General features: G+C 34.2%; 3 protein-coding genes and 1 pseudogene across 3 annotated transcripts; 3 read left to right on the top strand and 1 right to left on the bottom strand.

The window, feature by feature from the left end:
* The first annotated feature begins 29272 nt into the window (after positions 1-29272).
* LOC125370333 lies at positions 29273-32330 on the top strand (annotated as a pseudogene).
* Positions 32331-33244: 914 nt separating this feature from the next.
* Positions 33245-33667, top strand: LOC125370332. Its single transcript, XM_048375366.1, has one exon. It carries the CDS (start codon positions 33245-33247, stop codon positions 33665-33667), a length of 423 nt encoding a protein of 140 aa, XP_048231323.1.
* A 21942-nt stretch (positions 33668-55609) lies between these two features.
* On the top strand, positions 55610-56434 carry LOC8264166. Its single transcript, XM_002525036.4, has one exon. It carries the CDS (start codon positions 55640-55642, stop codon positions 56312-56314), a length of 675 nt encoding a protein of 224 aa, XP_002525082.2. The 5' UTR covers positions 55610-55639; the 3' UTR covers positions 56315-56434.
* A 571-nt stretch (positions 56435-57005) lies between these two features.
* On the bottom strand, positions 57006-67185 carry LOC8264165 (SAC3 family protein A). The gene is made up of 14 exons (XM_015722899.3): positions 66710-67185; positions 66539-66610; positions 64415-65458; positions 63391-63822; positions 63046-63159; positions 62519-62616; positions 62195-62357; positions 61559-62053; positions 61311-61451; positions 61133-61192; positions 60225-60355; positions 58770-58903; positions 58429-58652; positions 57006-57534 (listed from the first exon to the last, which is right to left on the bottom strand). The coding sequence occupies exons 2-14, from the start codon at positions 66596-66598 to the stop codon at positions 57433-57435; spliced, it is 3198 nt and encodes a 1065-aa protein (XP_015578385.1). The 5' UTR covers positions 66599-66610; positions 66710-67185; the 3' UTR covers positions 57006-57432.
* Positions 67186-72089: the final 4904 nt, after the last annotated feature.

The raw sequence follows: 72089 nt of genomic DNA, 5'->3' as shown, positions 1-72089 counted from the left end.
TAACAAAATGATTTTGTTTTGCTCCAAAGCTTAATTCTTAAACAAAATAGTGATTCTAATTATGAAGAAGAAAATGATTTTCAAAATCTTGAGGTTTCTCAGAACGTTTCAGAAAACTTTATTAATGTTTTAAAAGAAATAACCTCAAGAAAATATTTGATTCAGATAAAACTCATTTTCCCTGATGATTTCTAAATAGAAACTATAGCTTTGTTTGATACAGGAGCAAACCTCAACTGTATCAATTATGAGCTGGTTCCTAAAAGATATCATCAAGAAATAAAAGAAAGACACACCTCTGCTAATAATTCAAAGATCAAAATTGCGGGAAAAATTGAAATTGCAATTCTAAACAACAATATTGCTTTAAAAAATATTTTTATTCTTACAAAGAATTTACAACAAACTGTTATTTTGGGAACCCTTTTTATCAATTTAATTACTCCCTTCAAAGTAAGTACTACTGGTATCATTTTTAAAGCTAAAGATTCAAAGATTATTTTTTCTTTTTTAGAAAAACCCAAGAAAAGAAATCTCAATCTTATAAAAGCTCACTCAATTTATAATTTTGAGATAAATGCTTTAATTAAAGAAAAACAAACTCAGCTTTTTCATCTAAAACAAGATATGAGTTTAAAAAGAATCCAAAGCCAATTGCAAAATGATTTTGTCCAAAGAAGAATTTTTTATTTGCAAAAGAAAATAAAAAATGAAGTTTGTTCTGATCTTCCTAATGCTTTCTGGAAAAGAAAACAGCATATGGTGGATTTACCATATGAAAAAGATTTTAGTGAAAAACAAATTTCTACCAAAGCTAGGCCTATTCAAATGAATGAAACTCTTGAAAGACATTGTAGAATAGAAATAAAAGATTTAGAACAAAAGGGTTTAATTACCAAATCCAGATCCCTCTGGTCGTGTGCAGCCTTCTATGTCAACAAAAATAGTGAAATAAATAGGAAAACACCTAGATTGGTAATTAACTACAGACCTTTGAATAAAGCTCTAAAGTGGATTAGATATCCTATTCCAAACAAAAAAGATTTTCTTCAAAAGCTTCATTCTGCTTCTATTTTTTCAAAGTTTGATATGAAGTCAGGATTTTAGCAAATCCAGATTCATCCTAAAGATCGGTACAAAACTGCATTTACAGTTCCGTTTGGCCAGTACGAATGGAATGTGATGCCTTTTGAATTAAAAAATGCTCTTTCTAAATTTCAAAAAATTATGAATGACATTTTTAATCCTTATTCAAAGTTTTGCATTGTTTACATTGATGATTTATTAATCTTTTCAAATTCTCTAGAACAACTTTTCAAACATTTGGAGCCATTTTTCTATGTTGTTAAGAAAAATGGTCTAGTTGTTTTAAAATCCAAGGTATCTTTATTCCAAATGAAAATTAGATTTCTTGGACACTACATCTCCCGGGGAACTATCACCCCAATTGAAAGATCTCTAGCTTTTACTTCAAAATTTTCAGATAAAATTTTGGAAAAAACTCAATTGCAAAGGTTCTTGGCAGTTTAAATTATGTCATGGATTTTTATCCAAATTTAAATTGTTTAGCTAAACCCCTCCATGATAGATTAAGGAAAAATCCCTCTGCATGGACTGATGAGCATACAAAGATTGTCCAAAATATTAAAAAACAAGTTTCTGAAATTCCATATTTACATCTAGCTGATCCATCTGCATTCAAAATTATTAAAACTGATATATCAAATTTAGGTTATGGTGAAATTCTCAAACAAATTCACAATAAAAAAGAATGCATTGTACAGTTTACTTCTGCACACTGGAATGATACTCAAAAGAATTATTCAACTATCAAAAAAGAAATTCTTTCAATAGTATTATGCATTTCAAAGTGACATTTTAAATCAAAAATTTCTTTTAAGGATTGATTGTAAATCCGCAAAAGAAGTATTGCAAAAAGATGTTCAAAATATAGCTTCAAAACAGATTTTTGCCAGATGGTAAGCCATTCTTTCCATTTTTTATTTTAAAATCGAATACATAAGAGGAAATTCGAATTCAATACCAGACTTTCTAACCAGAGAGTTCCTTCAAAAACATGAGTGACAATGCCGAGAAAAACGAGAGCAAAAGATAAAGAAGAAAGGCCAACAGCAAATACAAAAGTTATTCAAAGCCCAAAAAAGGAGATTTTTTCCTCCTCTTCAAAGCCTATCAGAACCTGGACTGAGATCATCCAGGAAGAAATAGACAAAAGCAAAAAAGATCCGGCCCAAAAGTAATTCCAAATTCAAGAGTGGCTTGCACAGCAAACTCCTGAGTTTTTAAAGATGGTCGAAGAATATTCAAAGAAATACCTGCGGCTGAAGTCCAGCCAGAAATTTCTCCAAAGTCATCCTCCTCTTCAAATAAAGGTAAATGTATACTCTCTATCCCTGTTTCAAAACCTGAGATAGTAATTTTTCCTCAAAACCTATCTCAAAACTCTCAAAGTATTTCAAAGCCTAACTCATAAGAAATAGTTTTGTCTCAAACAAAACTTTTCAAAACCAATGAATACATAGAAAAGCAAAACTTTCAAAGCATTTTAACTATTGAGGAAGGATTCTGTACAGAAAGCCCCTCAAAATTAGTTTCAAAATTTTTTCCTCCAGGATGGTACTTTAAACCTTGGAATAAAACAAAATCTCAATCTTATTACCAGTCTATCCTAGAGGTAACTGGTTTTGCAAAATTCAAACACTTCAAAAAGTATAAAGACCACAAAGACCCAACTTATTCCACATGCACCATCCAAAGAATCCTTCACCCTTCCGATTGGGGAATGGATTTACACTTGTCAAGATCTTTTCCAACCTCCCTCCAAAACACCTACCCTTCAAGCCTAAATACAACTTTTAACTATTGGGATTACCAGCAAGCTTGGTTTAATACCTTTCTTTTACAAAATGAAGGACAAAGTCATTCTTAGCTTTTCTACTTCAACATAAGCACAATCTAAACTTCCAAAATCCCATATTGGTTTAAACAATGGTGGAATTATTATGGCAACGTTCCAGAAACCATAATACTAAAAGTTCTCCCTATGTTTAATCTATTCAAAGCTCACTACAAACCCAACAAAATAGAAAGATGTTTTCCTCCCTTACTTTTATTTTGTTCAAACTTCTTCCTCCCATGGGTATGTGTGTGGTATTTTCATTTCAACTAAGCAGCAAATAGAGAAATTATCCTTGCCCGAAGGTTCAAAGTTAAATGGTGGGATAAATTCAACCACAAAAAAAATTATCTCCAAAGATGATACAAAATTTTCTTACAAAAAATAGCTTCTTGCCCACTTCCAAAGAACAAACTACCTTCTTGGCACATAAGTCTTTCATTATTCCAAAGCTAGTGGCGGCCCAAACAGAAGAAGATTTCCTATAATTGATCAAACAGTTGTCAGAGACCACCTCGTCAAAAGGAAAATCTAAAGCTTCATCTTCCTCTTCCAGCACCAGCTCAACAACGATTGATTTAGATGGTGATTCGAATGAAGATGACTGTTTTGAAATATTTAAGCCCATCAAATGATATCCTTGTAAAGTCCTTGGGTTGAAAACTAGAAATGGCAGCCCAGGTTAATTTTCTGCAATGGATCAAATACCCAATAAAAAAAAAGTCTATTCAAAAGTGAAAAAGGATAAAAGACTCTGCATCGTTACTTTTTTAAAGAAAATGATGAAGATTTCTCAATAATGAAGCATGACAGACAATTCCTGCTTCCTTTCAGAAAAGTCGTGGAGCCCCTCACTCCGTTATCGAAAACATCCAAAGCAAGAATTATTGAGGCTTAAGGCTGAAGACCTCTATAAATAGAGGAGCTACCAAAGAAGAAGGCAGACTGAAAAATCACAAGAAACTCTTGTATTCTTCAAGTTCTAACAGAAGAAATATAGTGAGAAGAGAGTGATAGTGAGAGAAAAAGAGAGAGAAACCACTTTCCCCTTGTATTCTACTATTCTTGTAAGTTATATTTCTTTGTTTAAAGCTTTCATATTAAAGATTTCATTTCAAAGTTTATATATTTGTTTATCAATAAGAATTTATTATTTTCATTCTACATTGTTGTGCATAATTTTTAACAAGTGTATGCTCTGTGCTTGCCTCGTCTGAGGATCCTGCACATCAAAAACTTGTTAGTCTCTCCTTATAAAAAAATTAACCAAACCAACCAAAACAATTTGATTCAATTCAATTCAAATAAAAAATTATGGTTGAAGTTGTATCATGATTGATTATGGTTTAAAATTATAAATCAATAATACAATAAAATTATATTGTTATATATATATATATATAATATAATTTATATTAGTACATATATTTGGAAGAACAAATAAAATAAATATTAGCTTTTTCAGAATCCTAATATACCCTAAGTGCATAATACCCTATAAAATCACAGTTTTTGATTTTATTATTTAAAATTAATAATTTATTAACTTAATTAGATACCTACTAAGTCAGTTATATAAATTATTTTAATATTATATTATAGACGGGATAAATAATACTACTTCTCTTTTTATCCATAGACTAAATAATGGTAAGAATAAATATCATTATCCTTATGACAAGGCACATCATATGCAAGCTCTAGTTTGATTCATTTGAGCCTCGATTTCAAAAGATAGCAGATGAGGTCTTCATCTACAACAAGATGACATTAACAACAACAAAAATTGCACAAGTGAACTAAGTATTGACATTTTCTTTGGATAGCATAATCAATAGTAAGTGATTGTTCTCATTGATGAGATGGTGTTTTTATCGGCAAAATCAATAAATTAAATTTTTAATCAATATCTAAAAGGAATTGCACAAGTTTACTATATTAAATTCTCGAGGGTTTTCATGGATGTTGAAGAAAAGTTGAATGGTGGTTTCTATTTTTTTTTTTTTCTCAATTTTCAGTGTTTCCGTGATGTAATGCCCATTTCTCTGCTATAAGAACATGAATTTGGCTTTAAATTATGTTTTGGTTTGGATAGATCAGTACTTTATTATTCAGTACGAAATGAAACATGTATTTATTAAACTCCTTCAATAAGGCAAATTAACATGAGTGATGGTGGCCAATTGTGATGCAAATTCAGTAAGGTTTAATAATTATTTTGTTTAATAAATTTACAAGTGAAGCACGTGCCGTACACACCCTATATTTTTTTTTATCACAAGATTATATATCACAAGTTCTTACAAACATCAAAACTATCTCAAACATCTATCCGGACATATCAGTTGTATCACAAGACATCAAAAGTATCTAAAACATTAATCCAGTAAGCATGAGGGTCTTGAAACCGTTTCCTTCCAAAGTAGTCGTCTCTACGATGCTTCTAATTCTTGCATTGCGATTGTGATTCTGGAACAAATTGCCGTAGAAATTTCTCCTCCCATCTGGCCCTTTTGCTCATCGTAACTCCATTTAGTTCATGCAAATTGTTTGGCAAGTCATCGAAAAACCCATTAGAGTATAAATAATTCACTTCTAAGGCACCCGACCAATCTGGCACTGGAAAACTAATTTTCCGATCAATAAATCTAAAAGTTACATTTTTCAAAAGCACGCGCCATATCACTTTGAAATAACTTAGAACTTATATATTGTTCTGTTTTGAGGACTCTTAACTTCTTTCTTATTTTTTTTAACCAATTGATAAAATATTTCAGTATTTTATATGCTCCCACTCATGAATTAATTATAATATATATATATATATAAAGAAAAGAAAAAAGATAAAAGAAAAAGCAAAAGATTCTTTTCCAAAACATGGCCGACAGCTTTCTGAAAAGACGTAAAGTATCTTACTTCATTATCACAAGACTACAAGAACAAGTGGAGCCCTCTTTATTCCACTAAGAAGAGCATCCAAAGCTTCAATGAGAGCATCCAAAGCTTGAAGACCTCTATAAAAAGAGGAGTTCATCTTAGAAGAAGGCAGACTGAAAAATACGAAGAAGAACCTCTTCTATTCTTCAAGTCGCACAAAGAAGAAGAAATATAGTGAGAAAAGAGAGAAAATAGAGTGAGAGAGAGATAGTGAGAAGAAACACTTTCCCTCTTGTATTCTTTTCTTCCTCTTGTAAGTTATATTTCTCTAGTTTAAAGCTTTCAAAGTTACATTCAAAGTTTGTATATTTGTTTAGTTTATATTCAAAGTTTCTGATTATCAATAAAGTTTATCTTCTTTATCTACCTTTTAAGATTTCTTTTAAGATTTAACAAGCGTATGCTCTGTGCTTGCCTCGTCTGAGGATCCTGCACACCAGAAACTTGTTGATCTGTTTCCGTTTTCTTTCTTATCTTGGTATCAGAGCCTATTGGGTTCCGGGAAAGAAGCATCATCTGCATAAAGAAGATTTTAAACTCATTTTAATCTGCATCATATCACTGATAAACAAGCACTGTTCATTTATGCACAGTAGTAAGTCTCGTCAGGTATAAGGGCAGTAAAACTGGTGGCTTGGTTCATGTTTGTTTAGAAAGTTATTTTGGTTTATTTTAAAATGAATTTAGAACCATTTTTCTGTAGATCATCTTCTTTTTCAAACTCTTCAACCTCTGAATCTTCAAGGTACAAAGGTTTAGTAAATAGTGAAGAAATCACTATTGAAGATTTTACAAAGCATATTGATGATTGGGAAATACCCAAAGTCCAAAAGAAACAAATTTATAAATTTTTTAAAGTTTTCTCTCTTCAAAACTGATTTTACTATCAAAACTGAAGAAAAAGATATTCAGATTTCAAAGCCTTTTGAAGAAATTTATCTTTTAAATCCAAAGACCCTCCAGAAGCATAAAGAAAAAGATTATAAGTATATCCATATAGGCCTTGTCCAGGTAGGAATAAAGCCCCTTACCAGAGAAGGTTTAGATACTTCCATCTTAGCAGTCCTTAGAGATGCTAGGTTTACAAATTTTTATGATTTTTTATTAGGTACTGTTGAGTCGAGCCTTAATAAAGGACCAATTTCTTTCAATTGTTTTTCAAATATTACAATTTTATTAAATGATAAAAATATTTTAAAGAGCATTGTTCTTCAAATAAAGACACATAATTACAAAATGCTTGAAGGATCTATTCCGATAGCATTGATTTTCAAAATACATTACAAAGCCATGATTTCTGCCTTTGGTTCAAAACACAAGCTCCATTCACCAAAAGGAGAAACCTTATTTCTACAAACAGATCTCTCCAAATCCAATGCAACTATTCCAAAAACCATTCAATGGAAAGACATTACTCTTCTAGAAGAATGGATCCTCGAAGCTGCAACCCAACCTGAATCCCCAAAGCAAACATAACCAAATACAAATCTCAAAAATATAACCCAATTCCAAGATGTAAAAGTAAAGCTCACATTCAACAGAAAAACAACCTCTTCTAGATTTTCTGATGATGATTCTTCAACGTCAACCATAGATATTGGAAGAGTATCAAAAATACCTTCTATTATTTATGCTCCTTACAAAGAACCAACTCCATCTCAAACACAATCCCGATTTTCAACATCTGATTTACCAAATACAAACAATATACTTCAGAATGTTGATTACCAAAGCAATATCCCCAGACCAGTCTACAATGAACCAAAGAAAGATGATGAGGATATAGAAATCGTCTCTACCCCCTCTTCACCATCACCATCTGCCATAACACAAAATCTAGAAGCAGAAATCAACATGATTTCAAAAGATTTTCAAATTGACAAAAAGCTTTTACATGAAGATTTCTATTCAAAGAAAAACCATTCTAAAAAACTTTGGTTTTTTAAGAATTTTTTACAAGAAAAAGACAATATTCAAGAAAGATACTATCAATTTTGCATTCAAAACAAAGTCCAAATCAAATTTTTTGATTGGTTTCAAATTTATTGCAAAGAAAATAGTATTCTTTATCCTTTCAAAGAAAAGATCATTAGTCCTGTCACGGTAAGAAACAAGGCTCCAGAGTGGAAGGTCGGAGAAAACCTAACCATCCAGTCTGAACATCCTCCCCTTAGGAAGATAACCATTCCTTATGGAGAGAATGAGATAGAGGCTACACCTTACAAATTGGTAGGAGAAGATCTTGAGAAGAATGTCAAGAATATTGTTCAGCAGAACAATTTCTCGAATACCTATCTTAACACAATAGGAAGCGAATTTTGTTGGATAGAAAGCCAAATCCAAAAACCTCCTATAGTCTTCACCTCTCCAATCCCCAACACTGAACACCCAAAAGAGATAAGCCAATCTGAAAAGCTCAAAAATCCAGTCTCCAAACCCTACCAGATCTCAAAGCCTAGCCAAGATCAATTTCAAAAGCAAACTGAGTTTGCTAGAGCAGTCAGAGAATAGCTTAGCAAATTAGCAACTTCTGAATCCTTCAAAAACCTAGTACCAAATACTCCTCAAAGCAGTAGGAATATCAGTGCTTTAGATCAAGCTCAAAGCGATGAATCCAATGATTCAGAGCTTGAAAGTGTCATTGACAAACCATCCAACATCAACAAATTGGGATGGCAAGCTCCTAGATTAACCTGGCATACTCCTAGGAGTACTGCTCCAGATCTAGGAATAGAAAATAGGAACAATATCCTAACCCAGTCTAGATTCAATGCCTCCTCCGTCTATGAATGGAATATAGATGGAATGTCGGAATACAACATTCTTGGTCTCTTACAATAGATGACCATGGCAGCCAATGCCTACAAAACCTAAAGCGGTACCTCTGATAGAGCCATTGCTGAGCTCCTTATAGCTGGATTTTCTGGCCAGCTTAAAGGATGGTGGGATTACCATCTCACACAAGCACAACAGCTCCAAATCCTAGGTGCCATCCAAACCACAATAGAAGGGATCCCCATCTTAGATGAATTAGGAAATCCAATTGAGGATGCTATGTCAACCTTGATCCTAACGATTTCCCTCCACTTCATAGGAGACCCTTCTCTTCTAAAAGACAAGAATGCTGAGCTCCTTAGCAATCTAACCTGCAAAAAGCTTAGCAATTTCCAAGCCTACAAAGACACCTTTCTGACCAGAGTCATGCTTAGAGAAGATTCAAGCCAACCTTTCTGGAAAGAGAAATTCTTAGCTGGTTTACCTAAGATTCTAGGTGAAAGAGTTAGGAATACCATAAGAGAAGCCCATAATGGCCAGATCCCTTATGATTTCTACACTTATGGTGAATTAGTTAGCCTTACCCAGAAAGAAGGTCTAAAAATTTGCCATGACCTTAAACTCCAAAGACAACTCAAATGGGAAATGAAAAAGACTAGACAAGAACTAGGAAGTTTTTGTAACCAGTTTGAGTATAACCCATAGAGCCTTCCTCTACCTGCAAAGGAAAATGCAAAGAAGATTTTTCCAAATCTTTTAAGAAAAAATGATTTTTCAAAAATAGAAAGACTCCCAACAAGGAGAATTTCTACAAAAAGCCATCCTCTTCTAAATTTGCAAAATAAAATTCCAAAAGAGATTTTAGCAAAATTACTTGCTATAAATGTGGCAAGAAATGCCATATTTCAAAGTATTGCAAGTTTTCCAAAAAACTCCATGAGCTCCAAATAGAAGAAGAAGTTTTAACAAAAATTTCTGCTCTTCTTATTGATTCCACTGAATCAGAATTTTCGAATAGTGAAGAAGAATTTCAAATTGATGAAATCAAAACCTCATCCGATTATTCTGAGACAGATTCTGAAAGTATTTCAAAGAATATTAATATGCTTACTAGGCAACAAGAAGCCCTTCTTGAAGCTGTCAAACATATTAATGATCCTTAAATCTAAAAACAGGTTTTGAAAGAAATTTTAAAAACTGAAACCCTTGTCCCCTCTTCTAGTAAGAATACTTATGATCTTACTATGATATTGGATAAAGGGAAAAAGCTAAAAAACCCTCTTCCTACCGTTCAAGAACTTCAAAAAGAAATCAAAGCTATCAAAACAGAGCTCAAAGATTTGAAAGAAAAACAACAAAATGATTTTGTTTGCTCTAAAGTCTGATCCTCAAACAGAATAGTGATTCTGATTCTAAAGAGGAAAATGATTTTCAAAATCTTGAAGTTTCTGAAAGTGTTCCAGAAAACTTCATTAATGTTTTAAAGAAAATTACTTCAAGAAAATATTTGATTCAAATAAAGCTCATTTTCCCTGGTGATTTCCAAATAGAAACCATCGCTTTATTTGATACAGGAGCAGACCTCAACTGTATCAATTATGAGCTGGTTCCTAAAAGGTATCATCAAGAAACTAAAGAAAGGCTTACTTCAGCCAATAGTTCAAAAATTAGGATTGCGGAAAAAACTGAGGCTGCAATTCTAAATAATAATATTGCTTTAAAAAATGTTTTTATTCTTACAAAAGATCTTCAGCAAACAGTTATTTTGGGAACTCCCTTTATCAATTTAATTACTCCTTTCAAAGTAACTACTGCTGGTATTATTTTTAAAGCTAAAAATTCAAAGATTATTTTTCCTTTTATAGAAAAACCCAAAAAGAGAAATCTCAATCTCATTAGAGCCCACTCGATTTACAATTTCGAGATAAATACTTTGATCAAAGGAAAACAAACCCAGCTTTCTCATTTGAAACAAGATATGGGTTTGAAAAGAATCCAAGATCAAATGCAAAATGATTTTGTCCAAAGAAAAATCTCTGATTTGCAAACGAAGATTGAAAATGAAGTTTGTTATGATCTTCCCAATGCTTTTTGGAAAAGAAAACAACATATGGTAGATTTACCATATGAAAAGGATTTTTCTGATAAACAAATCCCTACCAAAGCCAGACCCATCCAAATGAATGAAACCCTAGAAAGCCATTGTAGATTAGAGATCAAAGACCTAGAACATAAAGGTTTGATTTCCAAGTCTAGATCCCCCTGGTCATGTGCAGCTTTCTATGTCAATAAAAATAGTGAGATAGAAAGAGGAACACCTAGGTTGGTGATCAATTACAAGCCTTTGAATAAAGCCCTAAAGTGGATTAGGTATCCAATTCCAAACAAAAAAGATCTTCTTCAAAAGCTTCATTCGGCTTTCATTTTTTCAAAGTTTGATATGAAATCAGGATTTTGGCAAATCCAGATTCATCCAAAAGACAGATATAAAACTACTTTTACAGTTCCATTTGGTCAGTACGAATGGAATGTGATGCCCTTCGGATTAAAAAATGCTCCTTCTAAATTTCAAAAAATCATGAATGACATTTCTAATCCTCATTCAAAGTTTTGCATTGTCTACATTGATGATGTGTTGATATTTTCAAATTTCATAGAGCAACATTTCAAACACGTGGAGACATTTTTCTATGTTGTTAAGAAAAGTGGTTTAGTGGTTTCAAAATCCAAGATATCTTTATTTCAAACAAAAATTAGATTTCTTGGACACTATATTTCCCGGGGAACTATCACCCCAATTGAAAGATCTCTAGCATTCACTTCAAAGTTTCCAGACAAAATTTTGGAAAAAGCACAATTACAAAGATTTCTTGGTAGTTTAAATTATGTTATGGATTTTTATCCAAATTTGAACTGTCTTGCAAAGTCCCTTCATGATAGATTAAAGAAAAATCCCCTCCATGGACCGATGTGCATACAAAAGTTGTCCAAAGCATAAAAAAATAAGTTTATGAAATACCATGTTTACACCTAGCTGATCCATCTGCATTCAAAATTGTTGAAACTGATGCATCAAATATAGGATATGGTGGGATTCTTAAACAAGTTCAAAACAACAAAGAATGTATTATCCAGTTTACTTCTGCACACTGGAATGATACACAAAAGAATTACTCAACTATCAAAAAAGAAATTCTTTCGATAGTTTTTTGTATTTCAAAATTTCAAAGCGATCTTTTAAATCAAAAATTTCTTTTAAGGATTGATTGCAAATCTGCAAAAGAAGTTTTACAAAAAGATGTTCAAAACATAGCTTCCAAACAAAAGTTTGCCAGATGGCAAGCCATTCTTTCTGTTTTTGACTTTAAAATCGAATACATAAGAGGAGATTCGAATTCAATTCCAGACTTTCTAACCAGAGAGTCTCTTAAAAAACAGGAGTGAAAATGCCAAGAAAATCAAAAGCAAAAGAAGAAAAGTCGAAAGCAAGTTCAAAGCCTGTCCAAAGTCCAAAGAAGGAAATTTTGCCTTCTTCTTCAAAGCCCATCAGAACCTGAACCGAAATCATCCAGGAAGAAATTGACCAAAGCAAGGCCGATCTGGCCCAACAACAGTTGCAAATTCAGGAATGGTTTGCACACTAAGATCCTGAATTCCTGAAAAGGGTCGAAGAATATTCAAAGCAATTGATACAACTTCAACCAAAGTCATCCTCCTCTTCCAACAAGGGTAAATGTATACTTTCTATCCCTTTTTAAAAACCTGAGATAGAAATTTTCCCTCAAAACCTATCTCAGAGCTCTAAAAGTATTTCAAAGCCCAACTCTCAAGAAATAATTTTGTCACAAACAAAACTTTTTAAATCCAACGAATATATAGAAAAGCAAAATTATCAAAACATTTTGACTATTGAGGAAGGATTCTGTAGAGAAAGCCCCTCAAAACTCATTTCAAAGATTTTCCCTCCAGGATGGTATTTCAAGCCCTGGAATATTTCAAAGCCTCAATCCTACAACCAGTCTATCCTTGAGGTAACTGGTTCTGCAAAGTTTAAACACTTCAAAAAATACAAAGACCATAAAGACCCTGCATATTCCACATGCACCATACAAAGAATCCTCCACCCTACAGATTGGGGAATGGATTTACACTCTTCAAGATCCTTCCCAACTTCCCTCCAAAGAACCTACCCATCAAGCCTAAACACTTCCTTCAACTATTGGAATTACCAACAAGCTTGGTTTAATACCTTTCTTTTTAAAATCGAAGGACAAAGTCATTCTTGGCTTTTCTACTTCGATACAAGCTCAATCCAAACTTCAAAGATCCCCTATTGGTTTAAACAATGGTGGAATTTTTATGGCAATGTTCCTGAGACCATAATTCCAGAAGTTCTACCTCTGTTTAACCTTTTCAAAGCCCACTACAAACCAAACAAAATAGAAAGACGTTTTTTCCCGTTACTTCTATTTTGTTCAAACTTTTTTCTCCCCTAGGTATGTGTTTGGTATTTCCATTTCAATCAAGCAACAGATGGAGAAATCATCCTTACCCGAAGGTTTAAAGTCAAATGGTGGGATAAATTTAACCACAAAAAAAAAATTATCACTAAAGTTGGTACAAAATTTCCTTTCAAAAAATAGCTTCTTGCCACCTCCGAAACAATAAACCACTTTCTTGGCACAGAAGTCCTTCATAATTCCAAAGCTAGCAGCGGCTCAGACAGAAGAGGATTTCTTACAGTTGATTAAACAATTGTCGGAAACCGCCTCTTCCAAAGGAAAATCAAAAGCCTCATCTTCCTCTTCCAGCACCAGCTCGGCAATAATAGACCTAGATGGTGACTCAAACAAAGATGACTGTTTTGGAATTTTCAAGCCCATTAAATGACACCTATGTAAAGCCCTTGGGTTGAAAACCAGAAATGGCAGCCCAAAATATTTTTGTAATGGGCCAAAAGGCCAATAAATTTTTTTAAAAAAAGAAAGAAGACAAAAGACTCTTTAAAAAAGCAAAAGATTCTTTTTCAAAGCATGGCCGACAACTTTCATAAAAGGAGTAAAGCATCTTACTCCATTATCACAAGACTACAAGAACAAGTGGAGCCCTCTTTATTCCACTAAGAAGAGTATCCAAAGCCTCAAGAAGAGTATCCAAAGCTTCAAGACCTCTATAAATAGAGGAGTTTCTCTTAGAAGAAGGCAGACTGAAAAATACGAAGAACCTCTTGTATTTTTTAAGTCACACAAAGAAGAAATATAGTGAGAAAATAGAGAGTATAGTGTCAAGAAACACTTTCCTCTTATATTCAATTTCTCCTCTTGTAAGTTATATTTCTTTAGTTTAAAGTTTTCATTTTAAAGCTTTTTCCAAAGTTTGTATATTTGTTCAAAGTTTATGTTCAAAGTTTGTATCTATCAATAAATTTTATCTTCTTATCAAACCATGTTTAAGATTTAACAAGTGTATACTCTGTGCTTGCCTCTTCTGAGGATCCTGTACACCAGAAACTTATTGATCTATTTCTATTTTTATTTATCTTGGTTATCTTCTTACTACCATTTTTAAGATTTAACAAGTGTATGCTCTGTGCTTGCCTCGTCTGAGCATATTAATATTCTTTGAAATATCTTCAGAATCTGATTCAGAATAATCGGATGAGGTTTTGATTTCATCAATTTGAAACTCTTCCTCACTATTCGAAAATTCTGATTCAGAGGAATCAACAAGAAGAGCTGAAATTTTGCTTAGAATTTCATCTTCTATTTAGAGTTCATGGAGTTTTTTAGAAAACTTACAATACTTTGAAGTATGGCCCTTTTTGCCACACTTATAGCAAGTAATTTTGCTAAAATCTTTTTTAGAATTTTATTTTGGAAATTTAGAAGAGGATGGCTTTTTGTAGAAATTCTCTTTATTTTTGGGAGTCCTATTTTTGAAAAAACGTCTTTTCTTAAAAGATTTGGAAAAATCTTCTTTGCATCTTCCTTTGCAGGTAGGGGGAGGCTCTATGGGATTATACTCAAACTGGTTACAAAAACTACCTAGTTCTTGCCTAGTCTTCTTCATTTTCCATTTGAGTTGCTTTTGAAGTTTAAGGTCATGGCATATCTTCAATCCTTCTTTCTGGGTAAGGCTCACTAATTCACCACAAGTGTAGAAATCATAAGGGATCTGGCCGTTATGGGTTTCTCTTATGGTATTCCTAACTCTTTCACCTAGTATCTTAGGTAAACCGGCTAAGAATTTCTCTTTCTAGAAAGGTTGGCTTGAATCTTCCCTAAGCATTACTTTGGTCAGAAAGGTGTCTTTGTAGGATTGGAAATTACTAAGCTTTTTTACAGGTTAGATTGCTAAGGAGTTCAGCATTCTTATCTTTCAGAAGAGAAGGGTCTCCTATGAAGTGGAGGGAAATCGTTAGGATTAAGGTTGACACAGCATCCTCAGTTGGATTTCCTAGTTCATCTAAGATGGGGGTCCCTTCTATTGTGGTTTGGATGGCACCTAAGATTTGGAGTTGTTGTGCTTGTGTGAGATGGTAATCCCACCATCCTTTAAGCTGGCCAGAAAATCCAGCTATAAGGAGTTCAGCAATGGCTCTATTAGAGGTACCACTTTGGGTTTTGTAAGCATTGGCTGCCATGGTCATCTGTTGCAAGAGACCAAGGATATTGTATTCTGACATTCCATCTATATTCCATTCATAGACGGAGGAAGCATTGAATCTAGATTGGGTTAGGATATTGTTCCTATTTTCTATTCCTAGATCTCGGGCAGTATTCCTAGGAGTATGCCAGGTCAATCTAGGGGCTTGCCATCCCAATCTGTTGATGTTGGAGGGTTTTCCACATAAAATTTTGGAAAAAACAAAATTTCAAAGATTCCTTGGTAGTTTAAATTATGTTATGGATTTTTATCCAAATTTGAACTGTCTTGCAAAGCCCCTTCATGATAGGTTAACTGCGGTCCCCCTGCATGGACCGATGAGCATACAAAGATTGTCCAAAGCATAAAAAAGCAAGTTTCTGAAATACCATGTTTACACCTAGCTGATCCATCTGCATTCAAAATTGTTGAAACTAATGCATCAAATCTAGGATATAGTGGGATTCTTAAGCAAGTTCAAAACAACAAAGAATGTATTGTCCAGTTTACTTCTGCACACTGGAATGATACACACAAAAACTATTCAACTATCAAAAAAGAAATTCTTTCGATAGTTTTGTGCATTTCAAAATTTCAAAGCGATCTTTTAAACCAAAAATTTCTTTTAAGGATTGATTGTAAATTTGCTAAAGAAGTTTTACAAAAAGATGTTCAAAACATAGCTTTAAAATAGATTTTTGCCAGATGGCAAGCCATTCTTTCTGTTTTTGACTTTGAAATTGAATACATAAGAGGAGATTCGAATTCAATTCCAAACTTTCTAACCAGAGAGTTTCTTCAAAAACAGGAGTGAAAATGCCAAGAAAATCAAAAGCAAAAGAAGAAAAGTCGATAACAAGTTCAAAGCCTGTCCAAAGTCCAAAGAAGGAAATTTTGCCTTCTTCTTCAAAGCCCATCAGAACCTGGACCGAAATCATCCAGGAAGAAATTGACCAAAGCAAGGCCGATCCGGCCCAACAATGCTTGCAATTCGAGAATGGTTTGCACAAAGAAGATCCCTGAATTCCTGAAAATGGTCGAAGAATATTCAAAGCAATTGATACAACTTCAACCTAAGTCATCCTCCTCTTCCAACAAGGGTAAATGTATACTTTCTATCCCTTTTTAAAAACCTGAGATAGAAATTTTCCCTCAAAACCTATCTCAGAGCTCTAAAAGTATTTCAAAGCCCAACTCTCAAGAAATAATTTTGTCACAAACAAAACTTTTTAAATCCAACGAATATATAGAAAAGCAAAATTTTCAAAACATTTTGACTATTGAGGAAGGATTCTGTAGAGAAAGCCCCTTAAAACTCATTTCAAAGATTTTCCCTCCAGGATGGTATTTCAAGCCCTGGAATATTTCAAAGCCTCAATCCTACAACCAGTCTATCCTTGAGGTAACTGGTTCTGCAAAGTTTAAACACTTCAAAAAACACAAAGACCATAAAGACCCTGCATATTCCACATGCACCATACAAAGAATCCTCTACCCTACAGATTGGGGAATGGATTTACACTCTTCAAGATCCTTCCCAACTTCCCTTCAAAGAACCTACCCATCAAGCCTAAACACTTCCTTCAACTATTGGGATTACCAACAAGCTTGGTTTAATACCTTTCTTTTTCAAAACGAAGGACAAAGCCATTCTTGGCTTTTCTACTTCGATACAAGCTCAATCCAAACTTCAAAGATCCCCTATTGATTTAAACAATGGTGGAATTTTTATGGCAATGTTCCTGAGACCATAATTCCAGAAGTTCTACCTCTGTTTAACCTTTTCAAAGCCCACTACAAACCAAACAAAATAGAAAGACGTTTTTCCCCGTTACTTCTATTTTGTTCAAACTTTTTTCTCCCCTGGGTATGTGTTTGGTATTTCCATTTCAATCAAGCAACAGATGGAGAAATCATCCTTACCCGAAGGTTCAAAGTCAAATGGTGGGATAAATTTAACCACCAAGAAAAATTATCACTAAAGTTGCTACAAAATTTCCTTTCAAGCTTATTGCCACCTCCGAAAGAACAAACCACTTTCTTGGCACAGAAGTCCTTCATAATTCCAAAGCTAGCAGCGGCTCAGACAGAAGAGGATTTCTTACAGTTGATCAAACAATTATCGGAAACCGCCTCTTCCAAAGGAAAAGCCTCATCTTCCTCTTCCAGCACCAGCTCGGCAGCAATAGACCTAGATGGTGACTCAAATGAAGATGACTGTTTTGGGATTTTCAAGCCCATTAAATGACACCTATGTATAGCCCTTGGGTTGAAAACCAGAAATGGCGGTCTAAAATATTTTTGTAATGGGCCAAAAGGCCAATAAATTTAAAAAAAAAAGACAAAAGAGTCATATAAAGAAAAAAGAAAGAAGACAAAAGACTCTTTAAAAAAGCAAAAGATTCTTTTTCAAAGCATAGCCGACAACTTTCATAAAAGGAGTAAAGCATCTTACTCCATTATCACAAGACTACAAGAACAAGTAGAACCCTCTTTATTCCACTAAGAAGAGTATCCAAAGCCTCAAGAAGAGTATCCAAAGCTTCAAGACCTCTATAAATATAGGAGTTTCCCTTAGAAGAAGGCAGACTGAAAAATACGAAGAACCTCTTGTATTCTTCAAGTCACACAAAGAAGAAATATAGTGAGAAAAGAGAGAGTATAGTGTGAGAGTGATAGTGAGAAGAAACACTTTTCTCTTATATTCAATTTCTCCTCTTGTAAGTTATATTTCTTTAGTTTAAAGCTTTCATTTTAAAGCTTTTTCCAAAGTTTGTATATTTGTTCAAAGTTTGTGTTCAAAGTTTGTATCTATCAATAAATTTTATCTTCTTATCAAACCAATTTTAAGATTTAATAAGTGTATGCTCTGTGCTTGCCTCGTCTGAGGATCCTTCACACCAGAAACTTGTTGATCTATTTATATTTTTGTTTATATATATATATATTTAATTAATTATAAGTTAATTAACTATAATGATAGATTTTATCTTTTAGTGGTATAGTGCCATAATGACACTTTAGCAAAATTTTAGATTTTGATATTAAAGAAAATATAATTTGATGTAAATAAATATTTGATACCACTTTCAAATGCTAGATGATAAAAAATATTTAAAAATCGGAGTGGAGAGCAAATTGGTCAAGGTACCATTTACCGGTTCAATCGATTTGACCAGTCAGATGCTGGTTTGACTGGTTTAATAAAAACTGATTATATTTTATTTATTATATTTTAATGGTAATTATAGTGAATTATTAACTTTTAATAGTCTCCAATTGTAGAAAAAAATATTAAATTTTAAAAGAACTATTATTTTTCTTCTAAATATAAGTTCTAATGATTTTAAACACAAGTTCATTCAACTTTTGGTGTTAGAATTTTTTTTTACAAATATATATAAAAAAACCAATTAACTAGGTTTTGTCTGGTTTAACCTGGTTCAATCTAGTCCAACCGCTTCAACCATAAATCCAATTTTTTTAGCCAATTAGACCGTAGTAACAACTGATTTCCAGTTGAACTAGTCGGTCCAGTCCAATTTTTATAAAATACTGGGTGATATCGTATTATAATAGGATCACCATTACAAAAATTATATGTAATATTGAAATAAGAAAAATTAAGTGAAAACAACACAATTGTAGGATAGAGGAACTTAGGCGAAATTAGGAAAAGAAAACGATATAATTGTTTTTATTCTATTGTTAAATATTTTAGAAAGGGATGTTTGGTGAGAATATGAAATGAAAAAAAGAAAAGTTGAATCATGTTTCTTTTTTAATTATATTTTTAAGTTTTATTTAATCTGGATTATCTGCTATTGAAGGTTAAGGTGACGTGACACTATGCAACACCTAATCAAAAGCCTTAAAATTAAATGTAACAATCCCTTATCTGTGAAGGATTACTTCCCATTTATCAATAACATTCACATAGGAGATGTAAGAGACAAATTTCCATTATGACCATTAGGGATCTATTCCTCATGTCTTTCTTCTACTTCCTTTTTCTTAACTTGCAGTATCTTTACTTCCATTTCCTCAACCTCCTACAATTTCTATACTTCACTTTAATATCTACAACCAACCACAATATAATGTGTTTGACGTCCACAATCCGCTAAATTATGATGTCTTTGACGTCCATAGTCAGCCACAATATGATGCGTTTTAATATCTACAACTAACCACCATACGCATTTGATGATGAATGTGGTAAAACCTTGAAGATGGTTGGTTAGGTTCCTCCTCCACATAGGTGGCTGAAGATTAATAGTGATGGCACCTAGAAGAAATCATCTGATATTCCTATAATGGTAGGGCTTTTTTGAGACAGTGAAGGAAATTAGCGTGACGACTTCATTGTCGACTTACCCGACTACCCTTCAACTTTTGTTATTGAGTTATGGATAATTTTAACTAGTATAAACATTGCATGGGAAGCGCGTTTTAAAAATATAATCACAGAGATCGATAAAAACATCAATATTAATATAATCAATTAGGGTATTGATACTAAATGCATAGGTGATGAATTAATTGAGGAGATGGCCTCCAATAGGTATTGTTGGAAAAATGAAAGGGCAAAAATGCCTAGAGGAGGAAAGATAGAAGTTGATGCATTGACGGCTTTGCAAGCTCAAATCACAAATCTCACTGAGCAAGTTAATAGCATGAATTGTAATGCAATTGACTCCACTAATTTCTTGGTTTGTGAATTATATGGTGGAAATGGACACATGAGTGTAGATTGCTAAGTCAAGAATCCATTTAATTCATCTTTCTCCGAGCAGGTCAACTATTTAAATAATTTTATTCATCTCCAAACTAACAATCCTTACTCAAATACTTATAACCTCAAATAGAGAAATCATTTGAATTTTAGTTGGAGTAGTAAATCCAATATACAAAGACCTCAAGCTCCTCCCAGATTTCAACAATAAGAGGGCTATAATCCTCAACCTTCGGTGGAAATAAGCTTGCAAATTACATGATAATACACTCTAAATGCTTGAAAGAGAATTGGAATATTATTGGAACAATTGCATTTTAAGAATTGATGACTATGTTTGATATCCACAATTAATTCTATAAGATGAAATCTAAATCTCTAATAATTTAAATAATTCTTGCCTTTTTATTATCTTTTTAGTTTATGTTTTTTTTTTATTTATTGTTAAATAACATTTCTTGTAATATATTTTGTTCATATAGCCTAATTGAGAACATTGAAAGGGTGTATATAGCATAGTGCAAGGTCACGAAGCGACTTATAGCATTACCATTATCTACTCATGAATGATTTATATAATTGATCGAGTTAACAAAATGATATTTTTTAGCCTTCTAAGGTATTTTTGTAAAAGTTTCGTAAAAAATGTTGTAGGTAGAAATGACTTTAGTATAAAGAGTAAAACAAATAATCCAACAACTTTTGCCAAAATCCTTGCCAAAATCCTTGGACCATGGAGCAAACCAGTTAAGGTGCCATTTACTAGTTCTGTCACAACCGATTTGTGGGTCCGTGACCAGCTGTCCCATCAAACTCCACAGGTCTTAATTTAGTGTATTCAGACATAGAAATATCATCCGGATTCCTAATACTGGACCCACTAGCACGGCTTCCTGAACCTTAGGCAGCCTACTGCTGCTGGAAGACTAATAACTGCTCTAAGGCCCTCTGCATCCCAGTCATACAGGTTATAAATGCCTCCACTAGGATTCTACCAGCACCATGTACCTCCTAAGTCTCGCCCTGATCTGGTTGGGCTGCTGCTCGAGGCCTACCTCACCTCTTGGTACCACGGGCTGGAGTCGGAGGGGTCGTCTGAGCAGAAAACTCATCTTGGCCTTCTTGGGCCGATGCTGCAGCTGCAGCTGCAGTCGCTCGAGTTCTTGGCATAGGGCAAGAGCTAAAAAATAAACAACAAGCTATTAAACCCAACAGACTCTCTAACATATAGCGCAGATACTAGAATCAACGAAACACGCAAGGACAACCTCGATTTCCTAATTTCCGCAGTAGTTAAGGAAGCTAACCTAGGTCGAAAGAAAACTAAACCTAGGCTCTGATACCAACTTTGTCACAACTCGATCTGTAGGTTCGTGACCGGCACTAGGAAATGGGTAGGCTTAAGGCCACTGAATCTCATAGTAAGCCTTACTCAACAATAATTCAATTAAAATGCAAATAAAATATCATTAATCATGAAAGACATGCCATAAATAATTCTAACTGGTCTTTATAACATCTTATGTCCATTATGGACTAGAATGATCACAACAAATTAAAAGTACTCTACTGCGTAAGGTCTAGAGTATAAAATAACTAAAAATATGAAAGTACAGATTATTTACAATAAGCCCGATGATGAAGAAGTCGGACTGTCATAATGCAGGATGGCGAAGAACTCTAATTGTCACCTGAAAAATAAAACTGAGACTGTCAGTCTCGGGAGTGAGTTAAAATCAAATAATCATGTGAGTATTGCAATCTTCTCAGTAAAATAATATTTATTACCTCAGTATAACATGTTATTGTACATCAAATACGAGTCATACCATAATCATACTATAAACTTAAAAATAAAATATATTTTAACACTTATGGGACAAGTGGCTCAGTAGAACCCTAACCCCAATTACTAGCAGCCTTTTGGCTCTCTTAATTTCAACAGGTCTAGCACCTAGAGAACGAAGCTCGACCAGGATCCTTACGTCTAGTCTGAACAGTTGATTCCAACAAAGACAGCGCCCAGAGAGCATTGCTCGACTAGAGACCTTTCTCCGGCAGTTAACTTTCACAGCCCAGAGAATTATACTCAACTAGGGCAAAAATCCAAAATAGCCTTGTTACCTGTCTCTGATCATTACCGGTGCGCACGCGGTCCTGATGTAACCCATCAAGTGGCATGTTCTACTATAGCCTGATGACAATATCAAAATCAACATATATATATTAATCATAGTCTAACATAATCATTCAACACATACCGAAATAAAGATTTTGAAATTCGGAGAAAGCAAACATGCAATTTGTGTATAGAAATAATAATAATTGTATTAATATAACATTAAATATGATATCAAAATAACGATATAATATCACTGATAATAATATTAAAATTATTCTTAGTAATTAATAATTAAATGAAATTATCTATAATACGATACTGACACTCATATTAAACATAAATTTCTAAAGCATCGTATTAAATTTAGACTTGACAATAGTGCAGAGATTATGTGACTTTAACTCACAGTTCTGACGCGCTACACAGTTCGCTCCTATACCTCGGGTGGAGCTGACAGGAAAGATTGATTATCTATTCACGAAAACACTCAATCAATAGACATTCTTAATTTTTTCCTAGGCCTAGACTCTTAGATTAGACTACCTAAAATTAATTTAGACTCGAAAAATCTGTCAAAAATTTGATAAAATTTTTCCTAAATTACGGACATTTACCCTTGTAAAACGGGTCCAGAACCTGTCAAAGACATATCAAATATACTGCAATTAAATAACAGGAGTCGGGCCACCAGAACTGTATTATTTTTCCAACTCTGCAACACACCACAACACAATTAATTAAATTCAATTAATTTTTAAATTATCCATCACATGCAATTAACAGCCACAATATTTTTCTAAAATTACAACATAATTTTTAGAGTCTAAATAATATTATACTGAGTCGAAATTGTAATATTTCATGCGTCCGAAAAACACTAGAGACTGGAAGTCGGTCCTGCCAACAGCGTTGGAATTCAAATCTGGAAATGCCTACGCAAAGCTCGAGTTGCGGGAAGTCTGAAAATGCAAAAGTTTCAGCCGGAAAGTGGTCGGATAGGGGCCGAAAAGGTGCTGCTTCGGTGAAGCTTCCTGAAGCTGCCAGCGGGGGATTCACGACGGGGGAAGGTTGTTTCCAGAGTTTTCAGGTGTGGGGAGTCCAAATCCGGTGTTGAATCGCCGAAAGGACGCCGGCAGGAGGCCGAACCGACAATGGCAGCCTCCTTCTCTCTTAACAGCGTCGGCGGGAAGGAGGGAGGTGGGCGGTGGCAACGTCGGCCAGGCAGCGCCTGCAGAGAGGGGAGGGAGAGGCAGCCGACGAGGAGAGGAAGAAAAAAGGAGGAAGGAAGAGAGGAAGGAGAGGGAGGAAAGGGAGTAGGGAAAGAAAGAAGAGGGAAAAGGGAGAGAAGGAAAGAAAAAGGGAGGGAAAAATTTCCTTTTATTATTATTAGTTTTTTTTTTTTTGAAAACACTGGATATTACAAGTTCAACTGGTTTGACCAATCGGACAACTGGTTATCCCTATTTACTAAGAGTTGATTATATTTTATTTATTATATTTTAAAATAATAATTACAATAAACTAATAATAAATTATCAATTTCTAATAGTATCTAAATAAAGTTTAAATACTAAAATCTAAATAATTAAATAATAAATTTAAATATATGTATATTAATAGAATCATATCTTATAATAAAAAAGAACAAGATATATAAATTATAAAAAAATAAATTACAAACATTAAAGTTTAAAATACTATTATTTTTCTTCTAAATACAATTTCTAATTATTTTCAATACAAGTTCATTCGATTTTTGGTGTTATAATCCATATATTTTTTTTATTTTTATAAACTTTCTTTTTACAAATATAAATAAAAGAAATTGGTTGAACCCAGTCCAAAACTGTTCAACCACAAATCCAGTTTTTTAGATAATATAAACTAGACTAACCGTCGGTTCCTGAATGAACTGGCCGGTCCGCTGATACGTTCCAATTTTTAAAAAAGAGCATCCTACAATAAAATAAAATAAAATAAACATTAAACACTAAATTAAACTATTATCTAGAGTCTTATAGGTACCAGGTACTCTTACTCAAATGAGGGGAAAAAAGACAAATTTAACTTATAGGTACAAGGTAAGTTCCTGCATCAACACCATCCTTCCCAACTTTTCATTTGTTTGTGCAACTGTTTTTTAGAATACAGAAAAACTCATAGCAACAAGTAACTCACAACCCACATATCAAACAACTATGTTGTCTTTATTTATTAAAATAATGCTTGGAGAGCATAAAATTATAAGCATTCAATTTTAAGAAGTCATCTATGACATTTAGCTTCGTTACACTAGAATCCGTTTTTCATTAGGACTTTTGCACTGAAGGAGGTACCAGTTTAATATATCAAACCTCAAAGGTAAATAGTATCTATCCTTTTATGATACTGTAATTATAAAGTGGGGATCAATAACTCATTTTTTAGAGAACCTTTAACCATTTACCCATTTTCTTAAAATAATTATAAGAATACCCACATTTTTTTCCTTTTCTCAAAAATACCCACTGTTGTTTTAAAAAATATTTATCCTTCACCTTTCTTCATCTTCTCCTTTAGGTCTCCGGTCAAATAATAATATAAGTGTTATTATGACTGTTATCATGGAAATTCAGAATTTACTATTACATAAAGCCCGATGATAATAATGTTTAATTGGCTAGTGGTTGAATGGAGAAAAGGACGTTTTAGTCCCTAAAATCCAAGAAAAAACTGCTCCAAAGCTAGGAAAAAGGGTCAAAAAACCCCATCCTAATCTAAACACGCGTGGGTCTAGATTGACCTCGTGCAAGCTCACGTTGACCTCGCACGTGTCCGCCTATGCCCTGCGCTTCTGGATGGTTGACCTTGTGCGAGTGGAACTTGTACTTGCTCGAGGTCAGTCTCAAACCTGCCCTCCATCATCATTTCGAGGTTTAATTTATATGTTTTACTTTACACGGTGTCATTTTGAGGTTTCTAGCCACTGAGCCCGCGCAAGGTCACCTCTCAATTCGCTAGGCTAGGGAGCCCTAAGCCTAAAACAATGTCGTTTCTGCCTTACATTGCACTGTTTGGAGAGTTCTAGGCATTAAGAACTTGAGCCCATGCAAGGTTAGCCTCGACGCACGCAAGTCTAGTAGCCAAATGAACCCTAACAACGCGTTTCAAGTGAAAACGACTCTGTTTAATTTTCTGTCCCTTTAAAGATTGTCCTAACACGAGTGAAGCTTATACCCGTGCGAGATCAGCCTCATTTTTCTAGAACAGAGAGCCAAACATCCTAAAACAATTTTGTTTAGCCTCTGTGTCCTGAGGGCCTAACCCCGTGCGAGGTCAACCTTGTGATGAAGCTAGAAATTATTTATTTTAATTTAACCTATTTTAATGCTTAATTTTATTTCTGCTTTACCGTTTAAATTCTACCTTTACTTACATGCACTATATTTTGTTTGTTTTAGTTCTGTTATTTATTTATTTTATTAACATGCTTGTCGTGTTCTTTGATTATTTTGAGTACTAACCCTTAGCATGCATGACTAACATTTCCAGATGAATCCTTCTAAGAGTCAGACCACTCTTAGACAGGTTTATTTAATATATGGATTAATTTGTATTAAGGCTTTTAAGGCTACTATTTGTCTAGGTTCCTCTTATCCGTTCCTGATTTTCCATTCTCCTCACCTCTTCTCTGTATGTTTACTTTTATGCTTTAGAAATTCACCTCAAATATAATAAAGGATAAAATTTGACTTAGTAATTATCGTGATCACCCCACATACCTATGTAAAATAAAGCTTAGCAAAGTAAGCTCCCGTGTTTCACTATGTGCTCATCTCAAATGCTAAGGATAAAATAAATCTGTCATTTACAATATGATAAATTAAAATTGCAAAATAACGTGAACACCAAAGCATGCAAATATAAAACCTAAGGCACCAAAGTGCCTCCGGCTAGGGTTAGTAAAAGCACCAATGTGCTTCCTTTAAAAGATTAGATGAGGTACTTGAATACCTTTTCCTTAGGTTAGTCTTTTATTTGCTCACTTCACATGCTATAAAAAAGGTTGAAGAATAAAATGAATACAAAGTAAAATTGGTTAAGATGATATTATTAGGTTAGACAAAGGCTGATCTACTTTAGTGGAGGCTAGGTATCACAGCTTAGGCGGATAGGGGGTGCTTTCATGAACCTTCATGTTAACACTTATTTTCTGGATTTAGATATTGAGAGAATTACGAAAAACATGATGATGAAGTTACTACTTCTTGAGTCTTGAGAGGTTGAATACCAATTAGGGTTGTGAATAATTGAAGCAAAAATATCTTCTGAAATCAGTTTGGACTAAATTGATAAAAAAAATTAATTTTGAAGGGTGAAATTGCAAATTTTGAAAGTTAAGGGAGCAGAGTGTAAAAAACTGTGAAACTTTTTTGCCCTTAAGCCAATCGTGTAATATCCAGTATTTTTTTTAAAATAATAATAATAATAATATATAAAAATTTATTTTTCTTCTTTTTCTTTCCCCTCCCTTTCCCTCTCTCTTCTCTCTTTCCTTTCCCCCTCTCCTTCCTTCTTTCCTTTCTCTCTTCCTTCCCCTTCCCTCCCCTCGTCTGTTGTCTCTCCTCCTTTACCGCTTGCTGCTTCGAGCCGCCGCGCCGCCGCCAGACCCCTTTCCTTCCGCTGAAGAGTAAGAGGTCACATCATCGCTTCGGCCTCTTTACGGCATCTTTCTAGAACCGACGCTGAAAACGGACTCTCCACCCCCGAAAATCCCAGAAACGACTCTCCCACCGGAAAATCCTCGCCGGCAGCCTCGAAAAGTGTCGCTGGAGCAGCACTTTTCCAGCCCCTATCGGCGCCTTCCGGTCACTTTTCAGCTGAAATTATTGTACTTCCGGACTCCCTGCAACTCGAGCTTCTCCCATGTGCTTCCGAATTCAAATTCTGACACTGTTGGCAGGACGGGCTTCTGGACCCTGATGTTTTCTGGACGCGCGAAATATTTCAATTTTGACTCGGTATAATTTTATTTAGACTCTAAAAATTATGTTCTAATGTTAGGAAATTATTGTGGCTATTAATTACTTGTGATTACTAGTTTAAAAATAAATTGAATTTAATTAATTGTGTTGTAGTGTGTTGCAGGGTCGGAAAAATAATAATGCAGTTCTCGTGGCCCTGCTCCTGTTATTCAATTCCAGCATATTTGATGTGTCCTTGGCAGGTTCTGGACCCATTTACGGGGGATAAATGTCCATAATTTAAGAGAAGTTCTGCGAATTTTTGACAGATTTCTCGAGTCTAAATTAATTTTAGGCAGTTTACTCTAGGAGTCTAGGTCTAGGAAAAAATTAAGAATGTCTATTAATTGAATACTTTTCGTGACTAGATAATCCAGCCTTCCTGCCAGCTCCACCCGAGGCGTAGGAGCGGGCTGCGGAACGCGTTAGAACTATGAGTTAAAGTCACATAATCTCTGCACTATTCTCAAGTCTAAATTTAATATACTACTTTAGAAATTATATTTAACATGATTATTAGTATCACAATAAAAATAATTTTATTTAATTATTAATTACAGAGAATAATTTTAATATTATTATTAGTGATATTATTTCGTTAATTTGATAGTTAATGTTATATTAATACAATCATTATTATTATTTCCACATACAAATTGCATGTTTGCTTTTCCGAATTTCTAAATTTTTATTTCGGTATGTGTTGAATGATTATGTTAGACTATGATTATTATATATATATGTTGATTGTAATATTGGGATGAGGCTTCAGTAGAACATGCCACCTGATGGGTTACATCAGGACCGCGTGCACATCGGTAATGATTAAAGACAAGTAATAAGGTTATTATGGATTTTCACCCTGGTCGAGTATAACTCTCTAGGTTGTAAAAAGTTGATTGCCGGAGAAAGGTTCCTGATCGAGCAATGCTCTCTTGGCGCCGGCTTAGTTAGGAATCAAGTGTTCAGGCTGAATGTAAGGACCTTGGTTGAGCTTCGCTCTCTGGGCACCAAACCTGTTGGAATTAAGAGAGCCTAAGAGCTGCTAGTAATTGGGGTTAGGGTTCTACTGAGCCACTCGTGCCACAAATGTTAAAATGTATTTTATTTTTAAGATTATGGTATGATTATAGTATGACTCGTATTTGATGTACATGGCATGTTATACTATGACTCGTATTTGATGTACATGGCATGTTATACTGATTTTAATAATTTTTATTTTCTGAGAAGACTACTATAGTCACAAGATTATTTGATTTTAACTCGCTCCCAAGACTGACAATCTTAGTTTTATTTTTCAGGTGACAGTTAGAGTTCTTCGCCATCCTGCATTTTGACAATCCGACTTCTTCTCCTTCGGACTTTGTGTAAATAACTTGTACCTCCATATTTTTGTTATTTTATACTCTAGATCTTCCGTAGTAGAGTACTTTCAAATTGTTGTGATTTTTCTGGTCTACGATGAACGTAGGATGTTTTGAAATCAGATAGATTTAATTATGGCATATTGGTCATGAATTATGATATTTTATTAGCTTTTTATTTGAATTATTTATCAGTAAGGCTTACTACGGGATTCAGTGGCCTTAAGCCTACCCATTCCCTAGGTGCCGGTCACGGGCCCACATATCGGATCGTGACAAAGTTGGTATCAGAGCTTAGATTTAGTTTTCCTTCGATATAGGTTAGCTTTCTTAACTACTATAGAAATTAGGAAATAGAGTCTGTCCTTGCGTGTTTCGTTGATTCTAATATCTGCGCTATACATTAGAGAGTCTATTGGTTTAATAGCTTGTTGTTTATTTTCAGATCTTACCAATGCCTAGAACCCGAGCAACTGCAGCTACAGCATTGGCCCAGGAAGGCCAAGATGAGTTTTCTGCTCAAATGGCCCCTCCGGCCCCAGCCCGTGGTACCAGAAGGCGAGGTAGGCCTCGACCAGCAGCCCAACCATATCAGGGCAAGACTCAAGAGGCCCATGGTGCTGGTGGAGTCCCAATGAAGGCTTTTGTTCCGGTATGACTGGGATGCAGAGGGCCTTAGAGCAATTGTTAGTCTTCCAGCAGCAGCAGGCTGTCTAGGGTTCAGGAAGCCGTGCCAGTGGGTCTAGTATCAGGAATCCAGACGATGTTACTATGTCCGAGTACACTAAGTTAAGACCCGTGGAGTTTGATGGGACAGCTGGGGACCCTCTAGATTTCATGGATGAGGTTGAGAAAAGGGCATCTAATTTACACTGTTCTGATAGGAGGACCGTCAAGATGGCCCTATTTTCCTTGAAGGGGATAGCATCTCAGTGGCTTAAAGATTATATCTGTCCCTTTCTAGATGGATTGTCTTTGAGGCAGTTCGGAGATAGGTTTGAGGAGTACTTCATCCTTTTTAGTGTAAGGTAGGAGTACAGAGAAAGATATGAAAGGCTAATTAAGGGAGACTTGTCAATGGCAGAATACAACAGGCAATTTGTTCACCGAGTGTACTATCTGTAGGGACCGAGGAGGAAGAGCGAAGTACATTCGACTCGGTCCAGAGTTTGTCTCCTTGGTTCAGTCTAGGAGGAGCAGCTTCTTAGAAGTGACTGACATGGCGAGACAGATGGAGATGACCCTGCGAGGGTTTGGTCAGGGGACTGACGATCGTAGGAAGAAGAAGACCAAGGTTGAGGGTCAGTCTAGTGCATAGCCAGTTGTGCCGTATTATAGCAGTGAAGGCTACTCCGAGAGTACCGACCAACAGACTAGACAGAGAAGCCACCATATCTATAGAAGGGGTAGGCATAATTGGAAGGGTAGCCGAGGATTTAGACCTAGTCGAACTTGGTGGTAGTGGGCGAGTTCTCGAGAGGCCGACATGCCGGAGTCACATCGAGGATCAGCCTAGCTTGCAGCGCAGCCTATTTTAGGTGTGGTGAGATGGGTCATATGGCTCGAGAGTGTCCTTGCTACTTCAGTCGGCCAGCTTTTCCTCAGGGCTCGTCCGCCAGTGTAACCCGACCAGCTTTTCCTGCAGCTCCGAGATATTTTCAGGGTGGATCTCAGTATGTCGGCTAGCAAGGCCGTGGTTTTGGAGGTAGATCCACAGGAGGCCGACCTGGGGGCAGAGTTCAAGGTCAAACTTCAGGCTCTCAGCAGTCAGGACTGGGGCAAGCTAGAGTGTTCACCCTTACTCCTCAAGATGCGCGAGCCTCAAATGCTGTGGTGTTAGGTACTATTCCAGTTCTTTATTCTGAAGCTAGAGTTTTGTTAGACCCTAGGGCTACCCATTCTTTCGTGTCGCCTAGTTTTGCTTTAAGATTAGACATCCAGCCCATTAGACTTAAAGTTCTGATGTCGGTCACTATGTCGTTAAGTGATGCCTTAGAGACCGATGTCGTGTTTCCATCGTGTCCGGTGTCTGTTGAGGGTGGTCGAGATTTGGTTGTTGACTTAATTCCTTTAGATGTAATGGATTTTGATGTGATTTGGGAATGGATTGGTTAGCTATGCATTTCGCCATATTGGACTACCGAAAAAGCAAGTGACTTTTTGAGTTCCCAGAGACTCAGAGTTCTACTTTAAAGGCGAGCAAATACCTACTCCCTCGAACCTCGTGTCAGCTATTACAGCTAGGCGGATGCTTCGCCCTGGATGTCAGGGGTATATGGCTTTAGTCAAGGATACCGCCGCAGGAAAAGGTTGCATCGAGGACGTTCAGGTGGTTTGCAAGTTTCCTGATGTATTTCTAAAAGAACTACCAGGATTGCCACCCAATAGAGAGATAGAGTTCTGCATCAACGTGGTACCGGGTACGACACCTATTTCCTTATCGCCCTATCGTATGGCACTAGCCGAGTTAAAAGAGTTAAAGGAGCAGTTGTAGGACTTTCTAGATAAGGGTTTTATTAGACCTAGTACGTCTCCTTAGGGTGCTCCTGTTTTGTTTTTGAAGAAGAAAGATGGTACCTTGGGCCTCTGCATCGATTACCGGCAACTGAATAAGGCGACGATTCGTAACCGGTATCTGCTTCCCCGCATTGATGACCTATTCGATCAGCTTCAAGGAGCCATGTATTTTTCCAAGATTGATATGTGATCGGGGTATCACCAGTTAAGGATCCATGGTGAAGATGTGCTAAAGACAGCATTCAAGACATGTTATGGGCATTCTGAGTTTCTAGTAATGTCGTTTGGACTCACTAATACCCCTATGGCTTTCATGGATTTGATGAATCGAGTGTTCAAGCAGTTTCTAGATCGTTTTGTCATCGTATTCATTGATGATATCTTGGTATACTCAAGAAGCAAAGAGGAGCACATGTGGCACTTGAGGATGGTACTTCAAACATTGAGGGAGCATCAGTTGTATGCTAATTTCTCCAAGTGCGAGTTCTGGTTAGAAAGCGTTACTTTTTTAGGGCACGTTGTATCTAGAGAGGGTATTCAAGTGGACCCCAAGAAAGTGGAAGTAGTGACTGACTGGCAGAGACCGACCACGGTGACTGAGGTGCGTAGCTTTCTAGGGTTAGCTAGTTACTACCGTCGATTTGTGCAGGAGTTTTTGAGGATAGCAGTACCATTGACTAAGCTGGCTCAGAAGAATATCAGGTTTCTATGGACTGATGCGTGCGAAAGAAGCTTTCATAAGCTAAAAGACCATTTGACTTCAGCTCCGGTGTTGACCTTACCCTATGGGATTGGTGGATTCACGGTGTATTGTGACGCTTCTAGAGCGGGTTTGGGTTGTGTCCTGATGCAAAATGGAAAGGTAGTAGCTTATGCGTCCAGGTAGTTAAAGAAGCATGAACAGAATTACCCGACCCATGATTTGGAGATGGCAACAGTAATTTTTGCTTTGAAGATCTGGAAGCATTATCTCTATGGGGAGATATGCGAGATTTATCCGGATCATAAAAGCTTAAAGTATATTTTCCAACAGAAGAAGTTAAATCTGAGGCAGAGAAGATGGTTAGAGCTTCTTAAGGACTATGATTGTAAAATTCTCTACCATCCAGGTAAGGTGAATGTTGTGGCAGATGCCTTGGGCAGGAAGTCGGTAGATAGTTTTGCTCATATCAGTGCAGAGAAGAGACCGCTGACTAGAGAGTTGCACGAACTGTACGACCAAGGCCTACAGATAGAGATATTGGAATCTAGTGCATTATTAGCACATTTCAGAGTTAGGTCTGTGCTTGTCAGCAGAATCAGGATAGCTTAGAATCGGGACCCGCAGTTGCAGAAAATCTTGGAAGAAGTGCAGCAGGGTCGAGCTAATGATTTTATTATAAGTGATGATGGTACCCTCAGGATGGGCTCTAGGCTGTGTGTTCCTGATGTGGATAATCTCAGAAAGAAAATTTTGGAAGAAGCTCACTGTACAGCTTATAGTGTGCATCTGGGCTCCACCAAGATGTATCATGATTTGAAAGGGAATTATTAGTGGAGTAGGATGAAGATTGATGTGGCAGAGTTTGTCTCCACGTGTCAGCAAGTTAAGTTAGAGCATCAGAAGCCGTCAGGGTTATTGCAGCCGCTTCCCATACCATAGTGGAAATGGGAAAGGATTACTATGGATTTTATATCGGGTCTACCTAAGACTTTTGCCGGTTATGATTCTATCTAGGTAATTGTGGACCGATTGACTAAATCAAAGCGTTTCCTTCCGGTGAAGACTACCTATTTTGTGGCTAAGTATGCATGAGTGTATTTGGAGAGGATTGTCAGTCTTCTTGGCGTCCCAGTTTTTATAGTGTCTGACAGAGGATCGCAGTTCACTTCAAGATTTTAGAAAAAGCTACAAGAAGAGCTTGGTACTAAGTTGGACTTCAGTACAACATTCCACCTCCATATGGACGGACAGTCAAAGAGAACTATTTAGACTTTAGAGAATATGCTTCGGATGTGCGTGATAGATTTTGGTGGTCAATGGGATTGGTACCTACCGCTGGTTGAATTTGCATATAATAACAGCTATCATGCAAGCATCGAGATGGCACCTTATAAGGCCTTGTACGGCCGGAAGTGCAGATCTCCTGTGTGTTGGGAAGAAGTAGGCGAATGGAAGTTAGCAGGACAAGAATTGGTTAGGATCACTTCAGAAAAGATTCCTATTATCCATGACCCGGAAAAGTTATGCAGTTCGGGCGAAAGCACGTGGAATTCAGTATCGGGAAATACATGTTCTTGAAGGTGTCTCCTATGCATGGTGTGATGCGGTTTGGCAAGAAGGGCAAATTGGCCCCTCGGTATATGGGACCCTTTGAGATTATTGACAGAATTGGAGAGGTGGCATACAAGCTGGACTTGCCGCCGAATTTCTCGCACGTGCATCCGGTATTCCACATATCGATGTTAAGGAAGTACATTTTGGACCCTTCGCATGTGTTGCAACCTCAATATATGGAAGTAAGCGAAGATCTGACTTACGAGGAGCAGCCAGTCATGATCATGGATACTCAAGTTCGCCAACTGCGCTCTAAGGTTATTCCGATAGTTAAGGTGTTGTGGCGAATCATTCGTCTGAAAAATGTACCTGGGAGACCGAGCTGGAAATGAGGAGTCTCTACCCTCATTTATTTCAATAAGGTAAGCCGTGTTTCTTTTAAAAATTCAAGGTCGGATTTTTTCCTAAGGAGGGTAGAATGTAATATCCAGTATTAGTATCACAATATAAATAATTTCATTTAATTATTAATTACTGAGAATAGTTTTAATATTATTATCAATGATATTATTTTGTTATTTTGATAGTTAATATTATATTAATACAATCATTATTATTATTTCCACATACAAATTGCATGTTTACTTTTTCGAATTTCTAAATCTTTATTTCGGTATGTGTTGAATGATTATGTTAGACTATAATTATTATATATGTGTTGATTGTGATATTGGGATGAGACTTCAGTAAAACATGCCACCTGATGGGTTACATCAGGACCGCGTGCGGACCAGTAATGATTAAAGACAGGTAACAAGGTTATTATGGATTTTTGCCCTAGTCGAATATAACTTTTTGGGCTGTGAAAAGTTGATTGTCAGAGAAAGGTCCCTGGTCAAGCAATGCTCTCTGGGCGCCGGCTTAGTTGGGAATCAAGTGTTCAGGCTCGATGTAAGGACCATAGTCAAGCTTCGCTATCTGGGCACCAGACCTGTTGGAATTAAGAGAGCCTAAAGGCTGCTAGTAATTGGAGTTAGGGTTCTACTGAGCCATTCATCTTATAAGTGTTAAAATGATTTTATTTTTAAGTTAATAGTATGATTATGGTATGATAAGACTGCTATAGTCACAAGATTATTTGATTTTAACTCACTCTCGAGACTGACAGTCTCAGTTTTATTTTTCAGGTGACAGTTAGAGTCTTCGCCATCCTGCATTTTGACAGTCTGACTTCTTCTCCTTCGAACTTTTTGTAAATAACCTGTACCTCCATATATTTGTTATTTTATACTTTAGACCTTCTGTAGTAGAGTACTTTCAAATTGTTGTGACTTTTCTGGTCTATGATGAACGTGGGATGTTTTAAGATCATATAGATTTAATTATGGCATGTAAGTCATGAATTATGATATTTTATTAGCTTTTTATTTGAATTATTTATCAGTAAGGCTTACTACGGGATTCGGTGGCCTTAAGCCTACCCATTCTCTAGGTGCCGATCACGGACCCACATATCGGCTCTGCGTACAACCTAATCCATTGCCTTGGTAAGCTATTGGCTCACTAACTAGCTAATCAAACGTGAGTTGCTCTTCGGGCGGATTCCTATACACATAGTCGATAGGCTCAGCATAGGGCCGATTGGCTTTATGCGGCCTATAATGTGTAATCCGGCGTCGTTTTTTGTACGTTTTCATTTTAAAACATCAAAATTAGTGAAAATACGTCTTCTAGAATATTTTATTGATAAATATTCGAGTTTTTAATGATTTTTAATGATTTATTCAATATTTATCAATAACCACTCTCGAAAAGTCTAAAAACTAATTTTTAATTATAGATGTTTATCAAAAGTTAAAGAACGTATATTAAAAGCTTTTAGAGTTTCTTAAACTCTTCGTGTAGATAGAGTAGGATGCCCTAAGCTTAGGAATAGCAATCTTGGCAATTCTCAGCTACTCTTTGTATTTTTGGCAACCGACATAGAACGACAATAAGATTAGGCAGTACACCAACTTTCAAATATTAAAATAAAAAAAGTTAAACACTCTAGATTTCTATACCATATTTGATTCAACCTCCTCCTTATCACCTAAGACTAGAGAATCTGCATAATACGATGACAACCTGAGGGTTTCAAAATCTCATCACATCATCATCTCTACTCCCTTCTGATTCTCTTGTGATGATTTGATTGATTTAACTGTTATAAATATATTAGGAATGACATGATTATATATATATTTTTTTTGTAATCTACATGCTTAGAATTAAGTTTGTTTTATGGATTTACATGTTTCTACCTCATGCATGTTTCTTGGGTTTTGAATCAAATAACACCTCATGCATGTTTGCTACTTTAATGATGATTTATAAGTGTTAACATGAATTGATTATAAATTGTATGATTAGTTTAGCATTCGTAGAAATTTCCATGTTAGAAACCCAACTTACTATAAGTTTATTTAACATGCTTATTGCCTTAAAAGTTTATCATTTATGCATTTATTTTGCCCTTTTTACATTGTTAACCATGTTTTATGCATTTCTATGTATGTATATCGAGTTTCAAGCGGTGGAGCATTAAAACTAAAGCAAAGTGGCCTAGTCAAAAGCTCTAGATTTGGCCAACTCAATGCATAGCCGATCGAATGTATGTTAAGCCGATCAGCTCTGTGATGTCACTCGTCAGAAGTTCTCCTAAATTCACCTTGTTTGCCGATTTTTGAACCCTATTGTCATCTTTTGCCTTTTTGACCAAGATTAATAGTTTTTTAGTTTATTATTTATAGGAGAGTTTGTAATAATTTAGGTTTTACTGCTTTCTTTATCTTCTACTTTATTTTTTTAGATGATGGCAAATAGTTGATGTTTGATTATAAATAAATTAAAATTAGGCACATAGATATAAGTTCAAAATTGGGTTTTGCATATAAATTATAGTCCATTAGGGTTTAATAAGATGGAAATTGGACCTAAAAGAAAAATTAATTAGACTTAGTTGGCTTTGTCGTGTTCTAAACTTAATGGAATCACTTAGAATAGATTGAACAAATCGGGCCTTGACATGTAAAATATAGCCCATTTAGGATAAATACTTGATAACTTAAGCTTAATTGATAATTGGGCTAGACTAGGTAGGCTTCCTTAAACATAATTATTTACTTAATTTGTGCTAATAATACTAATGGGAATTGGGCCTTAAAATGGGCTAAACTTAAATGGACCTCACATGTTTTAATACCAAATGCGTAAATTTATTATGTTCCATTTATAGGGAATAGCCTGTTAAACAATTAAAATAAAAATAGGATACAAAAATAAGGAAGTTGGCTTCCAGATCCATCTCTAGATGTGGCGAAGCTTCCTTATGGAATCTAGAAACGCCACTCAATTAGTAAAAGTGTTCTAGAGAATTACTCGAGTGTCGACTCTCTTTTCCCGCACTAGTCTTTGTGATTAGTTAACGTGTTCCCAATTAGGTTGAAAAGCCTTGCAGTGTCATAGTTGCTAGAGACACTTGGGTGTGCGCTCGAAACCGCCGCCCACACTTTCGTATTCATACCTAACTTTTAGAACCTACAATCTTTGATTTTAGGGAGAGAGAAATTTAGACTCTCTGCATGGGATACAAAGTCGTCATCCTCACTCCTAAACATGTCTCGATCTCGTTGGGTAGCGACTTTATGGTCTTAATGCTTTTCATAATCTCTTAGAATCCTCAACCGAATGGCTCATTTCGAGAGCAGAGGACAAAAAGAACATGTAGTTAAGTGTCAAGAAAAAAAATCGGGCTTAGTACGAAGAACGGTTCCTTGACACGGTAATGAGGTTGTAGCATCACTTGGGGCAGCCCTTAAAATGTCACACTCATAGTGACTCTCCCAAAAGTTTTGGGGGTGGGGAGTTTATTTCCATCGTCAGGTTTGGCAAAAGTAACATTTAGGTGGTTATAGTAAAAACGAGAGAGAAATAAGGCCTAAATTTATGTATTGTCGATTCATCGAATTTAGGCCTTTTCCAACAAAAGAGAAGGTGGAAGAGAGTTGATGACGTCAGAAATACCTTAGAGAGGTTAAAGTGGCCGGAAGAGGGAGCAAAAAAGAGAGAGAAACAACTACATGAGAGAAAAAATCAGATAGAGAAAATGAGAGTTGCATACATGGGACAAAATGTAATTTTCTACGTAAAGAGAAAATTAGTTTCAGATATTTTATAAATATCTAACATATATCATGTTTTAGTAAACATATACCTTTTACTATTGAAAATTTTCTAATTTGCGTTATGTTTCCTTTACAAAAGATTGAGATACCTAATATATATTTAATATATACTACTTTTTGTTAAACATATACCTTTAGTTGTTACTTTTTATATTTTATAAATATCTCACATTCTTTTTAGCTTTTTAAAATACTTGCAAACCCTGTAAGTATTAACTAAATTATTCATTTAAATTTTAATATTGAAAGAAATTGGTATTTCATATCACTAGTATTTATTAAACATAAATATAATTTGAATACTCTATTTAGTTTATGTCAAAAGTATACCAGAGAATCCTTTTTTTCTCAATGTATACCCAATATGTTTTTTTTTTACTTTGTAGCAAATTTATCTCATTTTTGAGATTTAATATTCTAAACACATCTTCAAATTCTTAAATTAGTAAAATTCTTTTTAAAATTTTTATTTTTATTCATCACTCGTATCATAAAATCAAACAAAACGTAACAATATCTAACAAAAATTAATATATCTTAGATTTAGTATCTATTAAAAGTATACCAAACACATACACCTTTTTTTTAAGTATATCCAACATATACTTTTTTTCATCTTTCAAATTTTTTTCTTTTTTCAAATATAATATTGAAAACATATATCTAAACCCTTAAATTAGTAAAATAAATCAAAAATTTATTTATCCACTACTAGTATTTCAAACTCTACCATAATGCAACAATGTTTTAAAAAAACTAAATTTGTATTTTTGAATCTAGAGTTATTTTTAGATTCAGTGTACTTATATATTTTTATATATATTTTTTTTGTCAATGATGATTTTGACGTTGAATTGCTTTTGAAAGCAACATTGTTTGTCGGTTTCTTATGTTAATTGATTTTTATAACTAGTTTTTGGTATTTAATTCTTGAATCTTGCATCTTATACTTGATTTTTTATTGGTCTTGTTTTTTGTTCTTGGTTTCCGTTGAAGAAATCAAATATGGGTATTCTTATAAATAAAACTCTATTCTATGGTATTTCCATATACAAATATCTATTTTAGGATATTTTTGTCGTTAATAATTTTTGCAAATATTCTTTTAATTATTTGATATTTTTGTGAGATTTATGAAAGAAACCTTTTTTTATTATGCTCGAGCTTTTTGTCATTCGGGTTGATATATATGACTCTTTTCATGGCAGCTTTCTTCTCAATATCTTTTGATATTACTTAACTGTAAAATTAAGGGATTTTTTTAAAAATATTTAAAAAAATGTTAAAAATATCATTTTTACTGTTAATTTTTTTATATAAAAAATATTATAAATTGAAAAATTATTTCAAAAATACGATGATATATGTTAGATTTTTTTTTTTTTACAAAATGGTATATGTAATTAGCAACTTGGTATATATTTTTATAATTTTTGTAATATTTAATTTTTAGTACATGTTTAGTATATGTCTAACAAATGTCTAGTATCTATTCAATAATATTGATTTGATTGCAGATCAAACCATTAGAGAACCAAATATATACATAACTAGTATTTAAAATTATTTTTTGGTATCTATTTCATATATTTTAGTATAAAAATTTGAATATATTTAATATATAACCAGTATCTGAAATTATCTTTTAGTATTTATTTTGAATTTTTCGTATCAATTTCAAATATTTTAGAATCTATTTAGTATATTTTTGGTATATAATAAGTATCTGAAACTGATATCTAAAATTATCTTTTAGTAACTATTTTATAGTCTTTATATTTATTTAATATATTTGATATATTTTTAGTATATAACCTACATTATATATATATATATATATATATATATATATAGTATATTTGATATATAGATAATATTTGAAATTATCTTTTGGTATCTATTTCAATTTTTGATATTAATTTCACATATTTTGGTATTTATTTAGTATATATTTAATATACATGTAGTAAAATACTATTATCTAGAACTGATATATTAAATTATCTTTTGCTATTATATTTTTAGTATCTATTTAGTATACTTTTGGTATATAACTAATATATGAAACATATGATATGCATAGCTAGATTCTAAAACTATATTTGGCATCTCATATATATATATATTGTATCTGAAACTATTTCTTGATATTTATTTTATATTTTTAGTATTCATTTCACATTTTTTAATATTTGGTTAGTATATATTTCACATATATTTTAGCCAAAAAATTTGAGATTCATAAAAATCAAAGAATCAAATTTATTAAAGATTGAAAGTATTACTGCAGAACTTCAATACAAATAAAAAATTATTCAAGTTTCAAAAAAGATAACCCCCACATTAGTCATTAACAAACTGATGTGTGTGGTGAGTACCAAGATTAAATTGTTGATCTCACTAAAACTATAGTAGAGGCAAATCCAAACTAAATCCTAGAGACTGATTCTTTATTAATATTATTAGAGTAATTATAGTTTGAAAACTAAAATAAAATAGGAGGTTTTGTTAAATATGATTCAACAAATTGAAATATAAATTGAAAATAAAATAATAAACAACTTCAATCCAAGGAAAATTAATTCAATTGATTTTTCACATGAATCAATATGTGTCGACAACAAGTTTTCTTGTGAAAAAATAGGAAAGCGAAAGAGAAATGATTCATAGAAATCACTTGTAGTGAAATCATCTATTTCTTTCCTCTTTTTTTTCCACATATGTTGCTAGGTTTAGGATTTATACGTTTTAGAGTAAGATCATGCTATCTAAAAGAATAAATTGTTATTAAATAAATTTTTGTGCATTTTATTGGACTATTAGGTTATTCAATTATAATTTATTTTTTAGACTTCTAAAATTAGATTTAATTATAACCAATGGTTGAAGATCTTAATAGTTAGACTTTTAGGATTAGAATTATATTTAATGAATTCGTAATAATAGAATTATGATGACGATAGTAGTAGTAGTGTTCTAATTGATTTATATTAATCTCATATTGATACGATACTAATTTTAATTGAAATGCAATTTAGAATTATGTAAATAATCTAATATTAGTTTTTCAATTAAGATAGTTGAAAATTTATTATTTTAATTTAGTCATTTATTAATTTAATTTAATAATATATAATATTTACTATTTATAATTCATTTAATACTAATCTAATTCTAGAAATCCAACTCTATTAGAATTTTAAATCCATAATAATTTTAATTTTAGATTATAGCATTTTAATTATATTTTTAATATTATATTAACTAGTAACTTAGTTTTTAATTGTATAATAATTTTTAAACTGTTTGATAAAATTTTATTAACAACTTTTGTTAGTATATTAAAATGACCCTTAATGGTATAATTTACCATTAGATATATTTTATTTTATAATATTATTTTTAATGATACAAATTTATAAAAATAACTTATTATAATTAAAAATATTATAATTAATTTAATTTAACTTAGTTGTATTAATTATTAACAATATCTATAAAAGTTATCTTAAAGGTAGTGATAAAATTTAAGTTTTACTAATAAAATAAATTCTGATTTTAAATTGCATAATTATAAATATAATATTATTTAACTATTAAAAATTATTTTAAAATAATAATCATTTATCATGAATTATAACAAATATGAGATCAACTTAAAGTAAATTTGTTATTGATAAATTTTAATAAGAAATTTGTTGTCCAAGAAAATAAGAAAATCAAATTAGCTATCAGCTCATAAGAAAAAGTTCTAAAATGTAGTTGGTAAAATCAACAGTTGATTGAGACTAAATCAATTATTAGTTGCGGAGTTAAGTATGATTAAATGGGTTTAATATAGTTGTGACTGAGAAACAACTAACAGTTGCACAAAACTTCTAAAGCAAACACCCACTAAAAGTTGCATGCATAATCTAAATATAATTATATTATTATTTGATAATCCTTTGCCTTTATATTGGTGATTCGCAGTGCAAATTGCAATAACGATCATAAAACATCAACTTATATATCTAAAATAAATTTATATGCAGTACACATTAATAAATAAAAAGTATTTTCATTATCCAAAAGAATATTTAATTATTATTATCCCAAATAGTGATAATGACTTGAATATATTTTAAATATCTAAACTTAAATAAAATATTAGAATTATAAGGCTTGGTTCTGTAATTATTTAAAGTGTTGGCTATATTTTATTTTATTAAAATAAAATAAATATTTGTGTATAAGTTTTTAAATTAAATTAATATAAGTTTATAATATTTTTGAATCTTGATTTTTTAATAATATATCAAATTTATTTATTTCTAGCTATAAAAAAATCAGTATATATTTTATGAAGTATAAATAGATTAATCTAATTTATTTTAAGGATTTTGATATTATTTTAATACTAAAATATTTATGATGATAAATCTAGAAATATATATAATATTTTATTTTTTAAATTGTAACGAGTCAAATACTTAATATTTATATTCCACATACATAAATAAAAAAAATTACTTTCTTTGTTGTAGAAACATAGTTCACTTTTAATTTATTCATGAATTACAATTTTACTAATTTATCAATGAAACTTCAAAGCTAGAATATTAGTTTCTTTTTAAATAACAAAATGATAATGTTACTAATTGAAAATGAAAAGAATATTAAGCTAAAAGAGAAAATTGAGGCCTCTAATTTTTAATAACTATAAACCTCACATAGTAATAATAAATATAAGTGCTAGAAGAGTTAACTGATTATATTTTTATATTTTAATCGACAAATTAATTTACTTTAAATATATTATTCTTTAATATAACATTAATTAATTTTATTTTTATAACCTTTCGATTAATTTGATTGTGATAAATTAGAATAATTGTAATTATATGGTATTATCCTTATATAACGAATTTTAGTAATTACAAAAGAAATATATGGATGTAAATATATTAATATAGAAAATAAGATATAATTTAATTTATGAGAATAAATTTTTAGATAAAAAATAAAGTGAAGAAATACAGATTAAAAATAAATATAATAAATTAAAAAATTTAGTTATAAAATTGATATTTTCAAAGAATAAAATTAATTTATTAAGCAAATCACCATATTAATTTTCATTTAAAATTATTCTAATTTATTAGTATGTGAAAAATAACGAATCAAATTATTATAATTCATATGAAACACATATGAGTAAAAGACAACCAGTTTGTTTAAAAGAAATGAGCCTTAAAACACATAAATCCTTTATTTATATTTTCTATATATAGGGCTTCAAGAAAATGAGGCTCCACATATATGTAGATGACTCGAAATATTAAAGTATTATATATATGAGCCTTAGAAAATTAGGCGGCCCCGTGTATATATATATATATATATATATATATATATATATATATATATATATATATATATATAAATCTTTATTGTTTATTATATATAAGGCATAAAAAATAAATAAAAAATAATAGGCTCGACTAAAATATTATAAGCATCTAAAATATATTAAAGAGTATATTTAAAATACTAGTTGTTCAATTTGAATCCCCGTAATGAAAAATTTAAAATACAGATTTTGTATAATATATGTACACTTATGGCTTAAAAAAATCCCAAGTGTAGGAGCGGGCAGCCAATCTAGGTGCTTCCACACGCCTCGCTCATTTTCTTATAGGAAAGTCTTACGGTCCTTTTGTTTGTCTTACTGAAGCCTTCGAACTCCTTTTGAATCGATTACGCACATACGCTGTGAACAAGGAATTTTCTTTCTCTAGCTCGCACAGGGTAGTCACCTTTAAATATCTCTAACCTTCCATTATCTATTTTCCTATGTAATTCATTTGTGAAACAACCTGACTCCACTTCAAACTTTCCATAGTTGTTTCTTCGACCATATAAGAGTGAGTCATTAGCACACTAGGAGCATCTTTCAGATAAACCCTATCTCTAAGCTAAACAATTAGAATATTTTTTCCAACGCCTAATTGTCACCGATGATAAAGCATTTTTCTATTTTTGCAGTACTGCTCACCTAAAGGAATGGATTTCCCTAGTCATTACCTGCAGTTTCGATAACCTTTTGACGTGAGATTGCGTCAGTCGTAGCTTTGGTAGTTGAGTTCTTCCAATAACACAAGGGTCATCGACCGCATTGCTTCGAATGACCTTCAAACCAAAACATCTTATCTTTTAGGGCTTGCAATTGCTATGTATATTTAATCAATACTTTCTGTATTCACCTAAGGAATATTATTTCATTAACATTATTATAATCAGTAAAGGAATACTTCTTTCCTTAGCTAGTTATGACTCTTTCAAGTAATCAATATGTTTATCGCTTCAAAATAAGTCATTTCCTACTAAAAGTGGAGCTCTTTTTAGGGCGGCTACATGAGTCTTATGAAATAGAGTCGAGGTGTGAGGCAAAGGCTTTTTTATCGATAAGTCAACAGATGTTCCCCTAGAGCAAACGGAAGAAGTTTTGATTCCTTCTACCACCATCACTTCCTCACTCACCTGCTCAAATGAGAGTTTAAGTTTCAGAACTAGTGCTTGCCTAATGCTTTTAGTGAAAGCTTGGTCTAAAAGTCTCAATCTTTCTTAAGTTAATAGCCAGAGTAAGTGCATGAAAAAGTTCACCTAATACTTGAATTCTTTTCTCCTTCCATTTTGACTTTGACTATTGCTATAGCAAACAATAGGGGCTTTAAGCGAGCATGTCCTCTTTTATTTGAGAAGTCAGGATAGTATAAAAGGAATTTACCACAATGAGTAAGCCGACAAGGAATTTTAAATGACCATATAAAAAGAAGATCCTTTAGAGACTCATTCAATTTCCTTTAATCTCATCCATTTGGTAGTGGTATAATTAGGCTAGAATGGAGTGACATAGGTGCCATGCCAAGATCTTTTGGATACCGGCCTTGTAGAACCAAAAAACTAAGCCTTATTAACCTTCTCCCATTTGTTGGTCTAAAGAACCTCGAGAGGTAGATACCTATAATCAAGTCCTTCTGTTGCCACTAATCTATATGTCTATTCCATTAACTAACCTGCTCACGAGATAAGCAGAAAGCCTAAAAAGGAAAGGACTAATGCTTTTACATCCAAGATAATAGCAGCTCATCGGACTCTCCCTTTCCTTCTTATGCTTCTTTTGTTACTATGTTAAGCAACCTCTAACATAAAACAAAAAAGGTGCTTCCACACAATGAATCTGAACAATATATATGGAAACTAATCGACCTGAACAATATATATGGATCCCCTCCACCCCATTTTTCATTACTAATGGAATATCCTTAACTATTTTAGTAAAAATGGAATGAAATGATCTTGTTTTATTCCTTACTTGAAAAGAGATGTCTTGAGTAATCGGAGAAGCACTATGATAAATAGATTCCATCTTGATAGACTCAAATAAGGTATTATTATTTTTTCTATTAAACAACAAAGATTGCATTTTTATCCTCTTCCTTTCCAAGGGCTAATTCAATCTAAGTCTGTTACAGCCATGAATCTTCATTCAGAAAAGGACACGCCTATGAAGGCAGTTATTGCTAGTTTCCTTCAATGGAAGTTCCATCAACCTTTTATAGTTTCCTTTGTAGTCCCCACTTGAATCTCTTCTCTCTTTTTTAGAGTGATAAAGTGAGGAAGGGTTCTAGTCTCAATGCCCGTTTACATATATAGAGAATTTCAGGAATGAGATTTCTCATGCATAACCACCGGTAGAATTTAACTAGTATGTAAGTAATTAGTTTCAAATAAGTAATTTTATCGAGCGCCTATATCTAAAGTATTAGGCGCTATATATATATATATATATATAGACACACACACACACATGTAGAAACCACTTGTTTTATATTAAAAAGTACATGTTATATTCATTTGACCTATTGTCAAAGTCGATTGCGTTTATAACTAACTGAGGTTATGTCGAGCCTAGCCCTTTTCCTTCATTTTCTTAAGAAAGAGAATGGCACTCAATAAGCGATTTTTTTTAGTATATATATATCTAGAGTTCATCTAGAGCGTACCGGGTAGGACCCTTACGGGTGGCAAAATACTCCCTCAAGAGTTTTGACGCAGTTGCATACCCAAGGTTCAAACTCGAGACCTTGGTTAAGTTAGAAAAGATCCTTACCACCTCATATATGTGCTCTTGGATAACAAGCAATTTTTAAAAGGTTAATTTGCTTCTCATTGAAATAAAGAAGTCTTTTGAAAAATAATGAATAGCAGGCCGATTGAATGAAATTGAAGCTATAGCCACCGTGTCATTCATGGGTTAGTTTGCTTCATTCTTCTCTTCCTTTATTCTGAAAGCATTCTCACTTAAATTTCTTTCTTCTGAGTTTATTGACTGTTTGAATAAGGACGATATTGACTCTAGCTCCATTTTCGATCAATACCTTTTATTAAGGATGGTTTTCCAAGTTTGCTTTTATATAGAATGAATGAGGTGGGTTACTTAAGGGTGGGCCTGTATAAAAAGATTTACTTATTGTCGTGTATCCCATTACTCCTATTACAATGGTCGTTAGTAGCTTATGTAAGTGTTGCCCCTAGGCTCCGGTGGTTGCCTAAATGGTTTTTCATCACCCATTAGGAATTCTTCAAGACAGGTGCTAGAAATATGTAACATTGTCCCTCATAAAACAACTAGTCCAAAGTAAATGGGAAATAATTAATAGAGATGCACCAATGGAGAGCATAAGCAAGGTTATTAGATACCTTAGAAAAGCCCGGCCAGAAAACATACATGCAAGTTCCCTTGTATGTGGCTCGTTCGTTATAACTTCTTTGAATTTATGTGAACTAGCGAACTGATCATTTTATTGCATTGCGAATAAGATTGAAGATGAAGATTTTTTGACGTAGTGCGGGCACTAGATGGAAAAGACAGAGAAGAGAACAACCCAATGGAAGGGCACACCTTAAGGAGCACCAATCTCCCCCAACAAACATCTATCTACACGAAGTCGACTTATGGATAAAAAGAAATATGAAATATGAAATTTAGAAAAATGCTTTGAGTGTGACATACATGGCGGGGTTCTCACCTTTCCTCATATTCTCAATCATTGACCTTGACAGTGAACTCATAGAAGAGGCTTTGACCTAAATTTAATATGGAAGTTTGGTATTTTAAAACGTAATTGAGATAGGCATTAGTTTGAATATGGTTCTAAGAGGAACATGTTTTTAGCCTAATATCCTCTTTGATCTTTTTCAGAATGTTAAAGAGTAGCTTTCAATGACCATATAAAGTGGCAGGGACCTGCAACTCTTGAAGAGGCCACCAACTGCCCGAATAACTATAGCAAATCCTCCCTTTTCTCAATGGGTAGTGCTTATGTTATCCTCTTTCAATCAACAAAATGAAAAGTAGGGGAGAAAGAAAAGAAAGAGAGAAAGAAGTCTTTATTGAAAAGGCTTTGCACCTGAAATAAGACTGACTAATGAAGATCTAAGCAGGGTCTAGGCTTTCGATGAAAATGTAAAGGGTAAAAAGAAAGTCTTTTGAACAACTAACCCAATCTAAAACCGGATTGGAGACCAGCATTCTCGCCTGTTGGAGAAGACTGCAATCCTCTAGATTATCTCCAGGGGTTGGAGGCCCTTATCGATGTTGATTGAGAAATCAATGGTTGAAATTCATATCCAAAAGTGAGAACTCATTAAAGCCATTTTTCTATTTCTATCAGTTCACTCTTCTTCTTCTAAAGAGGCCCTTGTAGAAGAATTTATTCACATTAACATAAGGAAGCTTAAACAAGACGAATTATTTCTTCAGTATTCCATCTATCTATTAATTCAAGCGAAATCTAATACGAATCTCTACATCAACATGATTACGTGCATCTGAGAAAGCAAGTCTATTCACTTGTTTACTGTAGAGAGATTAGCACTAACTAGTGTCAGAGAGCTTGCTAGACAAAAGCAGATATGGGATATATATAATATTAAAATTTAAAAGCAAGAGGTGGGTTAATTGCCCTGTTGGTACCAAAACTATGCTAGGTGTATCAAGTTGGTACCAAACTCTTAATTTATTTCTTTTTGATACCCCACCTATTATTTTTGTTGCACCCGATAGTACTAGTTGGGATTCCAGTGGATTCATGCTTATTTGGCAAATTGCCTATCCACATAAGACTATAAAAAAATTACACATCACCTATTAACATGTCTACTAATCCTAGTCACTAAAGTGTGTACCACCTGTAATAATTTTTGCCCCTAATTTGTAACCCTAAATCAATTTTTACACAGCACTAAATAACCTTCTTCCTCTCAATTTCTCTCTTGTTTTTCTATGTAGCTACCATATCTTGGTCATGTAGCTCACTCTATTTTACTTTACCTTTGTCAAAGATAATAGAACAAGAAGTTATTGAAGCTGAAGCTAGCGTTGTGCAGAATATGGAGGATTATCCTTTTGCCAATGAGGTTTCTAACTATGCTTGTGGAAGACCTGCTCGTTTGTTTCTCTCTCAAACTCAGAAAAACCCCGGTTGTAAATTTTAGGATGCTCATTTGTAATAAGTATAAGATGTGATTTTTTTTATAATATGTATGTGTGGACGATGTTCTGTAATTTTGTGATGTGCAGGGCTTTAGCTGTGATTTTTTAAATGGAATGATGAATGGTCAATGAGAGGACATTGATCATGTTGCGAGAGTTGAGGTGCTTCAGTTCAAATTTAGAGAAGTTTAAATCTGTTGTTTTAAGTGTTATGCAGACAAAGCAGAATAAAGTACTTAAAGAAGTGAAAGCAAAGCTTAAAAAAATAAGAGAGGCAATGGGAGGCATGAAGCAAATTAAGGACATGTATAAGTTGATTTCTTTTTCTCTTGTTGGAGTTCTAGTTTGTAAGGTGTATTTTGTTTTGTAAGACATTGTATGCAAGTTGTAAGCTTTAGTTTATGAGGTTGTAAGCTTTATATAGTGGAGAAAGTGAACTGGTGGCTACTGCTTTTGGTAGGTATATGTGGTAGATGTAAGCCCCAACTGGTGTGAATATAAAACTATTACTTTGGTTAAATGAAAGCTTCTTACGAGTAATTTATTATGAAGGATTAGTATGTTTTGCAATAAACAACAATGAAAACTACATGTGACAGATAATATTTAACAAAAAAGGCAAACATAAGTTGTTGTCATCATATTAAATAATATATTTTGTTCCAGAAAAAATTAGATTCATGTGCTTCGAACTATTCTTAACATGACAAAACAGAGAAGCACGTGAGTCCTACAGCCAATAATGTCTACCAATAAATACAGAAAATCTGTCTAAGGACCACTGGAGAATCTTTGGTCCACATCCATAAGAAGCACACAACAATTAAAAGAGCAATATTTAATTAGTCTTTTTCCATCATCTACTTCTTCCCTAACCTAATTCTAGTTTGTTCTCCCATTCCTGGAGGCACCCAAGCTCTCTTACAGTGTTTAGCACTTGAATCAATCTTCTGCTTTCATTTATTTTGATGTCCTGTCCTTTTTTCTTTTAGGTTCTTCTTTTATTTTTGTAAAAACCCAGAACCAGATGACATAAGATATTGTCTGCTTTGGCCCCCCCCGGCCTTACAGTTTTTTCTCTTTGGCTGGTTTGAGAACTTTCCAGGAGGTCCCACATCCTGGAATTTCTCTGAACCAAGCACGTTTAACTTTGGAGTTCCTACAACTCCACAGCCAAACAACCAAAAGGCGCCTCATGTGATTAGTTTCAACTCTTTACATATATGTTATCAACCATTCCCCACCTCATTTCGATATGCAATTCAATTCATTCATGTACCCTCGTACCTTAGAGTGCTGCCATCCTAGAAGCCTACCAAAAGCCGCTCCTTGTCCAGGCATTCTATCTTTGCCCCGGCGTTCACTTCCCGCCCTCGTTGGAACGTTTTCTAGGTCAGGCTGTCATATGCCCACCAGCTTCTGCCTGGTTCGTCCTCGAACCACACATCTACTAGAGGGGTCCTGCTTTGATACCATTTATAACGACTCAAAACTAGATTATATGAGATATTGTCCGCTTTGGCCCTCCACTGGCCTTACGGTTTTGTCCCTTTCGAGAACTTTCCAAGAGGTCCCCCATCCTGGAATTTCTCTAAGCCAAGCACGTTTAACTTTGGAGTTCCTACAACTCCACGGCCAAATAACCAAAAGGCACCTCATGTGATTAGTTCCAACTCTTTACATATATGTTATCAACCATTCCCCACCCCATTTCGATGTGCAATTCGATTCATTCATGTACCCCCGTACCTTAGAGTGCTGCCATCCTAGAAGCCTGCCAGAAGCCTCTCCTTGTCCAGGCATCCTATCTTTGCCCCGACCTTCACTTCCCGCCCTCGTCGGACCGCTCTCTAGGTTAGGCTGTCACAATATCTCAACAACTCTAGCATCCTTTTGAGCTCTTCAGTTCTGTCCTTTTTTCTTACACCTTCAGATCTCAGAAACCTAGGAGGTTTGAATGTTTTCTTCCCATTCTCCTAAGCTGTTATCTTATTCGATCTTTATTGTTGTGAACTTGTTCCTCCTAATTGCATATCTAGGGGAAGCTCATTTAGGAGATCATTAATATGTTTGGTCTTCCTACTTGAAGCAGTTGGAGTTGCAACAAATTCCATGGTTGATTTCCATTATGCAATATAATTATTGAAATCCACCAAATGTGCAGGTATGCCAAGCTCAACTCCGGTTTGTTGTGACTGTCTATTTGTTGGTGTGAGATTAAATAGCTACATACATAAAATGATTTATAATAATAATTTATAGTATTATTAAAGAAATAGACTATTTGATATACTTGTGAAGGTGGGACCAGAGGTGACAAGTTCTCAAATGTTGAAGTTGTGCCTAAAGGAGCTTCTTCAATCCCTATAAGCTTATTTCGAGCTTCATGACTAGAGTTGGTCTCATTTCCATATGCATGACCAATGTTGTTCACATTCTCATACAACTCATTAACACTACTTCTAACAGCATGTCCCTTTTTTGAAGGTTATTTTTCTTTCTTTCTGACCTATCATAAAAAATATGAAAAAAGTGAAATGATCAGCATGTCGAATTACCTAGAATAACTGTTATAGTTAGGATTTACTTACTGGTAATTTTTGCCTAATTTGTTGTTGACTTGGACCTCCTGTTGAAACCTCCTGTTATGACCCATGAAACCTCTTGTTGTGACCCTTGGCACCACAAATTGTACATGTCATGACTGAGCCTTTCTTTATCACCTTTTCATTCATTCTCTAATCTCCTTTTAAGTGTTGGTCTGCCTTTCTTAGGTTTAATAGCTATAAGTGGTAGGATTAATGGGGCAGTGGCTTTTGGCAAAAACTCTTTGTGGGTGGTAGGGTTAAGTAATTGATTGTAACACTTAAGGTATGTCACGGTTTTGTAGTAGTCATGTAGGTAATTTTTTTGGATTTTCATTGTTATACTATATAGCGTAAACAACATGGCAGCAAGGAATGCTAGTCAAGTCCTGCCTCCTATATGTACAGGTCCTCTCTTAATTTGAATATCTATCAATATTATTTTTGAAATTATCGTCTTCCTTAGGGTTTCCTTTGAAACCCTGCCTCTATAAATAGAAAGAGGTGATTAGGGTTAGGGTTACCAACAAGTAACAATGACAACCGAAAAAACACTCAGAAAGAAGAAAAAGAGAGAAGCACTCACCATAGAGAAAATAAGGAAAAGATTGTCGTCCTTACTTGGGCAGAGAACTCAAGTCACTAAGAAAGAAGCCATTAAAGAAAGAACTTTTTTTGGAAACTTGTTATTTTTAATCGACTGAAGTTTTCTCAACACCAGATCTAGAATTGGATTCCTACCTGGTCTTTAACTCAACTGCTTCCTCATCGCCTGAGACTCACAGATCCATCAACTATGGTGACAACCTGAGGGTTCCTTCAAAATGCATCCATCATCATCCTAAAATTGGTTCCTTCATTCTTTTTTATTCTTTTTTTGTTATTTACTTTTTAAAACATGATTAGGATTATTGTTTATGACCAGTATGATTAGATTAGGGTTTCTTTAAATTTGCATGTTAAATAGGTTTCGAACCTGATAAATAAGAACTCTAGGATTTTGAATCTGATAATTTTGCCAATTAGGATTTTGAATTTGATTCGATACATATAATAGAATTAAGGATTAGATTTATATTTCCATTGATATTTAGTAATTAAATATGTTTAATAGGGTTGTATGATTGATTTTCCATTTTTTGTTTACTATACTTTTAGTTTCTAGGGTGTTATTAGTTTTTAGGGCTTTGCTCGTTCAATTGATTCCTGTTGTTTTTTACTTTGTTATTTATTTTATTTTCTTTCATATCTAACTAATTTTACTCTATGTGCATATGAAATTCAGCTCTGGGGATGCAAACTGCACTAATGAATCGACCCTATTTAATTGACCTGAACAACATATACAGATCCCCTCCACCCTTTTTTCATTACTAATGGAATATCCTTAACTATTTTACTAAAAATAGAATGAAATGATATTGTTTTGTTCCTCAGTTGAAAAGAAATGTCTTGAGTAATCGAAGAACCACTTTGATAAATAGATTTCATCTTGATCGACTCAATTAAAGTATTAGTATTTATTCTATTAAATAACAAAGGTTGCATTTTTATCCTCTTCCTTTCCAAGGATTAAATCAATCTAAGTCTGTTACAGCCATGAATCTTCATTCAGAAAAGGACAAGCCTGTGAAGGCAGTTATTGCTAGTTAATTGCTTCTCATTGAAATAAAGAAATCTTTTGAAAAGTAATGAATAGCAAGCTGATTGAAAGAGATTGGAGCTGCAGCCACCGTGTCATTCGTGGGTTGGTTTACTTTTGTCTTCTCTTCCTCTATTCTAGAAGTGGAAAACTATAAGGAAATTGGAATAAGCAAGTTTGGATTCTCGCTCAAAATTCTTTCTTCTGAGTTTTTTGACTGTCTGAATAGGGACGATATTGATTGTAGCTCCATTTTTTATCAATACCTTTTATTAAGGATGGTTTTCCAAGTTTGCTTTTATATAGAGTGGCTGAGGTGGTTACCTTGAGGGTGGGTCTGTAGAAAGAGATTCACCCATTGTTGTGTATCCCATTGCTCTTATTAAAATGGTTGATAGTGGCTTATGTAAGTGTTGCCCTTAGACTCCGGTGGTTGCCTAAATGGTTTTTCATCACCCGCTAAGAATTCTTCAAGACAGGTGCCAGAAATATGTAAAATTGTCCCTCCTAAAAAGACTATTCTAGAGTAAATGGGAAGTAGTTAGGAGAGGTGCACTAATGGAGAGCATAAACAAGGTTATTAGATACCTTAGGAAAGCTCGGCCAGACAACACAATGTGCAAGTTTCCCTGTATGTGGCTCGTTCATGATAACTTCTTTGAATTCGTGTGAACTAGTGAACTGATCATTTTATTGCGTTGCGAATAAGATTGAAGATGAAAAAGACAGAGAAGATAACAATCCAACGGAAGGGCATGCCTTAAGGAGCACCAATCTCCCCCAACAAACATCTATCTACACGAAGCCGACTTATGAATAAAAGGAAAAATGAAATATGAAATTTAGAAAAATGCTTTGAGTGTAACATACATGGACGGGGTTTTTGCCTTTCCTTATGTTCCCAATCATTGACCTTGATGGTGAACTCATAGATGAGGCTTTGACCTAAATTTAATAAGGAATTTTGGTTGTTTAATGCGTAATTGAGATAGGCATTAATTTGAATCTGGTTCTAAGGAGAACATGTTTCTAGCCTAATATCATCTTTGATCTTTTTCAGAATGTTAGCGAGCATCTTTCAATGACCACGTAAAGTGGAAAGGACCTGCAACTCTTAAAAGGGCCACGAACTGCCCGAATCACTATAGCAAATCCTCTCTTTTCTAAATGGGTAGCACTTATGTTATCCTCTTTCAATCAACAAAATGAAAAATATGGGAGAAAGAAAAGAAAGAGAGAAAGAAGTCCTTATTAAAAAGGTTTGACACCTGAAATAAGACTGACTAATGAAGATCCAGGCAGGGTCTAGGCTTTTGATGAAGATGTAAAGGGGTAAAGAGAAAGTCTTTTGAACAACTAACCCAATCCAAAATTGGATTCGGGACCAGCATTCTCACCTATGAAGAAGACTGTAATCCTCCTAATTATCTCTAGGGGTTGGAGGCCCTTATCGATGTTGATTGAGAAATCAATCTCAAAGTTGAAACTCATATCCAAAAGTGAGAACTCATTAAGGCCATTTTTCTATTTCTATCAGTTTACTCTTCTTCTTCCAAAGAGGCCTTCATAGAAGAATTTGTTCACGTTAACATAAGGAAGCTTAAACAAGATGAATTGTTTCTTCAGTATTCCATCTATCTATTAATTCAAGCAAAATCCAATACGAATCTCTACATTAAGGCGATTATACGCATCTGACAAAGCAAGTTTATTCACTTGTTTACTGTAGAGAGATTAGCGCTAACTAGTATTAAAGAGTTTGCTAGATGAAAGCAAATCTGGGATAGATATATATATTATTAAAATTTAAAAGCAAGAGGTAGTACGTATGTGTATATCAATAACAAACTCTTACTGGTAACATCTTGAATATAAAATTTTAATAAATAAATAACATAAAAGAATAATGACTCACATTAATGATTTTTTTTTTTTTTGAGTTCTCACTAAGCCATTTTAATTGATGAGTCATGCAATTATATTGTTTCAATTTCTAGAATCTTACCTCATATCTCGTATTTGCTTGATACGGCCTGTCTGAATCTTCCTTTATCAAGTATTCCTTGTTATTTTTTCTTCTTCTTACATGTCAAACACTTTATTGGAAAATATTGCATCTAACTTAACTGACATAAGAATATTTAATAAAAGGTAAAGTTTAAAAAACTACCATGTGGTTCGCCGCTTTTACATTTGAAGGACAAAAGTACTTTTTGTATCAAAAGAGTAACATATATTTTAATAAGTTCAAAAGACTACTGTATAGTTTGGCACTTTTACACTTGAGGGACAAGAGTATTTTTCATATCAAAAGAGTAACATGTGTTTTATTTTTTTTAGCATTTCTTAGGTACATTCAATGTTTTTCTTACTTTTTAGATTATAAATATTAATAGAAATATAACTGTTTGATAAGATAAGTATTTTTAATTAATTTTGCATCCAATTAGATATTTTATGATCATAATAAATTATTAAAACATATATTTTTTTTTGTAGGAAACCTAGCAAACATAGCATGTTGAATATCATTTTAATTTATATCAACATTATATGATAAAATTCTTAGCAAAAGATACGGATCATCCTTTAAGCTTTTGGCTAAATCTCAATTAAATTTTTAAATTTTAAGTTAGAATAATTAAGTTTTTGAACTAAATAATACGGAATAATTAAGCTATTTTATGCAATATTATCGTTAACTATTTTGACAAAAGGTACGGATACCTCCTAAATTTTGGTCAAATCTCAATTAAACAATTAAATTTTAAGTTTGAACAATTAAGCCTTTAAACTAAATGGTACAGAACAGTTAAACCTCTCTATGTAACTATATAAGTACTACTATTAATTATTTTTATTGATAAATGGCCCACATAAAATGACCACCAATAACATAAAGACACCTAGATCATAAAGTCTATTTTTTTATATTTCTAAAAAATAATACAAATAAAAAGATAATACAAAAATTAAAATAATCTAGATGCCTTTATACTATTAGTTGTCATTTTATATAGGTCATTATCAATAAAAATATTTAGCAGTAGTATTAATGAAATTGCATAAAAAGACTTAATTATTCAATATTATTTAGTTTATGAGCTTATTTATTCTAATTTAAGATTTTAGAATTTAATTAAAATTTGGCCAAAATTTAAGAGGTTATATACATTTTTTATTAAAGGAGTTAATACTAGTAGTAATGAATTACATATAAAGATTTAATTATTTTATATTATTTAATTTAAAGACTTAATTATTTCAACTTAATCATTTGTTAAAAAAATTAATGAGTCATAAGTATCTTTTGCCTAAAATTCCTCAAACGGAATATATACACGTTGCCCTCGCTACTCCCATTCACTTATATGCAGTTCCTTCCACAAAAATATATCCAACAATTAAAAATAAAAAAAATAAAATCGAAATTTAGACATAATTTTGTTATCCAACAATCTCGCTCTTCAATGGCGGCGACAATCCTCACTCCACCGCGTCTCCAACTCTCGACAACGACGCCGTTTCCATCTCCACGCGTCTCGTTCCCTCTCAAATCCAAACCTTACCTCTCCTTCACCACACGCGCCACAACCGACGATGATCCCCAACCCGAATCACAAACTTCCAGACCGGCACCCGGCTCCGACTCCGACAGCGACCCCTTCGAATCCCGTCTCTCAAATGTCCGCCTCCGATACCGTAGCGGAACCGGAAAGAAAGCGGAGGTTAGGAAGTCTAAAAAAGGAGTATCCAAATCCGGTACCGGATCCGGACTGTACCTTCCACCAGTGCCTTTAAAGGAGGCGGTGTCAGGCGGTGTGAAAGTGGAGTTCGGGTTTAGTCGGTATACTGAGAGGGTAAACGGGCGGATAGCGATACTAGGGCTAACGGCATTATTGTTGGTGGAATTAGCGACAGGAAAAGGCGTGATTAATTATCACACGCCAGCAGTTGTGTTAATTCAGGTTTACCTTGTAGCGGCGGTGTCGGCTCTGTATATTAAGTATGAGAAGGAAAAAGTTAGCGTTTGGCCTCGAGAATGAAGTATAAATTACGTTAGCGATTTTTATTTATTTATTTTTTTTTTTTGTAATTTATGATACGTTTAAGTTTTTGTTGGACAATTGAATGGATTATTATAAACTGTGATTATGGTTGAAGAAGTTGAGTTTAAAAATTAAGAAGCGGAAAATGTAGTTACTGTATGGGTTATCCATCGCCAAGACAGGGAGGGACTGGCCGACTCTTGGCGTTTCATAGTCTTGGAAATGAAGGGAGGCTTTCTTTTGTCCATTGAAACAATAATTTAGGATGGATTTCTAGTGAACTTTCTTGGACAATTTACCATCTCGATGGGAAACTATGATCTTATACCATTTGATGTCTATCAAGAAATAAGAAAAAGAAACCAATTGTAATTGTAATTGTAAAGCTGCTCCCAAGAAAAACTCGATTTTCTATCACCAAATTCCATATCATATTTAGGAAAAGTTCTTAGCCGAACCTACTTTATTTGCTTTGCACTTGGAATCTTATAATTTCACATAGACATAATTTCGGATTAATTTGTATTTATTGGGCACAAAAAAAAACAAAAGTGAATACCAAGTTTTAGGTGCCTTATAGAATCATGGTTTGCAGTTCCACCATGTTGCTTGAGCTTTACACTATGCAATTCCAAACACACTATCACCAGGAAAGAAGCAAATCCAACACCACTGCTTGTACATCAGCTATCAAAAAAATCATTGAATTTTTTGATTGATAAAACATACAACAGTTGCTATTTGTTCTTATTTTCTTCCTCCTCAACTAAATATTTAACATGTTCCATCTTTCCCCAACAAAGAATGAATCATTGATCAAAGACAAAACGGCAGTCGTCTACATCTTACGTTATTCTGCTACCTCACTCTCTCTTCAATTCTAGGCAAACCATTTCTAAAGGAAATTTTCGCTCTATTTTCATTCTGTTGCATATTTATACATCTGTGAACCACTCTCGCTAAAGTTACAGGCAACCCCTCACAAGCTTGACCTCTAAATTCCAGTCATGCAAAATACTCTATCTTCTGGTTGTACATCACTCTGTCGAGGGCTGCAAAATCTCCATGAATTTCTTACTAATGCAACTACTTACAATTAGATACAATTGCCCTGGCTACAACGATGTCCGTGTGAAAAAATCATTAACAGCGAGGTTAGCATCTCCATGGGATACAGCATCCTCAGGCTCTGGAATGTAGAGGCTAGAAGACGAAGCCTGCACATCATACAACCAGCATTCACTTAAAACAAAGTAATCATTGAACTTGAAAGTGGAGAAACCAAACATTCAGAACTTTACTCCACATTTGGTCCATTCAATACAAGTACCAGACCACTGGCTAATTATGTAGAGAAATGGGTCAACTAAAGCATGTCAAAGCAGTATTTTGCAGATTAGCCTCATCTACATTTGGTAGTAAATTTCATGATCTCGCCTGTAGCCTAACCTAACAAAATTACAGTTCCCAGAATTTGAAATTTGATGCACTTCAATGCTAAAAGACTCCCACATGCTAGTGTCTGATGAATATATTCTCATTATTCAAGCCCTTAAATTATCTAATATCAGCTGCCTGTAACAACAAAATCATAGACTCAAAACCTTTAATTTAGTAAACATCCATATGCAGTTACAGTTGCATTACCCCTAACGTAAATCTCTATTCAGTTCTTGTTCCAGTACTGATTGTGGCTCTCGAACGGATAGATCCCTGAGCTTTCACTAAACTAGAAAGAACATGAGCCTTTCTGTTCTTTTCCTTCTGTATGAGAGGGGAAAGAAGGTGGATGGGGAAAAAAAGGATCCATATTCCTGCCCGATTGAGGCGCAGATAATTAATTGTTCAGTCAAAGGACTGACTTTGTTTACCCCCATCACAAAGAAAAAAAAAAAAAAACAAACAAACAAACAAAACAAAACAAAAAAAGAAGACGACAAACAGGTCTGCATTTTAGATAACCCAAGACATTAATAAATTGGTTCATGCAGGACCAAATTAAACAGAAAATTAGTTATCTTAATGTTATTTCAATGACAAAGAAGTTCAAAGCTGTTCTAACTAAGCATTAAGCACATGTATTTTGTATAGTGCAGTGAAATTGATAATACCTTTGCATCAAGCTGCATCTCTCCATTGCTATCTGTCACGAGGCATGCACCATGTGCTTTCAACCAATCTACACATTCCTCTAGTCCAAGTGACTCCTCATCGTTTTCTTCACCTGCCGTGGAGAAGCCCAAGACCTGCGCAATATATGAGACAGGTACAGTCGGGCGATATGACCGGGATATGCAGCTTACAGCCTTGTACCGTATCTTTTCAACACAAAGATCTGCAGAGATACAAAAGTTACCATCAAGTTATCCTTCATCCAAAATATTCACATATCCAATCAGCAACTCAACACACATACACAAATGAAAAGGAGAGTTTCAAACTGTATGCCTACCCATAAGACAAGTGTTTAAGTTAGGCGCTTTCTTGTACAATCTGAAGAACATAACATAGTTTCCTGAAGTTACTGCTGCACGAACTGCGAGGGCATGCTTAATAGCTCTATCCTTCTTTGCTTCCTCTGTTAATCTGGCGACTCAAACAGTGAATTTATATCATCATATAAGATCAAGGGGAACGTCACATCATACACTCTGCCTAAAAATTTTAATATTTGCCCGAATATTTAGATTCTACAGTAAACTTTTGTCCAAATATTTCAATTCCATATTCACAGAAAAGGGTTTTTGCTCAGTTCTGTTAATTAACATAGAGTAGATCAGGAAGTTGTCTAGCATTCAGGTGTATACCCATAATTGACTGCAGAATACTGCACAATATGTGCTAGATTCAAGCAATATCTAGGAAATTAAATGAGTTTCCTTTTCTTTTATCACCTCATTCTCATTTACAGAACTAAATAAAAACACAAGAAACTTTTAGACCCCAAAAGATACTTATGAATAATGAGACATCTCCTAGCCAGGTAAAACCAAAAGGAACCTAGTAATTAGAGAAACACCTTGAGACAGCAACTAACTCTGTCCCACCAAAGGCCGCATACTAAACTTTTTGACATTGCTTCCGAAGCTGTTTTTAGTTTTTAGTTTTTTCTTCTTTTATATTCTTTTTTCTTTTCCTGCTAGCTGCTTTTGGATACCAATTTTTGAGGAAGCGCAGAATACTACACCATGCTCTCCAAAAACAAGAATCAAAAAGAAGAAAGGTGAAAACATTAAAAAATAAAAGATCAAATTTCAAAAGCAGGGTCCCAAACAGCAAGGCCAAACTTGCCCTAGCAAGAAAACAAACAGCTGGCTAAATAAGCAAATTCCTGTATAATTGTAAACCTTATATTTACTAGATGTGAAGAGCCCAAATAAGGAGGAGCTACATAAGTGTTCCTGAATAGAAAAACATACAAAACTGAATCTTCATGATGACAAAATATATGGAAATACTTTTGAACTCCTTTCCCCTGCATTTCATCTGGACTATTGACAGAAAACTTTTCTACCAGAAAACATGGGACTGCTGTAAGGCATTGTCACGATCAACCACCCATTAGCAAGTTCTGTAAAGATCTTTTTACTATATAAGAGTTTTGCATGAAAAAACTCTAGACTTTGACAGGCAAAATGTTTTTACAACAATTTCTCATCAAGGAAACAGAAGGAATTGCAAAAATTGAGACTAGTCAATTTAAAGTAACACACCACAGCCATTAACGATAGAAATTTTCCATATCATTAAGTTATAGCAGATTTCCAATGCATATTGCATAAAGCCCTTATTATGCATATAACCAGGTTAGAACTTCCTGATCAAGAGATTTTCTGCAAGGATATGTCATTTCAGGAAAGAACACATTTCAAACGAGTAAAACCACAATTATGCAAATTTCACCGACCTTGACATTGATGATACAAGATCTCTGTTGTTATTAGCATGCAAGATAACACAAAGTAAGTTGTAAGCTGCAAACTCCATATGGCATCCTTCAATTCCTTCAGCGTAAAGGGTTTTTAACTGTGACTGGCACTGAAACAAAGACAATTAATCAAATATAAGCATCTGATAATGAATATTATATATTAAAAGAAGTACATGTACAAAAATTGTAATAATAATGTGTGCTCCTACCTTATACAATATTAACATGCAAAAGCAGCAGAGGTAATCATTGTAAGCATACCAGTTTCAGTATGAAGGAAAAAAAACAATAGATAGTGCTCATAGCATCTATTAAACAAAGGCTCATATTTAAAATGTAAGCTACAATTTCACTAAGTTGAATAGAAGATGAGACAGGACAGATAGTAGACAAACATCTTCAGACATCACCATTTTTAGAAACTTTTCATAAAACAAATTTCGGAACATTTGACTGACAAACTTTAGTAAATCAGATATTTAAGTGATCTTAAATGTAGGCATAAAAATAATTTCTCACAGACTGTCTTACTAGCGGTTATGTCACATAAAAATGGCAATCAGTTCCACAAAGAAAAAAAAGGCTATTCAAAAGAATTTGCACTTTGCCATCAAAAATGCCAAAAAGCGAGCTAGAGGCTTTACAATAATGCTTTCTATACAATGAGCTATCACTCGTGCAGCAGCAAAGGTGCACATCTCTTGAAGGGGCCACCAACCACCTTATAATAAGAAATTAATAGGCCTTGAATCGAAAATGACTTCCGTCTCAGGAAGATCGTGGATCATGTATGCATAGGAATGCAGCAAAATAGGAACTGAAACAAAGATCATGCCAAGAGAAAGAAAATAAAACTTTTCCAGCCATAGAATAAAGCTGCCAACCTGATTATACTCGGGCAGGTCCCCTGCTTCCAATGCTAATCGAGCATGAGTTTCATACACCTATAAAAGGGTAAAACATGAACACGAGGCATGAAACAGTTCTGACATATACTGGATCAAACTCCAAAAGCTTTAGTGAAACAACATAATACTATGAAATCAAAAGCATCAAACACACCTTAACTGTTAGTTGATTCCTTATTCGTTGTACAGTTAGATCCTGACGAATAGACTTCAATTGATCACATTTATACAGGTAGTTTTTCTGAGAATTTTGAACCATCAGCAGAGCTTTCTCTAGCACATCTTCTGGTCTCACCTGTAAAAGAACATAGAATAAAGCCAAATAAAATGCACTTCATATAGTTAAATTTTCCCAAGAGGAAAATAAAGATTAAACTAAAAGTTAAGATATTAGATACTCACAGTAGAAGGATCGGGTGCAGAAGTGAGACGCAAATAACGTTTTGCAATTTCCTGACAGGTCCCTTTGACAGTTAGTGCATCCCAGTCAATGTCTTCAACAGCCCTACTTCCACCATCATCAAAGGTTTTACTAAGCATCAGGGCACTAGCCCGTTTACCATACAGGTTTGCAGTTCCGGCATTTTTTGGCTTGAAATAATTGATTTCTGATCGATGCCCTTGCCCTTTTTCAAAACGCTTTGAGCGATTTTCACGTTTCTTCTTTTCCTCTGGTGAATTTGCAAGTGCTATTGCACCAGAATAATAAGCTGTTAAACTTTGTTCCTTATCACTATCACTTGATGCATCACCATTTTCAGCACTATTAAATCCATCAGCAAGGCGTTGCTTCTTAAGTGGCCTTTGTGCACCTTTAGTAACCGTTTTATGCTCTGGTAAAGAGAACTTGATGCTAGTGAAAGCATCATCCTTGCTCTCAGGATGCCCACTTACAGGCTGTACAGAGATGCAAAATAATTAAATGATCAAAATCAGTTAATTAATTGCTCCTGATGGGAACGCCAGATAAAGGGAAAAAAAAAGGATTTAGTCAGCCATACAGGAAGTAGATATGAGATGAAAACACAAAAAGTATACCTGTCTATCCCAACCACCATATTTTACATTATTATTACCAACAGAAACAGATTTTTCGGCTGATTTCTCCTCAGGTAAAGGCTCCCACCTACTTTTGGATCTTTTGCTTGGACTCCTTTTGTACTTTGGTAATGAAGCAACAGGAGTTGAAAATTGTGAACTCCTATAGCCAAGAAAAACATCACAAAATTGTATTACTGGATTCAAAACAAATTGTGTATCAATTGGTCCTAATATTTGCAATTGCCAACAAAAAGTACATATAAGAATTCAAGACACAATGGAGAGGGGAACAGATGGAATAATAAGACGTAGAATGCATACTCCTTATCAGCAAAATCAGGGTTTGGTAATGGAAAAAGAGGCTCAGTGTCCCAGTCTCGAGTGTGAAGTGTTCCATCAGCAGTTGCCTTAGTAATGACCTGGACAAACAGAAGAGAAAAAGTTGAAATAAGTGCCACCAAAAATCAAAAGAAAGCACCAAAAGAGAAAATGGTAGATAGGATCAGAAAATCATGTTAGTTAGTGAAGTTCAATAAAAGAAACCAGTGGAAGGAAAAAAAATGATTCAAGAAAGAATTCTCAGAATATTCCCCCTTCAAGGTTGAATATTCCCCCTTCAAGGTTGAATATTCCCCCTATCAAAAGCATTTCTAAATCCAATTTGAGACAAAATTCCTAGTCCCATTCATCAAGGTTTGCTAAGCAACATAATATTCAGTTTCAAGTTTCAACCTTAAGATCACACCAAAAAAGAAAAGAGTGAAAATGGAAAACTTTAATCAGAAATGTGATTTGAAATTAAAATTTAACACGGCTAATCAAAACAGCTTACAAATTATACAACTCACCTCCTTCATCACAGCCTGACAAGCTTTCGTTTGTGGATCATTTTTACAGAGATCTCGACAACGTTTCAAAGCCCTCTCAACATAAAAACGCAATGAATTTGGGAACATACCAGGCTGCAGGTAACAAGAAGGTTATGAGCTGTCACATAAAATCAGTGGTCCAAGAACGTTACAAAAGTTGGGAATATGAAGATGCTTGAGGGCAGTATGTTATCTAAGGAAGTCAAGCCACACATGCATCTCAATCACAGAATAGTCAATCATGGACCACTGATTTTATGGAATATGAAGATCATGCGAATATTACCATCAACACTGACCACTCAATGAATAAAGTAGACTAACCTTAAGCATGGAATCAGCCACATCACTAGCCAACACTTTGTCATTTGGCTTTGGCATAGAGACAGCAATATAAGCAGGTTTTGCTGCTGCACCGGTTGTAGAACCATCCTTATCGGTTTTTGATAAACCCAAAGCCAAATTTGAAGCAATTCTAGGATTTGTTGGAATCTGCAATTTGCTTACCCTTCGCGTATCCAATGATGGAAGTGTTTGTACAGGAGGTTGATAATTCTGGGGCACCTGGTGAGCAGCAGGATATTGTGAATTAGGACCTTGCAGAACAGTCTTTTGTTGTTCCTGAAAATTATCATAAGTTTTTGAATCCAAAGATTTTTGAAAATGTGGTTGCATAGGACTAGCTTGATGATTTTGAAAACTCAAAGCCCCTTGCTTCCAGTAGCTATCATAAGAACCACTAGTTGCTGCCCCACCCTGACAAGGAACCAGAAAAGATTTAGTCGACTAAACCAAATTTCAAATGTGAAACGAACCAAATGCAATAATGCGTCATTTTCCATAAAGCAAACATTGCAGAATGAGGATCTGAAAATTTTTATTGCAATAGCAGGTCTAGATAGTCGAACCGAGATCTCCATAATAAGGAAAGACAGATCTGTGGAAACAAGTCAAACGTTCTCTGACAGCTTGAATGACATGCAATGCCAATGATACAATATCATACAGACTTGTGAAATCAAAAGATAAAACGCACTGGAAATAGCAATTGCTGATATGATTATGAAGAAGGCCCATTTATACTATCATAAGAAAGTAGGAAAGAGGAACGTGTCTGCCAAAAAGGAGTTTCTTTTCCCTCACCTTCCAATTTATAAAAATTGGGTGCATTTAGTATTTGAAGCACAATATTGTAAAAGAAGAAACATGAAGTTCCTAATTTTGAACCATAACATTATTCATAAATTAAAATTAAAGGAAATGCAGACTTTATTACTAAGCAATTTTCTTATGCAAGTTCATTTGGCATCCAACAGCTGCTACTTTGTGGATGAAAGAAATGCTAAACCTGCACAGAAGGCAATTCAGATGAAGTAGATTCCGGCCTCCAAGAGGGTGTAAAAGATGAGGGAGGCTGGCTGTTGGAATTTGGGTATCCAGAAGTAACACCAGAAGCTGAAGTCCCCTGATTGGATGTACTAGAAACAGACAAGTGTTCCGTCCCAGGAGCACAAGTCACTTCTGTTTGATTGTAATAATCTGCCCATTGCTTGTAGTGTTGTTGGTAATTTACTGAAGTTGCAGCTGCAGTACCAGAACTATAAGCACTTGTTGTGTCTGAAGCATAATTTGAATACTGCTGCGTTGTATAATTTGCATAATTGCTATCATTCCACAAAGTAGTCTGATTATTGTATCCGTTACTTGGGTAAGCTCCAGAAGTCTGATAATCACCAGGATTGTAATAAGTGGCTGAATAACTTGAAGTCCCAGCATAAGACCCTGTATTCTGAAATGTAGAAAGAGGCTGATAAGGAGCACCTGTGTTTTGATATGCTCCTAGAGGCTGAGTGTATGCATGGTTAGGTTGCTGCTGAGAGTATGCATGGTTAGGTTGCTGCTGAGAGTATGCATGGTTAGGCTGCTGCTGTGCATGGTTAGGTAGCTGCTGAGAGTATGCGTGGTTAGGCTGCTGCTGGGAGTACCCGTGGTTAGGCTGCTGCTGGGAGTACGCGTGGTTAGGCTGCTGCTGAGAGTACGAATGGTTAAGTTGCTGTTGATAGCCATTATAGTAACCTGGATATCCCGTGCTAGTATAACCATATGGATCTGTAGCATTTGAGTAAGATGCATAGCTACTATAGTCTTGTGAGGCACTTGCTGATGCCAAAGTCGATGAACTAGCAACAGATGTTGCATTCAGGCCGTGTTGAACATTACTTGTTGATGGCTCTGCTGGTTGATCATGCTGAAAAGTTGAATCTGAGGGAATCCCATTTTCTGCAGAGTGGTTATCCACCCTATGCATGGTCCATGAAGCAGCTTCAGGCCCTGTTGTGGACGGAAAATATGAAGAATCATGTGGTTGGCTTGCATCGGCAGTATATCGAGCCTGCAGAAGATACGAGTAAAAAATAGGTCTTAGTATTTAAGTGACAGCAGACTATCACTAAAATTTTAAAACAATTGAAGTAACACTCAACTACATATTTTGATGAAAATCTGTCAATATATTAAAAATGAAAAGAGATAAGACAGACAGTAATAAATAGCCAGCAATTTACTGCAGCAAGTCTAAAGTGGCATATATTCTCTGAGAAAACCATCTTAAGTCCAAAACAACTTATGATGATGACTTGCTCATAATTGCCACCATAGACAGCAAGAACGAAAAGAGAAACCATTTAAACTGAACAAGATATAGCAGGGGGGCAGATGAAATTAACTGGCAGAATAATCAAAATAAATAATTCCAGATTAGCTCTTGTCTATATCCTTTCACTTATTTACATAAGTAAATACGATAATAGTTAGTGCCATACACTCTCTTGAAAGTAGTAAATAGAAGTAAGCATTGCAGCAGAAATGGCTTCTCATGACTAGGGAGGTCACAACTTGGAGGCTTTGGGAATTAATTTAGATAAAAGAAAGTTTATATTACTCCCTTGAACTACATCTCAATTTCATTTGGAAGAATACACCTATAAAAAGTTTTGTTCCTATCTCACATAATACAACCTATAACTTGCACAATAAAATTGCAAAGAGGCAAAATGGCTCAAACTTTATAAAGGGACCGCTCAAGGACAACTAGTAAACAAAGAGATCTACACCCCACAATTACTAAAGAAATCATTAATTGAAGCTTCGAGGTGAGAATAACCATTGTATCTACAGTCTAAGCAAAAAAAGAAAATTACAATAATTCACTATAGCTAAAAAGAAACATAATCCAAACTCTAAATTGATATAACGAACATGTCACCTACAGTTTCCATAAAATTTGTTTACTTCAGACAAGTAACCAAGCAGAAGAATAACAAATTCACCAATCCTACTTTCTGTTTAATTATTAGCAATAACTATTATATCCCTAACTAAAATCAACGCCAAAAATAACAAAACTGAAATTTAAAAAAAAAAAATAGCTATAAAGTGAAGCCGATAATCATAGCAAAAGTTAAAAACTTACCTCGAGCGAATTGGAGTCAACAGAAGATATAGTCTGCATATTAACTCCTCGATTCATCATTTCATTAACATCCTAATTTCACAAAATAAGAGAAGCAAAACTATTAATTAAATTAAAACAAATAAAACACCACAAAACCCTAAATAATAAAAATACAATGCTATAACTAACCTTCAATCAACAAAAAAACAATATCCAAAACTGAAGCTGCTCAACACGCGATTGGAGAGATCCGGAAGCGAATAAGAGATAATAAGCAAAAATTGAGATCACAAGAAGAAAAAAAACAAACAAAATAAGTATGGGTTTGTGTACGTATGTTAACTATTACAATGAATTAGTAAACAGGTAAAGAGAAAACTGAAAAAATTAATAATAATAATATTAATAATAGAAAGTTGAGAGAGAGAGAAACTGCAGAAGAGGAGGATGTCAAAGTTGGGTCGTGTTTGGGTCATGAAATGTTAGTATTGCTAGTTTTAGTATTGGCGGTAGATGATGAAGATGGTTAATTACATTTTTTATTTATTTATTTATTTATTTAATTATTTTTTTATTGTTGATATTAATTATTAATATCTTTATTTTATATTTTTGAGGAAATTATCATTATCATTATTAATGTTCGGAGGTTATAAACATATATCTTAATTCTTTTTATTATTGCAATAGTAAATATTATAATGAAATGGAAAATCAGTAAATTATATTATAAAAGCACCTTTCTAAATTGATATTGTAATAAGCAACAATTTTGACATGTGATAAAATCTTTTAATACTTCTTATAAGTATAGTTTAGAATTTTTATCTTCTAACAACTAACATAACATATTAAAAAATAAATATTTTTCTATTAGATATATAGCCTAGTAATTGATAGTACATTATATTTTCTTATATTTAGTTCTTAGTAAAAAATATATATATTACCTATCATTTAATTCTTCATCAAAGATATATATTAAGTTCATTAGTAATATATAAATAAAAATATAGTATAAGTTACTACAATTCTTTTGAGATACTGTAAAATTCACAATTCTATTTTACAATAATACCTTATAACTCTTTTATTTTAGAATAATACATTATAACTCTTCTAAGATTTGATTTAATATGCTATTATATTCTTCCTCAAAATAATATGTTAAAAGAACAAAGACTAATTTGCTTTTTAAAATATCAAATTCTTAAAAGATATTATAATCCTACTAGTTATATTTAAATTACTAGAATAAATTACATAAATAGTTTTTCAAATTTAAATTTAATATCACCAGAACTCTTAAATCTCAATTTGTACATAAAGTTTTTTAAATTTTAATTGAAATATCACTAATTTCTTTCTATTTATCTTCAACTAAAAACTTAACAGAAAAATAACATAACAGTCTATTTGATTATTTTAAAAAAAAAAATTCACATATTATTATCACATGCCATATCAATATATTAGAACCAATAGTATTCAAATATATATATTCTATTAAAATTAAAAGAAATTATACTAGACTTAATTAATTAAATCAAATTAACAAAATTAGAAATACTAAAGTTAAAATCAATAATCAAAACGGGAAAAGAAAATTAAAAAAAAATCAAAAACTAAAAATGAGATTAGAACATGGCACACGACGGCACACCCAGACGTCTTCCACCACCGACAACGCACAAGAATCACCGAGTTTTTAAGCATCAACAACATATTTGTTTAAAGAAAGGGGCGGCGATGACGAGGAAGTTCATGAGTAGTGTGAGAGAGGAGACTTAAGGGGAGGAGGAGGCGAGGAGAAATGAAGCGACCTGCTGTTGAAAAAAGTAACACCTATGTTGTCGCCACTACTGCCATCGTTGTCGCTTGAGACAAGCGGAGTGGATAGAAGACGATGGGTATCAAACTGGCAAAAAGACGGTGAGACAAGCCGCAGTGGGAGGGAAGCCAATTTTCTAAAGAACCATAAGCCAAAAAAAGTAATTAGCAATTGAAACTTCTAAACTAATAAGAAACTAGAAAAAAAAAAAAAGCACAAAAGAATATAAATTGCAGAAAACGGCAAAGAGAAATGTGAGGGATTGAAATGGGTATCAAATTGGTTGCTGAAGGTTACAGTTTTGCTAACCCAATTGATCTGAAGTTGGTACCGAAGATGGGACTCCAATTGATTTAGTCTGATTCTTTTGTATATATTTGTGGCATGTTGCAGAGTTCTTGTCCAGTTCATTGTATAAATCTTCACAAATATGATACATAATTTTTATATTTGGACATATACTCCTTCTCGAAATCATCATTGATCCTTTTTCAGTTTTGTTTGTGTTATAAAGAAAACTAGCAACTTCTTTCCACCATGAAGAAAAGAATTCATAAACCAAACAAGAGATAAAAGAAAAAAAATTAGTAAACTGATGGTATAGACGCGGATTGTTAGTTGTTGAAGGAAGAAGAAATAAGTCAGAAGAAAAGGTCTCCGACACTCACGCTTCTCATCACAGACCTTTGAAAAAAAAATAGAGCGCAGGAAAGGTCAATAACCTTATCGCTATCAGAATTAGCCGTTTAGAAGGCAACCGTTAGAATAGAAGCAGACAACAGATTCAACATGTATATATTCAACATCTCATTATAAAATACTTAGAATTCATATACATAAAATCAATATACACACTGCCAAATTTTTCATGATATCAGAGCAGGATTCAAACTTGTAACCATCATTTACCATTTTTCATCCCACAATCATGTCACAAAACGAGCATAAACTAACCAACATCATCCTTAAAGGCAACTAAAATTACTTTGAATGGTCAAAATCAGTTTATATTGGCCTCAATGACAGAAGGAAGCTAGGCTTCGTCACAGGCACAAAACAAAAACCCAAACCTGAACAACCAGAAGCCCCAACAGAGCATGAGGCAGAAAGGCTGGAGGAGTGGCAAACAACAGACCAAATGGTCATGTCGTTGCTCACCAGCACAATGGAGCCTCAAATTTCCAGGCTTTGTATGCTGCTGGAATCATCAAAAACAATTTGGGACAGGATGAAAGGCCTGTATGGCCATCAAGAAAATTTTGCATACATTTTCAACCTCAAACATGAATTAGCAAAAACCACGCAAGGCACAAAAAATAGTTCATAATATGCAACCGAAGTTCTAACCCGATGGGAAGAACTCCAGAATTACTTACCTCCAACAACCGATGCAAAAGAAAATCAGAAAAGAGTCGAGCAAGCTCTCGTCTATACCTACCTGGGAGGTTTAGACTCAAGCTACGAGAGCTTGAGGTCCCAAATCCTCCTATCAACAGAACTGCCAAAGATTGACACAGTAATAGCGATTGTGCAACGCGAGAAGACACAAAGAACTCTGATGAATTCCTCGGCCTTACTCGATTTCACAAAAAATTAGGCTTTCGCCTCGCGTCGCCCCATCGCCATCGAAGGAAGCCAAACAAGGGGAGGAGCAAGCACAGGCGAACAATATGACCATTGCAAAAAGCAAGGTCACCATCGTGCCCAGTGCTGGTACCTTCACCCTTATCTATGGCCAGCCCGAGGATGGGAGAAGGGGAGTGGTGCAGGAGGTGCAAAGAAGGGAGAAAGGATAAAAAGTGACGAAAACCCTAGGGAGATGGGTGAAACAGGTATGTGGGCGTCATATGTGAAAAATTATATGACGCCCCGACCCGACTCTCTAGGGTTTCAGCAACCCGACCCGACCCGACCCGAGTCTCTGACCCGACTCCGAATGCCATGACCTGACCCGACCCGAGCACCTGATCCGGCTTCACTACAATTCAGACCCAACCCGGTATATAATGGATTCGGCCCACTCAACTGGCTCTGGCCCAGCTCCTCCAACCTACACCACTGAGTCTGGCCCTGTTCTTGCTCAGGCCCAACAAGCACACCAGGCCCAAATGACAGAAATAATAGCCCAACTTCAGGCCCTGGTTCAACAATCCAATGGGCTCGATTCATTTCAACCCAGTGGGTCAGGTTCGGCTCAAACCACCTTAAATTCATTAAAAAACATTGTAAATACTTGTTAAAATGCTTAGATTATTGACCTCGGTGCCACAGATCACATGACTTAGGATCCCACCAAATTACAAAAAATTAATTATATCAGGGACTCCCATCATGTGACAGTTGCAAATGGAGGTAAGGCCAAAATCCATGGCTATGGTACTACTAATCTATTTAATCCCAACATTAGAAATATATTATACCTGCCTAATTTTAAATCTAATCTCCTATCTATTGATAAAATTAATTGTGATTTAAACTGTAATGTTATATCCTCACCTAGTTCAGTCATTTTTCAGGATCGAATTTCCGGAAAGATGATTGGTGAAGGAAAATTAGAAAATGGGTTATATTATCTTCACAATTTCCCCAAGCAATGTCATGTGTCAACCAACCATAAGCTAGGCATGTTAATGCACCAGCGATTTGAGCATCCCTCTAATAATGTTTTAAATAAATTATTCTATTACAACCTGAATTCTAGCAGTTGCGATGTGTGTAAATTTTCCAAACACACTCGCTTACCTTTTTTCTTATCATCCAGTATATCTGAAAAAGCTTTTAATTTAATACACTCGGATGTTTGGGGACCTGCCCCCCATTGAATCTTATAATTATTTTAGATATTTTGTTACATTTATTGATGATTACTCTCGCACTACCTGGATTTATCTACTAAAAGGAAAAAAATGAGGTTTTTTCTCACTTCCAAGAATTTTTTAATCTCATTCAAACTCAGTATAATACAAATCTAAAAATTTTCCACTCCGATAATGGCACGGAATACGTCAACCAAAATTTTTCCACATTCTTTAAACAAAAGAAAATTATACATCAAACCACATATGTTAATACCCCCGAACAAAATGGAGTTTCTAAATGTAAAAATTGACATCTTCTTAATGTTGTTCGTACTCTTCTTTTTTAAAATCATGTTCCTTCTACTTATTGGTCGGATACCCTCTTAAGTGCCACATACCTCATTAATCGATTACCCACTATCACCTTAAAAAACCTTAGTCCTCTCGAGGTCCTCAAAGGCCGCAAAATTGAATTAGGACATATACGGGTCTTTGGTTGGGTTTGTTATGTTCATATCAAACGGCAACACAAACTCGCTAAAAGCTCCTTCAAAACCCTCTTCCTAGTATACTCCTCTACCCAAAAAGGGTATAAATGCTATGATCCCACGACTCACAAAACCTATATCTCTCGGGATGTAACATTTGTCGAGATTGAACCCTACTATATAGATAAAACCACTACTGACTCCCTACATAATCATGGGCCATGCACATTTATCTTTCCGCATAACTCTGATTTTTTTCTTAGCAGTTCAAAACAGGATTATCCCCTCCAGGGGGAGTCATCTCCAGTCTCAAAGCCAATTTCTTCAGGGGGAGAAGATACAGCACTTGAAGAGCCACCTCAAGTAGAAGCAATCGCCTTGAGAAGATCCACTCGTCAAACTAGACCTCCTATAAAATTAAAAGACTATGTGTCTCATAAGGTAACATATCC

Source organism: Ricinus communis, chromosome 6, assembly GCF_019578655.1.
Source record: "Ricinus communis isolate WT05 ecotype wild-type chromosome 6, ASM1957865v1, whole genome shotgun sequence".
NCBI lineage: Eukaryota > Viridiplantae > Streptophyta > Magnoliopsida > Malpighiales > Euphorbiaceae > Ricinus > Ricinus communis.
Note: the sequence above shows the minus strand (reverse complement) of the source record. Positions and strands in the feature narration are given on the sequence as shown.

What these genes read in the sequence shown, in the direction of transcription:
- LOC125370332 (XM_048375366.1), top strand. Translation starts at nt 33,245, where the DNA reads ATGCAGTTCGGGCGAAAGCACGTGGAATTCAGTATCGGGAAATACATG.
- LOC8264166 (XM_002525036.4), top strand. Translation starts at nt 55,640, where the DNA reads ATGCAGTTCCTTCCACAAAAATATATCCAACAATTAAAAATAAAAAAA.
- LOC8264165 (XM_015722899.3), bottom strand. Translation starts at nt 66,598, where the DNA reads ATGATGAATCGAGGAGTTAATATGCAGACTATATCTTCTGTTGACTCC. An exon ending in CCTGATTTTGCTGATAAGGA is followed by an intron (nt 62,358 to 62,518) that starts GTATGCATTCTA and finishes TCTTGGCTATAG; the next exon opens with GAGTTCACAATTTTCAACTC. An exon ending in CTTAAACACTTGTCTTATGG is followed by an intron (nt 58,653 to 58,769) that starts GTAGGCATACAG and finishes GTATCTCTGCAG; the next exon opens with ATCTTTGTGTTGAAAAGATA.